At 37.8% G+C, this 52,309-nt stretch overlaps 3 protein-coding genes across 3 annotated transcripts; 2 read left to right on the top strand and 1 right to left on the bottom strand.

Moving 5' to 3' along the window:
- Window positions 1-8,463: 8,463 nt before the first annotated feature.
- LOC110802602 (protein HOTHEAD) lies at window positions 8,464-13,186 on the top strand. The gene is made up of 5 exons (XM_022008045.2): window positions 8,464-8,711; window positions 9,705-10,361; window positions 10,929-11,317; window positions 12,126-12,697; window positions 12,980-13,186. Exons 1-5 carry the CDS (start codon window positions 8,627-8,629, stop codon window positions 13,026-13,028), a joined length of 1,752 nt encoding a protein of 583 aa, XP_021863737.1. The 5' UTR covers window positions 8,464-8,626; the 3' UTR covers window positions 13,029-13,186.
- A 63-nt stretch (window positions 13,187-13,249) lies between these two features.
- On the bottom strand, window positions 13,250-15,874 carry LOC110802603 (F-box/kelch-repeat protein At3g06240-like). Its single transcript, XM_022008046.2, has 2 exons — window positions 15,246-15,874; window positions 13,250-14,644 (listed from the first exon to the last, which is right to left on the bottom strand). Exon 2 carries the CDS (start codon window positions 14,631-14,633, stop codon window positions 13,428-13,430), a length of 1,206 nt encoding a protein of 401 aa, XP_021863738.1. The 5' UTR covers window positions 14,634-14,644; window positions 15,246-15,874; the 3' UTR covers window positions 13,250-13,427.
- A 14,245-nt stretch (window positions 15,875-30,119) lies between these two features.
- LOC110802604 (protein PIN-LIKES 1-like) lies at window positions 30,120-35,400 on the top strand. Its single transcript, XM_022008047.2, has 10 exons — window positions 30,120-30,460; window positions 31,967-32,046; window positions 32,164-32,288; window positions 32,389-32,510; window positions 32,611-32,769; window positions 34,114-34,227; window positions 34,335-34,435; window positions 34,525-34,577; window positions 34,662-34,847; window positions 34,952-35,400. Exons 1-10 carry the CDS (start codon window positions 30,326-30,328, stop codon window positions 35,074-35,076), a joined length of 1,200 nt encoding a protein of 399 aa, XP_021863739.1. The 5' UTR covers window positions 30,120-30,325; the 3' UTR covers window positions 35,077-35,400.
- Window positions 35,401-52,309: the final 16,909 nt, after the last annotated feature.

The raw sequence follows: 52,309 nt of genomic DNA, 5'->3' as shown, positions 1-52,309 counted from the left end.
TACTTCCCCCAAATATTGAATAAAAAATGAATGTTTGTTACTTGGCTGCTTCTTTTCAACTTGTTCTTTCGCAATTTTAGGTCTTTAAATCCGTAGATTTCTCGAGCTCCTCTTTCTGTAGACTTGCTAAAAACCTTTTGATCTTGCGAGCTCTTTAAATCCGTAGATCGGTTAAGAGACTTTTTAACTTTTGCGAGTTCTTCAAATCCGTAGATCTGCTAAGAGACTCTTTGACTTTGTGAGTTCTTCAAATCCGTAGATCTGCTAAGAGACTCTTTAGTTTTGCGAGTTCTTCAAATCCGTAGATCTGCTAAGAGACTCTTTAGTTTTGCGAGTTCTTCAAATCCGTAGATCTGCTAAGAGACTCTTTAGTTTTGCGAGTTCTTCAAATCCGTAGATCTGCTAAGAGACTCTTTAGTTTTGCGAGTTCTTCAAATCCGTAGATCTGCTAAGAGACTCTTTAGTTTCCAGACTCTTCAAATCCGTCGATCTGCTCAGAGGTTTGGATTGTTCTTCCGATCTCTTGTGGTTCGGAAACCTGGGCAAGAGATCGCTAGTCTGCCTCTTTAGTTATGCCTTCGGCGATCCGTGGATCTGAGCCGGAGTTTTATAACTTGATTCGAGCGACTGTTTGTTGCGAACAAATTTTATTAGGGTACCGCGTATCCGAGGATTCTGGACGATTCCCTGAAGTGTATGATTTGGTCATTTCTTGCATTTTATCAAGGAATGGGCAAAGTCAACCTGTTTTTAGTCTCGGATTGATCAGATCCGAGGCTGCATATATATATAAAGGGACAATAATTATAGAGATAAGTTTAATGAAACACATGGTGCCAATGGCTTTCCTCTTCTCATTAAACAACTTACTTGGTTTACAGACAGAGATCATACAAAATATTTCTTGAGAACATCGGTATTCCAATGGTTCTTCAGAATTGTTCCATCTAACTGTTTCAGCATATACGTGCCTGGCCTTTTTTCGGAATGGATGATGTATGGTCCTTCCCAAGTGGCTGAGAGTTTGCCATGGATCCGTCCTTTCTGAACCGAGGCGGCGTTTCTGAGTACTAGATCACCGACTTTTAGGGGTCTGGCGTTGACTCTTCGGTTGTAATGCTTGTTGACCCTCTGCAAATAGGCTGCGTTGAGTGTCCTTGCATCGTTCCGAGCTTCGTCCAGTAGATCGAGAGCTTCGGATAGAAGTTGATTGTTGCTTTCTCCTTGGAGCCCATCATACCTGTTGTATGCCTGGATCCTCAGGATTTCTGTTCCGATTTCCACAGGAATTACAGCTTCGGATCCGTATACAAGGTGGAACGGTGTTTGCCCGGTAGCTTCTTTCTCAGTGGTCCGAAGGGACCATAGCGTTCCGGGTAGCTCTTCTAACCATTTGTTTTTGTCATCTTCGACTCTTTTCTTGAGTGCATTGAGGATGAGTTTGTTAGCAGCTTCGGCTTGCCCGTTGCTTTGTGGGTGACAGACTGCCGAGTACGCTAGGTGTATGCCGAACTGTTTGCACCACTTTTGCAACGGGGTGTTGTCGAACTGTTTCCCGTGGTCGAAGACCATCAGTCTTGGTATGCCGAACCTTGTGATGATGTTCTGCCATATGAACTTGCGGACCTGAGGTTCGGTGATGGAGGAGACAGCTTCGGCTTCGATCCATTTGCTAAAATAGTCGACTCCTACAATCAACCACTTCTTCTGGTTCGTCGCTGAGGGGAAAGGACCAATGATGTCTAACCCCCACTGTGCGAATGGTAATGGATACAGCGTTGACTGTAGGGTTTGAGCTGGTTGATGGATGGCTGGTGCGAACTTTTGGCATTTCTCGCATTTCCTTGCCATCTGCTTTGCCTCGGAAACCATAGTGGGCCACCAGTACCCAGCCCGAAGGGCTTTATGTGCTAATGTCCTACCTCCAATGTGGTTTCCGCATATCCCGAGGTGGATTTCCCTTAGGATGTAGTCAGCGTCTGTTGGACCCACACATTTTAGCAGCGGAGCAGAGAATGATTTTCTCATGAGCTCTCCTTCGGCGCTGATGATGAACCATCTGTTGAATCTTTTCAGTTTTCTCGCTTGCAGCTTATCTTCGGGAAGTTCTCCCCTTTCTTTGTATGCAACTACTGCGTCCATCCAGCTAGGTTCGGTACGTAAGCTGCATACTGTGGTGGGTAGCAAGTCGATGCTTCTCTCTTGGTGAACTTCCACGTGGACCGACCTGTTTAGGTCGATGAGTGTTGAGCTTGCGAGTTTTGACAGTGCGTCTGCTTGCGTGTTCTGTCCTCGGGGAATGAGGATGACTTCAAAGGATCTTAACTTTGACGTTAAGGATTTAATTTTTGCTAAATAGGCTGTCATGCTGGGCCATTTGGCCTCATACTCCCCTCGGATCTGGTTGGCTACAAGCTGGGAATCAGTTTTGAGGCGAACATGTTCGGCCTCCAGGGATAAACAAAGCTCTATCCCTGCGATTGCGGCCTCGTATTCGGCCTCGTTGTTGGTTGCTTTGAAGCCGAACTTCAATGCATACTCTATGCTTTTCCCCGTCGGGGGGATCAGTACAACTCCTGCCCCTGAGCCGTTTATTGTGGAAGATCCGTCAGTGAAGACCTCCCAAGTGCTTTTCGTATCATCCAACATTTCCTGGTATGAGCACTCGGCCAAGAAGTCTGCCAATGCTTGTGCTTTGATTGCTGTCCTCGGCTGATATTTGATGCCGAACTCTGATAGTTCGAAGGCCCAGGCAGCCAATCTTCCTGACCTCTCTATTTTGTCGAGTACTTTTTCGAGCGGTTGGTCAGTTAGCACTGTGATCTGGTGGGAGTCGAAGTATGGCCTCAGTTTTCGTGCAGCTACCACTACTGCATATGCGACTTTCTCGATGAGTGGGTACCGGGTTTCGGCCCCTGTGAGTGTTCGGCTGGTGAAGTAGATTGGCTGTTGCTTCTTTTCTTCTTCCCGAAGAAGCACTGCGCTGACGGTTCCAGGGCTAACTGCGACATATAGGTACAGGGTTTCCCCCTCCTTTGGTCTGGCCAGTGTCGGCAGTTGAGCTAGGTGGGCTCTGAGTTGCTGAAAAGCTTCTTTTTGCTCCTGTTCCCATATCAGTTCGGGATCCACTTTCCTCGGGACCCCTTTTTTCTTGACTGGTTCTGCTTCTCCTCCGGGGAGGTTCTTTGGTTTCAGTGCTTTGAAGAAGGGGGCTCCCTTATCCGAGGCTTTTGATATGAACCTTGTTAGTGCGGCTAACCTGCCGGTTAGCCTCTGCACATCTCTCTTGGTCTTCGGCTCGGGTAAATCCAATGCCGCTTGGACTTTGTCCGGGTTCGCATCAATTCCTCTTTCGCTCACCATGAATCCGAGGAATTTACCTGACTTCACCCCGAAGACGCATTTTTTTGGGTTCAGCTTCATGCTGTGCTTCCTCAGGTTTCCGAAGGTCTCTGCCAAGTCTTTGACGTGGTCTTCCTCCTTGATGCTTTTTACGATGGAGTCATCCACATAGACCTCCACATTCCTCCCTTTCTGGTCGGCGAAGACGTGATCAACTAGTCTCTGGTAGGTGGCTCCGGCATTTTTCAAGCCGAAAGGCATCATTTTGTAGTTGAACACTCCTGCGCTTGTGATGAACGCTGTCTTTGCCCTGTCATCGGGGTGCATGAATACTTGGTGGTAGCCTGAAAAGGCATCCATGAAGCTGAGCAGTGCATGGCCGCTGGTGGAGTCAACCAATTGATCTATCCTTGGCAGGGGATAGCAGTCTTTGGGGCAGGCTCGGTTCAGGTCTGTGAAATCCACGCACATTCGCCAGGAGCCATTCGCTTTTTTGACCATCACCACGTTGGCCAGCCATTTCGGATACATGCATGGCTCAATGAATCCGGCCTCCTGCAACTTTTTCACCTCCTCGGCGATGGCTTTGTTTTTCTCCGAGGAGTAGTTCCTCTTTTTTTGCTTGACTGGCCGAGCTTCAGCGTTGACGTCCAGCTTGTGACAAATCAGCTTCGGATTTATCCCTGGCATATCTGCTGCTGACCATGCAAAGATGTCTTTATGATCCCTGAGTAATCGGATCAAATCGATTCGGAGCCTCGAGCTTAGGCCCTTGCCTATTCGGACGCTCCTGTCTGAATCCTCTTCGAGGAAGATATCCTCCATTTCTTGATCTGGTTCGGGAGATAGGGTTTCGGGGCGGGCATCAACTTCTGCGGGAGACAAGCTGCTCGTGCTTGCTCTTCTCCTTTTTGCCTCGCTTTCCTCTCCCGTAGCTCCTTTTTCTTCCTCGGGGCCGTCCCCTAGTTTGGGCTTTCGGACAGCAGTGTGGCAGGTTCTTCTCGCCACTTCTTGATCACCTCTGATTCGTTCGGCGAATCCTGCATCCGAGACGTATATCATCAGCTGGTGGTATGTGGAGGGGACTGCTTGCATCTTGTGAATCATGGTTCTCCCCATGATTACGTTGTATACGGAGTCGCAGTCCATCACCAAAAATTCGTCCCGAAGGGTTTTTGCTGCCTGGCCTTCGCCCACTGTGACTGGCAGGGTGATCTTTCCCCGAGGGATAGCTGCGGATCCGTTGAATCCGATCAGAGGATAACTGACTTTCGTCAGTGCTTCCTCTGGCTCTTCGAGGATCAGCTGCTCGAAGCAGTTTCTGAAGATGATATTGACGGCACTTCCTCCGTCGACTAACACTCGATGTACGTTGTGGTTGTTGAGGTCCATGGAAATGACCAGAGGATCGTCATGTTTGTACTGGACTCCGAAGCAATCATCAGCAGTGAAGGTCATGTTCGGGGGGTGTGGTTGGTTGTCTCCAACCGCGCTGAAGTTGACCCGATGGGAGAGGGCTCTTAGGTGTTTCTTGCTGGCCTGGCCAGACTTCTGCCCCCCGAACACCACCAGGATGTCGTTTTTCTTATGTCCTGTTGCTTCGTAGACCCTCTTCTGGGGTTGCTCATGCTGTTTGCCACTGGCGGCCTTTTCTTTTTCCTCCCTTCGGTCTAACAAGTACTGTTTCAGGTAGCCTCGGCGAACGAGGTCCTCAATGTTGTCTTTCAGCGAGTTGCACTCTTCGGTGTGGTGACCGAAGTCATCATGGAACTCGCACCACTTGTTCTTGTTTCTCCGAGCCGGGTTGGACTTGAGCTTCCCCGGTAGTTTCCACTTTTCATCATTTCTGTTGAGGCTAAATATCTCTTTTCGGGGCAGAGCTAGTGGAGTGTAGTTGGTGTATTTGGGTTGAAGTTCACCCCTTCTCCCGTCTTTCTTCGGGCTCATCTCTCTAGCTCCTACTTTCTCTTTCCCCTTCCTTGAGCCGCCCTCGGGCTTGCTCTGGGTATTCAACGGAACTCTCGGATCCGACGATCCCTTCAATCTTGCAGCGGCCTTGTTGAACTCTTCGGTTCTGATGAACGCATCAGCCATTTGGAGCACGTCAGCTATTCTGGAGGGGTTCTTCATTGAGAGTTCGTCACGGAACTTCCCTTCCTGGAGCGCGTGTTTCAAGGCGAAGATGGCCACGTCTGGCTGCAAGTTTGGTATGTTTGTTGATTCCTTCATGAATCTGGCCATGAATTCTCTCAGACTTTCGTCTCTTTCTTGTTGGATTGAGGTCAGTTCTGCTGTGGTTCGCTCGGGGCGATTGTTGCTCACGAACTGTGTGCAGAATCTCTTTTTCAACTTTTTCCAGCTCTTGATCGATCCCTTCGGCAGCGATCTAAACCACTCTCCCGCCACTCCGGTTAGCGTGGTTGGGAAGTATTTACACCAACATGCTTCGGAGTAGGGACTCAAGAACATTTGCTGCTCGTAGGAGATGACATGATCCCTCGGATCTGTGATTCCGCTGTAGGTTAGGTGCGCTGGCAGTCTTACCTTCGGTATTTCTTCCATGATCAGCTCGTCCGAGAAAGGGGATGACGTAGGAGTCATGATTCTTTTCCCGAGTCTAGCCCTGATGCCTTCGTTTGCCGAGGTTCTGTGATTAGAACGTTCGGGCGTACGATGGGGGCTAGGGGTTCGATCATGCCTCCTGTCTCTTCTTCTTTCTCGGCTACTGACCTCGGGTCGTTCGCCAGATCTGCTCGACTCACCTACCCCGAGTCTCGTATGGATCGAAGGTCTTAACCTTGAGTGGACCGAGGGTCTCAACCTGCTGAGCACCGAGCTTCGGATCCGAGTGTTACCCAATTATGTAGGTAAAGCTTCGGATCCGAGGTTCATGGATTTCAATTTTGCCCTTATTGGTTATCGGTTACCCGATCCGATAATGTTATTGGTTCGGGTACCCGACCCATGCTCACCCCTACAATTGCATCACGTGTGTACTATATATACTTCAATGAATATGGCAATGCCACGTTCTTCTTTATGTTATAGCATACATTATTTTAGAAGGTAAGATGAAGTGTCCTATCGGATAAAAACTTCACATGGATCAATCTCACATGCGTAAGCGGGCTAGACACTTTAAGAATGGGAGACTGGTGAAAGGAACCCTCCCTCAAAATGACCCATGCCCTGTTCTTTAGAACTGAACTGAATTGAATATTACTGAAATAAATAATAAATAATAAATCCTGAAACTGAAATTGTTATATTAATATTATTACCATCATCATCATTATTATTATTATTATTATTATTATTATTATTATTGTACTGAATTGAACGAATTGAATGGAACTGAACTGAACGGAACGGAACTGAGAACTGAACTGAACTGCAAAATAAGTCATGAAAATGAAGAATAGGGCCCTAGTAAGGATTAAACTCCCCAACTTTTTAGTTGGAAGGTATAATCCTTTTCACTAGACCAAAACATTACTTATTTGTCAAGTTATTATTGTAACTGGTGAAATATAGATAAACAAATTAAAAAATAAAATACATACTCCGTGTTCCGGTGTTGTAAAGATGGAAACAATGGGCTTCGAATGAAGGCCCTTTTGTATGTGTTGAAGATCTTGCTTGTTTGAATGAGTGGAGTCCGAATTCACCTGCACAAGAGCAAAGTCACTAGCCTCGGGGGTGTTTCCGAGGAAAGCCCCTCCGATGCCTAAGTAAGAATGATGCTCGGATTCTAGAGAGAAGTTCTCTAGAAGAGTAGTCTTAAGGCGGTAAATTGGACGTACCTTGAGGTGTGAGCCTTGGCGGCCTATTTATAGTGTTTGCATAATAAATGCCCATAGGTCATTTATTACTATTGGGCCTTGGGCCTTAATGGATGGCTGAATAGCCACTGGTGGGTTCGATGTTGTTGTTTAGAGCCATTGGGCTTTGGACTTAGTGGCCCAATTGAGAGTCAATTGGGAGCCCAAACACTCCGTAGTTATGTGGTTTACTAATAATACTTCGTATGCTTTAGTTACATACACAAGGAACCATAGACAGAGGGGACGAAGTTTGTATTGATCTTGAAAATAGGTTAGGTTCTGAAGTTAAAACGGTAGTCCAGATAAGTACAAAAGGGGTAAGAAGTATATGGAATTTTCTAATAATTATGCTTCTATATTTTATAATTGGTACGAAGTCTACAAACCCTGACTTCATTGACGAAGGGGGTAATATGTTGAGTTAAAAGCTGTGAAGAAGTAATTATATTACCAAAACAAAACAAATGTGGACATCCATTTAAAATTAAAGTAACATCTCTTTTCAGGAATTACTTTAATTTTGTAGGTAAAGCTCAATTAAAGTCCACTCACGGGCCCTTTCTTTCATTTTTTCAGGTAAACCACTTTAATTTGGACATAATTTGAACTTAATTCGCTAACAAAGAAAACATTCCATTTTGCTTGAAAAGATGGCTGTGAGCCTTGTCGAACTAGCCTTTGTTTTGTGCCAAGCCAGTCTCATGGGCTTGAATGGACCTGACTCACGGCAAATCCACTTGTTTTGTTTCAGGCCTTGCCGAAAATTTTAAAGGGCGGCCAAAGCCCCATGCCCTTGTCTTGGGCAATGCCGGTCCATTGTGTCTAAGACTAATGTCGATCACTTTGTTTAGCGTATTTTGTCGTGCATGCCCGTGATTTTCCCAAAAAAATACACCCACGGTTTTGGTGCCTTGCCGAGATGTGCTTTTTTCGCATCGGGTTGTGTCGTACCTCGGCTCGGCCTGACCTGACCATATGACATCTTTATTTTTGCTGCGCCTAAACTATTGTGCAAATACTAAATCATTGATTAATTAGGAATGAAGGAAGGAATTTGCAATGATCTAGTAACCATAAAATTAAGTACAAAAACAATAATCATTTATTGATTGATCAACAATATTGTTTTTCTATTTGAATTTTCGCTATCCATACGGCCATACCCGCAATCTATCACACCAAATTAAATGCAATTTTCAAGGGTTACGTCTACTAACCAAATGTACTTAATTATTTTGAACTAACAATATTGCTAGCTTAAATCTTATGCCATAAGTTGGGGTCCCGGCCGTGTAGAAGGGTGGGGGTTGGAAGTTGGAGCATTTATCCTATGATTTGCTACTTTATGCTATAAACCTTATGATAGTATTGAACCATGCATATTCTATACTTCTATTTGTTTTGAATTCCACACCTCCAAAATAATTATTAGAAACTCAACATTCGAATACGTACGCACCATGATGGATTTGGAGTTGTGGAAAATTACATTCACTCTATATGGAGTCATTTCTTTGCTCTATTCTACTTGTTATTGCGAAAAAGGTACGCACGTCGTAGTAACATTCAAAGACACACACGTACTTAATCATTTACACTCTGTATCCTACGTTATTTTCACAATTTTTATTAATTTTTATTTAATTTTTATTTAATTAATAGCTTTGTAAGTGATATAACTTATATTTCCTCTGTTTTTTTTTAAAAAAATTAAAAGTCTCAACACATGTCTTTTACACGCATTTTAATGTACTATTTTCACCCTTTTTATTGAAATTTGTTCAATTCATATACAATATATTTTACACTTCCTTAGTTTTTTATCTGCACCTTTTGCAATTTTGTACTATTCACACATTCTCTTTTTATCATTTTTTAATACTTCCTTAGTCTTTTTCTATCTATGCCATCTGCAATTTTGTACGGAGTACTATTCACAAATTCTCTTTTATCATTTTTTTTTGGGATTTATACATAATGACTAATAGTCATGTGGATCTTGTTAGATTCATTTCGATATATATTTTCAAAATATCAATTTTTGTTTTTTTTAATAATTTTAGCTAATTACATTGCCAAATATACGTGAAACATCAAATGATACAAGTAAATTAAAAGATACAGAGAAAATATTTATTATTCATGAACAGAAAATAATTTTGTACACTAGTCATTTGTACGTACGTAGTAATACCTCCGTTTCGAAATAATAGGGACACATTGACTTTTGACACTATTCACAAATTTCAATTTAACCATCATTTGTAATTTATGGATAAGGAAAAATATATTCGTGTGTGATCTTGTTTGTTTCGTTTCGATATGTGCTTTCGAAATGTCAATTTTTTATAATTTTTACGAATATAAAATTAGAGATATATATTAATTATCGAACATTTATAGTGGCAAGCATGAAAAGATAAAATGTCATATTATTTCGAAACAGAAAAATGAAAAGCTACAACTATTTGGAGGAAGAAAAAAAAAACTTTGTATATTTTCTTAGACTAAGGACTAATATAGTAACATTGTATGCAGCTCCAAATTACTCTTTCATGAAACCAGCAACATTTGCACCACAAGTCTCGTATTTTGACTACATCATCATCGGCGGCGGGACGGCAGGTTGCGGTTTAGCAGCCACTCTGTCCAAAGGAGCCCGTGTCCTCCTCCTCGAGCGAGGCGGGGCTCCTTACGGAAACAAAATTGTAGAACAAATGAGTGGCTTTGGAGCCAACCTAGGTGATAGTAACAGTGATAATAACTTGGCCACCTCGACGGCTCAACCTTTTGTGTCCGAGGACGGGGTGGTGAGCGCGCGTGCACGAGTGCTTGGAGGTGGTTCAGCCGTCAATGCAGGGTTCTACAGTCGGGCTAGCCCAGACTATGTAGCCAAGGCTGGATGGGCCGGGTCCTTGGTGAATGAGTCCTATGCATGGGTGGAGAAAAAGGTAGCGTTTAAGCCTCCAATGTTGGAGTTTCAATCAGCTTTTCGAGATGGGTTAGTTGAAGTTGGGGTTAAGCCGTACAACGGGTTCACATATGATCATATAGAAGGGACTAAAATTGGAGGAACTATATTTGATCACAATGGAAAGCGGCACACTGCTGCTGATTTGTTGGAGTATGCAACCCCTGATTCAACTGTTGTTTATTTGTTCGCTACGGTCCATAAGATAATGTTTCAAACCAAAGGTAATACTTCTTCCGTTCTTTTCTAGTTGACACATTATATTTTGACTTTTCATATTGTTCATTATAATCTAGTTTGACTATTTTAAAGATAATATATGGATTATTTGGTTAGGAGAAGAGAGTTTTAGGATGAAAAAACTAATTTTGAAAAAGCTTAAGGTAATGTTTTTTGTTTTAGAGGTTTGAGAAGTTAGTGTAAAACAACAACCGTATCCTATATTGTCTAAAGTTACAAACCCTTATCAACCTACATCATTTTATGTAAGCGTCCTTAATGGTCATTTTAACAGCTAACAAATAATTTACCATACACTTTACACAATCATGTAGTCAATGATTTAATACAATTATACAAACAGATAGCAAATCACTACTAGTCAAATCAGCTAACAACTACTCGTAACAGTTAATTGTCCAACAGTTCCAATATGAATACAAGAAGAATAAAGTTGCACTTAATTTGGTTTAGTGTCATATTTCATCTAATTATATCAATTATCATTAACCTGATGTTGACATTGGATTCTTAATTTCAACTTACTAAAAATAGAAAAATGTTGGAAACAGGGCAATACTCAAAAAAGCCAAGGGCTCATGGAGTAATATTCAGGGACTCAAAGGGAGGAAAGCACAAAGCATATGTAAAAGCAGGAGAAATGAATGAGATAATAATATCAGCAGGTGCATTAGGAAGTCCACAGTTGTTGATGTTAAGTGGAATTGGGCCAAAAGCCCATTTAAAAGAAAAAGGGATTCAAGTGTTAGTGGACCAGCCAATGGTGGGCCAAGGCATGACTGATAATCCAATGAATGCTGTGATGATCCCTTCACCAAATCCTGTTGAAATTTCTTTAATACAAGCTGTTGGTATCACTGACTTTGGTACTTACATTGAAGCTGCTAGTGGTACTACCTTTGCCAATTCCATTATTCATTCTATTCCTGCTGCTTACAAGGTCCAATCTTTTTTGTCCTTTTTAGCAACTTTTTTTGTTACTATCAATTGTTTATTTATTTTTGGTTATGTTCAATTACTGTAAACTCTTGTTTCGAGGAGAGTTGAGTAGTGTAACTGTGCAAGAAAAACTGAAAAAGCAAGAGATATGTAGTAAACTACTACATAATGGCTAATAATGGATCGGTGTAAAAAAAGGTGGGTAAATTAAGAGAAAGATATAATTATTGTGGGAAAATAGGGTAAGCTGATAAAGTATGTTTGCGAAAAATAGAATACATTAAAAGTGGGCAGAACGAAAAAACACTTTTTCTTGGGGAAGTGATTATATAAAAAAATAAAAATATAGAGGAAGTATGTGAATTCAATAAATCGAAAACTCGACTCAAGTCTAGTTGTTTTCTATACCAGATGGTATTATACTGAATTATCTAAGCTTTTCATCTTTTGGAACTTGTTCTCGAAGGGTGAAAAAAACAAGCCCTTAATTCAAATATTTCACAGAACTCAATATTGTTATGAGTGCGTTCAATTCACCTGATTTTCACTTGCTTTTCCCCAAACTTATCTCATTTTGAATTTATCTAGAATTATTAGAACTTGCTTTAGTTATAAATTTTACTTGGGTAGCTGTTATTTTTCCTTATCTGAACGTATTTTATCTGAACTTATTTTTTCTAAAATAAGTGGAAATAAAGTGAACAGAACATAGCTAAGTTGCTAACTCAAAAAAGGGGAGAATGTACTTAATTAGAGAGGCGATAGTTGTTTATAAAAACTAACTTGTGAAACTTTGATTTCCTTGGCAGACTTCAAACAACCTGCAAGACAAAGACCAGAAGACACAATTATATGATCAAAAAGCACATGAATTCATGAACTCATTAGCAGATGGGAAATTATATGCTGGCCTAATTCTTGAGAAAATTAAAGGACCAATTTCTTCAGGACACTTATTACTTAAGACCAAAAACCCAAGTGACAACCCTTCAGTCACATTCAACTACTTCAAAGAAAAGAAGGACCTCAACAGATGTGTTAAAGGGATGGAGACCATAATCAAGGTGATTAAATCAAAATCATTCTCCCAATTCAGATTTTCTGAATTATCGATCGAAGGTCTCTTAACCACAATGCTTAATCTCCCCCTTAATCGGTGTCCAAAGCCGGCCAATGACACCGGAACATTCACAACACTTGAACAATTCTGTAAGGATACTGTTATGACAATATGGCATTATCATGGAGGTTGTCAAGTTGGTAGGGTGGTTGATAAGGATTATAAGGTTTTCAATGTTAGTGGTTTAAGAGTTATTGATGGATCAACTTTGTATGCCTCTCCTGGGACTAATCCACAGGCTACTGTCATGATGCTTGGAAGGTATGATGCATATCTAAACTTATCTTATTTGAGAAAAAAAAGTTTATTTTGTCTGAAATAAATTTATTTGTGTGTGAATATGTAAGGGAAAAAAACTTATTTTTTTCTCAACTTATATTATTTAAACTTATTTGGTCTGAAATAAGTTAAAATAAGTCGAATAGAACATAGCCTAATATCTGAAATTACCTGAACTTATTTTGAACTCGTTAACCTTTATATATGCAGGTCATGTTTGACATATAAAGTAATTAATGGATTTGTTTGATTTGTTATATGCAGATACATGGGAAGAAGGATTCTTCAAAGCAGGATTGCTGCCTCAAAGTAGAATTAGTTTATTGCTGAATGTCCTTGATTACAGATTACCCATTTTCCTCTATTCCTCTAACTTAAAAGAAATGTCTCAATATATTTTCTTATGATCACTATGACATTCTTACTGATCAGAGTGATTAAAGCAGAAATTCTCATGGATTCTAATGTTAATTTTTTTTCTTTTTTGTTATTTACTCTTGATAATAAGAAAGAAAAACAATATAAGGCCTAGCAGAGAGTAAAACATACCAAATCACATTTACGGAGTAATAAAGTAGTTATCGTACAGAAATAAAACATTACTGAGAACTCACAAGTTTGTTATGGTAGAACAACTGTGATTAAGAAGGAAACTAGGCAACAAGAAATTCAACAATCATGTAGAGTACTAATTAGCTGCTAATTAACATTCTCAGACAGCTTCGCTACTGCAATGAGGCGAGACAAGACTCTCCATGAAGCTCCCACCAACACCAAAACTTTCTGGAATGCCATTAACTACGATATCCTTAAAAGTTTCTTCTTCGAAATTGTACATCATCAATTTCTCATTGGTATCCTCCTCATCCATCACCAACACCATCTGTTTCTGTTTCTGTTTCCTCCCCAATAAACATATAGGCCTAAACAATGACCTACACTCATTGAATGAGATTCTAGTCCAACATTCCTTGCCATCATATTCTTCCTTCATCGCAACAAACATTTCATGACATGTGTCTGAAGTACTTTCTGGATAAAAACAAAGACACCCTCCAAGTGCCACCAGGTCGTCAAGTTGACACTCTTCGGAGCAATCATAAGGTTCATCAGATTCATCAGAGTCTGTAGAGTTCCTAGTAGTAGTAGTAGTGTCCTTACTATTAACATAACCAGAAAAGTTTACATCATAAATCTCTTCTTCCTCTAAATTAAATCCTGCAATAGAAAGGTCTCCTACATCAGCTACCCAATAGATATGCCCATTAATGGAAACTACGGATTTGCCCTCCTCTACATCTGGATGGTCAAACGGACAATTCTCAACTCTCTTCCAAGTATTATTTTTGACTGAATAAACATTAACATACATCATATAATCACTTGTGTAATAAGAGATTACAACTACCTTATAATCATCAGCAACTGAGTCATACCCAATTCCCCAATTAAGAGGATCAAGAGCATCAGGAGAGCTTGGCAATACCTTAAACTCCCTTGTTGTTGGATTTATTAATAGCAACTTATTTTGTTCATCCATAACTAAGATCAAACCATCACAAGAAGCCATTTGAATGGAGGATGGATCAAAATAGTGATCACCAACTGTGAGCTCGGTAGCAGAAACGGTGATTTCGTTGACCAGGTGGTGTGCATTTTTCATCTGGGCAGAATAGAGTGAGCCGGAATCACGGGAAACAAGGATTACTAGTGATTCTTCATCATCAATTTGAAGATTTTTGATTCGGTTGAGGCGGGTTTTGGTGAAGTGGGGTTGGGAAAGAAGAGATTTCCATGGCTTTGATACACACCGAAATCGACCAATGGATTTTGCAGGTAGCCTTGAGAATAAGTCAACCATGACCTCATCTGGAAACATAATCTCTTGTTCTTGTTGTTCGACTTTTTTGGCAGACATTGTATAAAATGCTAGAGTTCAATACACACACAGAAACAGAATAAGCTAGTTAGACTGCCCAGATTTGCTGGTTTGGTTTGAACAGGACAAATCATGGGGCCAACTAACTGCCTATTAACATCACATGTTAGTATAATTATTAATACTACTATTGACTTTTGAATAACAAAGCTCATCTTCTCTTAGGAAGTATAAAACTAATTCATTTCATGACCTATTATTATTATTATGTACTGTAAAATAAGCTTGTTTGAAGTAAAATTATGGTTTTTAATTTTAAACAACAGAGTGAAGTTTATGATGGGATTCCGTGTTAAGATTTGTAGAGTTTCTGGTCTTGATAATCATGAATTTAGACTAAACAAGGCAAAAGCACGACATCGAATTGCAACCTACTCCAACAAACAAACCTTGCTGCATTTGAAAATCATCCACACATCTCAAGTTTGACAATCTCAAAAAGCACGGAAGGAAATTCGAATATGAACTATTACTAAAAGTTTCTGATGGTGGAATAGCAGTAACACTCTCTTTAAGAAACATGGCAAGAAATATGGCAATCATGTAAGAAAAGACGCAACTTAAGCAACAAGTAACATATGGAGTACGTACTAGTTATCTTAGCTGCCAATGTTATGTCATGCGCTCCTTAGTAGTAACTGAAAGTCTGAAACCTAGCTTCTCAGTTGTCAGTTTCTCACACAGCTTCATTACTGCAATGAGGCTCCTACCACAAATTCACCTGAAATTTATTAATGCCACCAACTAGAATATCCTTAAGAAAGTTGTTGTTCCAAATTGTACATTGCCAGTTTCTCATCAGGCATCAGCAACACCATTTGTTCCTTAAACTCCCTTGTTGTTGGTGTAATCAGAAACAACGAACTTATTTAGAAGATTATTCATCATTAAGATCAAACCATCACACGAACATCTAGACAATCTGATACATAAACGAGATGATCGTAGGTCATTTCGTCGAACAAGTTGTGGGCATTGTTCAACTGGGTAGAATATAGGGTGTCAGAACCGAGTACACAAGGACATCCCTCTCCCTTTCGTTCTCTTTCCCTCCAGGCTTCCATTGGTAACGACCATGGAGTACAATGATGTGGGAGCTTCGAGCTCTCCAGTAATGGAAGTCAGAATTCCAGAAAGAGATAAGAAGAAGAAGAAGAAGAATAGAAACTTGAGGGAGAAGTCAGAAGAATTGTAGGAGAGAGAAAGGAATCTGTTGTATTCAATTAAAATTGATGATCAAATACAATGCATTAGTTGCTTAATATAGCTGAGTGCCAGCACAACTAATAACTGATTCCACTAACAAACAAAAGTTGTTATAACAACTTTTTCCGCCAAAAACAGAAATTACAATTATTGATTAAAATTGCTTAAAATGGAATCCTAGAATAGAATCCCATATCATAACTTCCCCCCAAAAAAGACTTGTCCTCAAGTCTGTATGACAAAATTTGGAAAACGAGCTTCAAAATCCAGTGCCACTTCCCATGTAGCTTCATGATCCTCAAACCCAACCCAACTGACTAGGTACTGCACTTGAGGGCTATTCTGAAACTTAACTACCCTCTTCTGAAGGATAGCAGCTGGTTGAATTGGATTTTCCTCTGGTGATGACCCTTGAAACCATGGTGGAATGTGGGCAGCAATGGGTAAAGTTCCATGGAAGGGCTTCAACTGAGATACATGAAAAGTGTCATGTATTTTAGCATCACAAGGGAGCTGTAATTTGTAAGCAACTGGACCAATCCTAGCAACAATCTGAAAGGGACCATAAAACTGTAAAGCTAGCTTCTGGTTGGATCTTTTGTGCACAGATTGTTGTCTATAAGCTTGTAGCTTTAACCAGACCCATTCCCCCACTGCAAATTCTCTCTCAGATCTGTGTTTATCAGCTTGCACTTTCATTCTTTCTTGAGCTTTAGAGAGGTGGAGCTTGAGTGACTGAATCATTGCCTCCCTTCTAAGCAAGCTCCTATCAATCTCTGCATTGTTAGATTCAGTAGGTAGATAAGGCAAATGGAGAGGGGGTGGTTGATTATAGACCACTTCATATGGAGTGAGTTGAGTTGCAGTGTGGAAATGTGTGTTGTACCACCATTCAGCCAATGGTAACCACATGTTCCAATTGCTAGGGTGTTCTCCTGTCATATACCTTAAATATGTTTCCAAACACCTATTAACCACCTCTGTCTGGCCATCTGTTTGAGGATGATAGGCTGAAGAAAGCAAGAACTAAGTACCTTGCAGAGAGAATAAACCTTGCCAAAAATTGCTGAGAAAGATAGAATCTCTATCACTGACAATTGACCTAGGCCAACCATGGTGTTTAAACACATTGTCTAGATAACACTGAGCTACTTGAATTGCTGTGTAAGGATGAGACATGGCCATAAAGTGGGCATACTTACTTAGTCTGTCAACCACTACAAATATGACATCTTTTCCACCAGACTTGGGTAATCCAGAAATGAAATCCATTGAAATATCCACCCATACTTCATCAGGAATAGGAAGGGGTTGTAGCAAGCCAGGATATGCAGAGTTGTCATGTTTAGATGCTTGACAGGTCACACAATTTCTTACAAATTGTCTTACATCATGTGACAATCCCTTCCATGTAAATAGAGCTTTAATTCTTCTCAAAGTGAGTTCTCTGCCACTATGACCACCTTCAGGAGAGGAGTGTTGCCAAGTGATGATTTTCTGCCTAAGCTCTTGATCTGGCCCTATTACCATCTTGTTTCTCTTCCTCAAAATACCATGCTGCAACTGATAATCATCTACCAACAACTGTTGCTCCAAGGATTCCACAATAGTTTTCAGTTTATCATCTAACTGGTAGCTGGCTGTAATCAGTGTGGCTAAATTAGAATCAAGTACAGATATAGCCATACATAGAACTTCTGATCCTTGTACCCTAGAAAGTGCATCAGCTGCCAAATTTTCCTTCCCACTTTTATACTGAATTTCATAATCAAAGCCCATCAGCTTTGATAACCAGAACTGTTGAAATGGTGTGGATATTTTCTGTTGTAACAGCCACTTTAAGCTTTTCTGATCAGTTTTAATAAGGAAATGATTTCCCATTAGGTATTGTTCCCATTTCTGCACAGCAAATACAATGGCCAGTAGTTCCTTCTCATACACTGAGAGTTTTTGCCACTTGGGTCCCAAAGCCCTGCTGATAAATGCCAATGGATGCCCTTCCTGCATCAATACAGCACCAATACCAGTTCTGGAAGCATCTGTTTCCACAATAAACTGCTTGTCAAAGTTAGGAACAGCTAAGACAGGAGCTGTGATCAAAGCTGTTTTGAGTGCCTCAAAAGCACTTTGAGCTTGTTCATTCCATAAGAAGTTGTTCTTCTTAAGCTGCTCAGTTAGAGGCTTACTGATGACAGCATAGCCTTTGACAAACTTTCTGTAGTACCCAGTTAAGCCTAGAAATCCTCTAAGTTCTTTCACTGTAGATGGTACTGGCCAACTACTAACTGCAGAAATCTTCTGGGGATCTGTCTCCACTCCATTCTCAGATATGAAATGCCCCAAATACTCTACTTTCCTGGTAGCAAAAATACACTTACTTGCCTTGGCATACATCTGGTTAGCCTTCATCAGATCAAATACCATGGTCAGATGCACCCAATGGTCTTCTAATGTTCTACTGTATACCAAGATGTCATCAAAGAACACCAAAACACATTTCCTGAGAAGGGGTTTAAAAACTTGATTCATCCAATTTTGAAATGAAGCAGGTGCATTGGTCAAGCCAAAAGGCATGACTAGAAATTCATAGTGTCCTGTGTGTGTTTTAAAAGCTGTTTTATACACATCATCATCCTTGACTCTCATCTGATGATAACCAGCTCTAAGACCAAGCTTACTGAACACCACTGCCCCTGATAATTCATCTATCAACTCATCTATTACTGGAATTGGAAACTTGTTTTTGATTGTTTTACTATTCAGTTCTCTGTAATCCACACAAAGTCTCCATGTGCCATCCTTCTTTCCCACTAACACCACTGGTGATGCAAAGGGACTAGCACTTGGTTGAATGATCCCTCTATCCAGCATTTCCTGTACTAGTTGCTCAATAACATCCCTTTGTTTAAGGGGATACCTATAAGGCCTGATGTTCACAGGGGTTGCTCCAGGGTCAAGTGGAATAGAGTGGTCAAACACCCCTCTGATAGGTGGCAACACAGTTGGTTCCTCAAAGACCATACTGTAAGTCACCTTGAGTTCCCTTAATTCCTCACACTCTTGTTCTACCTGATGCACTTCTGTGGTTAGACAAGTTTGGTCTACCACCTGCATCAAACACAGTTGTGCAGCTGTACTGAAAAGTTTAGCTGATGGCTCTCCTTCCACTACCTTCAGTTTTCTAGTTGGCACCCCCTTCAGCATAATCTGTGTTCCATCTAAGCAAAACTCCATTCTTAACTTATTAAAATCCCAACTAATAGGACCAAGTAAGCTAAGCCATTGTATTCCCAGTACCATGTCACAACTCCCTAAGGGAATCAGTAGCACATCTGTCACAAAACTGACCCCCTGCATTTCCCAAGTAAACCCTTGGCAACTATGTTGGCAAGCAAGGTGGTTTCCATCAGCCACAGTAATGGCTTGAGCTGGTATTTTATCTAGTTTGCAACCCAATTTTCTAGCAAAATCCAGATCCACAAAGTTGTGGGTGCTACCTGAGTCTATCAGTATCTGAAGTGGTTTTCCTTTCACTAGTCCCCTAACTCTCATGGTGCTGAACCCTTGGCTTCCTGCTAATGCACTCACTGATATTTGGGGCTCACTTATTTCTTTTTCAGTCACTTCTTGTTCATCAGAATCACTGAGTTCCTCAATCTGATCACCTGGAATCTCTACAGTGAACAATTGTGGTTCCCTAAATTGACATTTGTGGTTTCTGTCATAAGGGGAATCACAGTAGTAACACAGACCCTTAGCAATTTTTTCTTGCCTTACATCAGCTGGAATGTATTTGAAATTTCTGGTTCTTTGTTGTGGATATTTTGTGAGGGCTAGGCTAGTGTTTGGCTTGTTTGTGGGTGTGGGTAACAATGGTGGTTTAGGGTTTGGTAAAAGGGGAACAGATTGCAATGGTTTAGGATTGTACATTGGTGTTTTGTAAGGTTTGTGAGACACAGCTTCTAGATTTTCTTCCTGAAGTCTAGCCAAATCAATGGCTTCAGCAATGGTAGCTGGTTTGAAGGCCTTTACAAATGGCTTAACAGCAGGCTTTAAACCCCCAATGAAGCTTTCCAACATGTATGCATCAGGAAGGACATGGTTATTCATCAACATAATAGATCTTAGGTTTTCAAATTCATCTATGTATTCCTCCAGAGTACTAACTTGATGCAGTTTATTGAAAGTTTCTACTACATTTAAGGCTGAATTATCCCTAAATCTAGCATAGAGATCAGCTACAAAATCATTCCATTCTACCATCATATGCTTCCTAACAGACAAGTAGTTCATAACCCAACCTTCAGCTTTTTCAATCATGTTCAATGAAGCCAAATCTACCCTCTGATCCTCACCAATTTTACACAGATCAAAGTATTTACAGCATTTTTTGACCCAAATTCTAGGATTGCTTCCATCAAATTTAGGAAATGACAGCTTAGGATTCATACCTAGAGTTCTGTGGTTTGCATTTCTTTCACTGTGACTGCCAGATGAGTGTGATTCATTTGCATCCTTGAATGATTGCATTACCTTCAAAAGTTCTTCAAACTTTTGATCCATCCTCTTGTTTTGATCCTCTAGTTTTTCATTTTGCTCCTCGATTTTTTTCTCCAAATTCCTGAGCTGATCCTCCATAGCTTTCCTTCTGGTTGCAGCAGGAGCCAGAATGGATGCTGAAGAAGATGAAGCTACTGCAGAATGTCAGAGAGCAGCAGTTGGCTCTGATACCAATGATGTGGGAGCTTCGAGCTCTCCAGTAATGGAAGTCAGAATTCCAGAAAGAGATAAGAAGAAGAAGAAGAAGAAGAAGAATAGAAACTTGAGGGAGAAGTCAGAAGAATTGTAGGAGAGAGAAAGGAATCTGTTGTATTCAATTAAAATTGATGATCAAATACAATGCATTAGTTGCTTAATATAGCTGAGTGCCAGCACAACTAATAACTGATTCCACTAACAAACAAAAGTTGTTATAACAACTTTTCCCGCCAAAAACAGAAATTACAATTATTGATTAAAATTGCTTAAAATGAAATCCTAGAATAGAATCCCATATCATACAATATAATAAACACGCGGAAATGTTTCACAAATAAACCTCCGACGCTACCTTGGATCCCCGTACAGCCGTACTCAAGTCTCATTTTATTTTGAAGAGTGAAAGGTAAGAGAACAAAGTTACGTTGATGAGTGCGTGTGAAAACCAAGTCAAAAATAAAAGTAACAGAGAAAAAAGGACAGGACAACTGGACAAGTAAGCCGAGACACCTTAATTTAATTTTATTTTTTTGATGTAATTACTAGTTTAAGATTATATTCTACGCGCCTTATTTTTGTACTACTACTCCGTACTATCTACTACTATTGTATTCGCTCAATCCCTGAATACTTGTACCGATTTTGAAAGTGCAGAGTTTAACATACTTGAATTGTCTTATTGATTTAATGGGTGCTAGTTGATAGTGAAATATTTTTTTAATATAGTTAGTGGGAGATGTGTAATGGTGGGGAGTGGTGAGTGTGGGATGTGAATTTTTAAATGATTTTTTGTAGGGAGTAGAGGTGTACCGGAAAAAATAAATAATAAAAAAAATATCTCACTATCAATTAACTATCATCTAATTAAATAATAAGTCAATTACATTGCATTAAACTTTGTACCGGTCAAACCGGTTCGAGTATTCAGGGACTGAGGGAGTATAAATTAACACATGTAATTTGAACTTGTGACTTATCATATACTTCCTCCGTTCATAAATACTCGCAACGTTTGTTTTTTTACACTATTCACATATTCCACTTTGACTATTGTTGGTGATTTATATGTCAGATAAAACATAGTCATGTTGGATTTTGTTAGATTCGCCTCAATACGAATTTTCAAAAGATCAACTTTTTATAATTTTTGGTTGAAGAGAATTTAAGATAGACAAATTTGCCAAAAAAGACCTTTAATAACCCAAATTTGCGAGAAATGACCTTTTATAAAAAAAAATTGTTAAGGCACACCTTAATGTAAAAACTTTTGTGAAGACACACCTTAATGTAATTTTTTTTTTGAAGACACACCTTAATGTAAATTTTTTTGTGAAAAACAAACAAATTGTAGTTCCGATATTGACTTGTCCGTTAAGTTTGCTAATATCACCCCATTTGTTGCTGATGTTGTTGTCTTCTACCCCCATGGTCTAATCTCTCATCGTCCGAAAACACTCGATTCGCAAACTCCCAACATCGCCCCCCACTCCCTATCCTCTTACTGCAGGAATCCCATACATCTCCTTTTCCCCACTTTATTTTATTACCCTGTCCTCCATAACCAATCATTTCTCTCTCCTTCAAATTACTACTACTCGCACCAATATTGCCATCATTATTTTTATTATTCAACCCCAAATTTATTAGAAAGCCGGTATTTGAGCGTAAAATGGTGGCCGTTGAGGACGATTTTGGAGAGGCGGACGGTGAGTTTAGGAAGGGTGGAGGTACGGTCGACAACCACCATACGAGTGTCACCTACGACATAACAGAGAGACTTGTCGTAAGGGCGAGGGACTATGTGGCAGAGATTAAGGCACATGTGCACAACACGTGCAAGTCAATGCCGGAAAATATCATTTGTTTGTCTTTTGCAAAAAAATTTACATTAATGTGTGTTTTCACAAAATATTTATAAAAGGTCATTTCTCGCAAAATTTGGATTATAAAAGATCATTTTTGGCAAATTTGACTTTAAAATATTAACCATCAAAATTATGCATTGACATACGTAAAAGTGACTAACCTTACAAGTATTTTTAAATAGAGGAAACTTTCAGGTTTAACTTCTAGATCAATACCTAATTGGTAGCCCAACTGATAATTAAAATTTTATTTTTCTTTTTTTCCCGACTAGTTTCTTATCAGAATGTTTCTTTACTTTTTCAAAGTTTTTGTTTTTGTTTTTGTTTTTAGGCGTTTGACAAGGGAATAACAGTGCAAACCTGTTCTTCCATTTTGACAATATCATTCTCTCTTCATTTTTTAATATTTTTTTCAAGGACAATAAATCACAATCTCTATTCAACTTAACATGTCCTGCCCCTTTATGTTAAGCGAAGGGTACGTCCTCATCTACACTCTTTCTAATCCCCAGGAAGCTAATTACTTAAAAGTGATCTTGTGGAATTATATGCCCTGTTCTTTTGATTAATTAATAATTAGTATAATTCCTTGCATTAAGATATTATTATTGATAAAAATATATACGAATTGATAGTCTCTTTTCAAGTACTTGTCAATAGACCTGGTTATCGGGCGGAGCGGGTCAGGGTCGGTGCGGGTCAAAAGAGGGTCGGGTATTGAAAGAGTCATTTTTAGCGGGTCGATAATGGGCGGGTCAAAAGCGGGTCGCGGGTCAATAGCGGGTCATTAGTGGGCGGGTCAATAAACGAGCAATGAAAAATGAAAAACAAAATAGCCATATACAAGTACAAGTAAATACGAAGCTATACACGTAATTTTTTGTATCAATACTATTTTAATTTTCAAAATAATTGTAGTATAAGTTTGACCCTATAATGACCCTGTCCAATAAAGGCCCTGTCCAATAAGAGCCCTGCCCAATAAAAACCCTATTAACTTGACCCTAACCCAATATCCATTGGACTACCCTGTCCAATAACCAGGTCTACTTGTCAACTTTACAATCATGTTTAGAGGTAAAACAGATACTTGTGAGTATGTAACTAACATCCCAAAGAGGAAAAGGAAAGTGAAAGTGAAAACCACAAAAATAATGAAGTTATTTTTGTCGATTGAGGTATGTTGACTCACATACTCTGTCGGATAGAGATGTCAATGGATACTGGGTAGGGTATGGGTAGGGTATAATGTCCGAATTGAGTCATTCGCCTATTTTTTCTATAACTTTTTCGGCTTATTTTTTACAAAAAGTTGTATGAACCGCCAAAAAGAAATACAAGACTAACAATTAATTTAACGTTTTAAAACAAAGGGCTAACAATTAACCGAATAATAGCTCCACAAATCATCCTTTTTTTGAAGGGAGTAGAAAAATTATCATTAATAAATCGCCATACGACATCTACAACAATAATTAGCCCTAAACAACATACTTCCTATAATCTAAAACATCGATATGAAAATTTTCAACCAATTTACTAGTATCCACGCTTCGGAACTGTTTTTTTTTTATATGGTAGTATTCCAACCATAACCGTCTTTCGATGACTCAACATCTTTAATGCCTGGTGTTAGCAATTGAAATCCGATCTTCTTCTTACTTTTCTAGATCTTCAACCATTAATATTTTCCCTCATACACACACACCTACGAAATAACCTAAGATGAAAAATTTCCCGAGGGAAAAGAAAACCCTGTTTTTCAAGGGAGAAAATGTCCTCACACAAGGAGGCCACATTATTATAACCTAAAATCAAACATAATTAAAGGATAAACCAAAGAAAGAACAAAGATTAGGGCTTTCCGCCAATAAAAACCGATGAAAGCCCCTTCAATATTCGCAAAAGGAGGCTAGGGTTTGACGGGGAGAGAGAGAGGGGGAGTCCACAAATCATCCTTGTCTTCCCTTAGAATTCTATTTTGTAGTCATCCTCCATATCATCATGGGCCCGGATCTAAACCATCCATTTTAAAATCAATGACTCATATTAATGTAAAGGGAAAATCAGGATGTGGATATTGATGAGTAAAAATAGGGGGAATTTCGGAAAGATAATATATGAGCCATTGATTTTTCATTCAATGGTTGATATTGTTCAAACTCTACCGTATAGAGTTATTTTAGAACTATAGAGGATCCAAAACCTATCATCATAGTGTTAGAACTTAAGGTTAGCCAAAAAACCGAAACAAAAAGGGAGTACTATACGCAACCTGATTTTATTTGGCGCAATACGCAACCTGATTTTACTTGACGCAACCCTTTTTACTTTTATTTTTTTTCATTCTAAAAAAACCCTAACTCTCACTTTTATTATTTTCTCTCTACCTTTGTTGATATTATTGTGGTTCAAATACATTTGATTTTTTTTATTAGGGTCACGTGTATATAATCAAATTAGAATACATATTTTAATTGCAATGTACGATATTTTTGACTTTGAAGACCTTGGAATTGTGATAATTTTCGTGTTTTCCTAGTTTTTTTTAGCCTTTTCATGTAATTGGTATGGAATAAATACTTTTATTTTGTACAGATTGAACATAATATAATTAACTATTTCTTACATATTGAACAAAATATAATTAACTATTTCATACAGATTAAACATAACAGAACTAAGTATTCCGCATAAATTGAACAAAATGATGGTACTAGATCTTTCAATTGTTTATAATGAAAGAGTTGCTGACTGGTCATGTAATGGCTGTTTGTTATACATTAGTGGTGATGATAGAACTTATTTCTGTTATGTTCAATTTTGAACGAATTTATGTTTTGTTCAATTTGTACAAAATAGAAGTGTCAATTTCATACAAGTTGTATGAAAAGACTAGAAAAAAACGAAAATTACCTCAATTCCAAGTCAAAAATATCGTCCATTGCAATTTAAATATTTATTCTAATTTGATTAGATAAACATGAAACTAAAAAAAATCAAATTTATTTGAACCAAAATAATATCAAAAAAGGTTGAGAGAAAATAATAAAAGTGAGAGTAGAGTTTTTTTTAGAAAAAAAAAATGAAAGTAAAAAGGGTTGCGTCAAATAAAATCAGGCTGCGTTTAGCAACCGTGAAACAAAATGTGGTTGACTGCTGGAGGTTAATTGCTAGGCTTATATAGGGATTTGTTTAGTTTTTGAATTTTTTTAAAAGATAAATATCAGCGGGTCTAATTTAGGATTTAGAGTTAAGCTAATGTTTGGGGTCTTACCTTTTGAGTTTTTCACCCTTTGGGACCTTCACCTTTTTTTTCACCCTTTAGGACATCAACTTCATTTTCCAGCAAGTTAACTCACCTTTAACTCTCACCTTTAACCACATCATAAATAAAATAAAATAAAAACAATTTCAAGCATTTAATAAAATCTAATAGTTTACATTGAATTAATACTTCATAAATTTGTACTTTGTATTTATTTCGGAAGTATTAGATTTTTAACATATACTACATATAAAATATTATTATAATTAATAAAAAAGGGAGGAAATATCTAATATCATAATTTGTAAATTACAATATATAACTTATTTCTGAAAAATATGTATATTTTCTATAGGAATTTTTAAAAGAAGTACATTCACATAATTCTTATACGCCGTATGAATTTTTTTATTATTATAAAAAGAACATTTGTAATCTATTTTTCTCTTTTCTGTCATGTTTTTCCATTTGCACCAAAAAAAATTAGTGAATTGAAGCAGAACAACTTATAGTTGATACTAATAGCAGCTTCTCTTTGATTTATAAGTGATGACATAAGAAGAATGCCCATCCACCTGTTGGTATGGAAGTTAGGACTAAGAATTGATAAATAACTCGAGACTTTTCATACAAATGTCAATACGTCATTACCAAAAAGCAAGGCTAACTTAATCTGATACAAAAAACTTGTTAATATAATATATATCCATGGATGACCAAGTGAATAATTACCGTATTGTTGATGTAAAGCCACGTAAGTTGATACAGTAGTACACTCTATGTAAAGCCACAAATTTTATCCAATGTATACATTGTTTGGTATAGGAATGTAGATCCAACAACAATTAAGTAGTATAGCAATATTCAAAATACAGAGTACACAAAAAAATATTATTAGAATTTTAGCAAATAATATTACTCCATTAATTAAAAATAAATAGTTACACTAAAATATATTACGAAGTGTTACATTATATTTTCTAATTGAATTTTTAATGTACATCATAAAAGAAAATATTTAATTCACCATTTTGTTGTGACACGTGTTCAATAATTAATTGGCTTATTGTTTATTGCACCGCAAATAATATGTTGACACGTGTAAGGGGACTAAACTTTTAACCATGGGGACTAATCTTTTAACCATGGGGACTAAACTTTCAAATTATTATTTAATTTTGGCCGGAATATACTTTACGGGTCCTTAACGGTGGAAAAAAAGGTTCGGGTCCTTAACGGCGAAAAATTGCAAAGGTGAGACCCCTTTCTTTATCTTAACTCTTAGGATTTAGGTCTTAAGGGTCATGGGTAGGGTACGTCTTGGCGTCTTGCTAGGGGTTGGGTCCAAAGACATTGTACGTACCCTTATCCTATCTTACCCTATTCGATACCTTAAAGGCTCATACTCTATCCGTACTCGTGAGGTCTAAAAAAAAGACATACGTAGTATATCCTAATTTTAAAGTATATAGGATCCGACAAGGTATGATCGTCTGGGTATAGTCCTAGACACGTTGTCATTCACTACAAGAAATTGATTAATTACCAACCGCTAAAATTGGTTGGTAAAACGCGAAAAACGGTTGGTAAAAGATTTTGCGACCGCCAGCGGTCGCAAAAAAGCGGTCAGTTTTCACCTGGACGGTAATTTAGGAAACTCCAACTGGAAGGCGGTCGCTAAAATTTACCGACAGAATTAGCGACCGCCACCTAAGCAGTCACTAAATTAGTGACCGCCAAAGCAGTCACTAAATTAGTGACCGCCAAAGCAGTCACTAAATTAGTGACCGCTAATGCAGTCGCTAAATTAGCGACCGCCTTGACGGTCACTAAATTAGCGACCGCTTTGGCGGTCACTAAATTAGTGACTACCTTTGTAGCGGTCACTAAATTAGTGACTGCCTTTGTAGCGGTCACTAAATTAGTGACTGCCTGTATGTTGGATGCTCTTTGCAAAACTCAATGAACTCTCCAACCCCCTTGAGAAAGTCGGGCTTAAGATTGCGCCCGTCGAGTCTATCATACATCCAACTACGCTCTCTTCTTTTCATGATACCAAATTCTACACATCTCACAAAAAACATGTTACTAACCAATCTCTACACATCTCACACTAATCATGTTACTAAACCTACTATATAGTCTAACTACCGCTCGAAGTTTTCTAAATACACAATCAAATAATTGATTTTATTAATTATATAAAAATCAATACTTATTAATGATATAAAGTTAAATAATTTATTAATGATATAAAGATCAATAATTTATTCAAACGCACTTATAAATTATATAAAGTTCAATAATTTACTTATAATTTATATAAAGATCAATAATTACTTAAACACAAGCCAATAAGGATAAAAATCAAATATAAATAATAAAATGCATTTACAATAAACATTATATAAGTTTTGATATGATTCCTCATTATTAGTTTATGTGTTGAACCTTCTTACCTACTCAAAAGAAAATTAAGGTTGAAAGTGAAACTAATACTACACTAATTCAATTGAAGTTAAAAATGAAGAATAGTTGGATGAGTTATTAATTAGTGATCGATCTGCTGATCAACAACTACATTTCCAGTCATATTGCAGAGACTATGCTTAATTTGTGATGGATATAAGTGAATGATAACTGTGCTCGCTAAGTTCTGTCATTTATTATGTGAGTTGTGAGTGACTCGGATGGTCCATTATAATTGTCTGTATCTCAACTACTTGACACCATTACAGCTAGGAATCACTCACATACTCCTAAAATAATACTGTCATTAATTTTATTGGAGCACTTTCTTAATTACAATAACTAATCCCACAATTTACACCTTATTAGTATTCCACTAATCTCAACTCAAGTTCCACTAATCTCATTTAGTCATTTGAGTTGGGTCGAACTCTAAATAGAAGAAAACAAAAAATTGTTGCATTTTCAAAAGAATTATCGTCAAGGTAAAAATAACATGAACCAGACTAAGATAATCAAAAGAGCAATCCACTGTTTCGATGAATATTCAACCCGAAAATCGCAATAGACATCAAAATGCTATCTTGCAATAGACCAAGCAATTAAACCCGAAAATCGCTCAATTTAATGAAAGATAGTCACCAAAATTAAATCTTGCAATAAACCAAACAAATTTACCTAGATTGGAGGATTATTTAGAAATGAAAAACTGTAATTCTTTCATTTAATACAAACAACAAAGTTAGGGTTTGAAAAATTGAAGCATTATGTTATGAAAAACTAAGAACAAACCTTACCTGGGGTGGGAAATGGGTCGACGGAATTCGGCTGAGTAATCGTCGACGGAATCCGGTCCGGCGGGTGGAGTTCTGCGCGGGTGGGCGGTGTGTATTATAAAGCTTCGTGGGCTGCGACGTAGTTCGGCTGGGTGGCGGCGACGGGCAGGGTGGCGTGCTCGGCTGGGTGGCGGCGACGGGCAGGGTGGCGTGCTCGGCTGGGTGGCGGCGACGGGCAGGGTGGCGTGCTCGGTTGGGCTGCGACGTAAGGTTGAGAGCCCAACCAAATTTGTTTTTTGCTTTTTTCGAAATGTGAAAGATAGTTGGTCAGTAATTGAATAAGTTACTTTTTTATTTATTTATTTAGCAACCGCTTATTGGTCGGAGATATTAAATAAGCGGTTAGTAAAATTTAAAATTTATTTTGATAATAGTCGGATATTTACCGACTGCGCATTAGTCATAATAGGGGTAAAGCAGTCGCTAATATTTCGACCGTTTCGAAGGCGGTTGGTAAATTTTAAATTTACCAACCGCTTTTCAGTCGGTCGGTAAATTTAGCGACTGCTTCATTATCGGTTGATAAATTTATTTTTACTGACTCCTTTTTAGGCGGTCGGTAAAATCGGTTGGTAATCACGCGCTTTCTTGTAGTGATTCCTAGTGTTAGATATACTTACGTGTCCAAGTGGTGTAAACTTGGTTATTTTGTGAAGAATGCAAGTGAATGAGTAACGTATAGTTTGTTTAACAGGTCATTTTACATATTATAGATAGTAATATAATTGGTCAAGTTTTAAATACCAATGTACATTAACCTAACTAGCAAATTCTTGCAACGTGTAGTGTATGTGCATGAGTGCATCACCTTTCAAGATAACGAGAAAGGGGCAGTAATGTTTTCTAAAGATTGTACTTTCATTCGAATGGGAATATAATATCCTTTTTCTATAAGAAAAAAATTGTCAATGTCTATATTTTCAACTCATTTTATTGTAAAATATTAATTAGTAATAAGCGTGATTTAGTATTTTTTGTAGTTAAATTTGATAAAATGAGTAGCTAATTGAGATAGATAAACACAGGCAGGCCAGGGCAATGCTTTTAGAGATAATGAATAGACACCACATAAGCTTTGAACAAGCAAACATGAAGAAAATGTCCTACTTTACATTTAATTAAATCCTAATGAAATTCTATAAAATAGCACAAGTAATAGGATTAGCAATTATTCATTATCAGGTTGAATTTTGTAGCTGATTTCTTCAAGAAAAAATAAATTAAGAAAAACAAAAAAAAAGAAAAAAAGAAAAAAGTTGTCGGTGAAGAATGGGATTCGTAGCTTTGTTCATGGTGGCTCTAATGCCGGTGTTGAAGACGTTGCTGTTAACAGCAGTTGGTCTAGTTCTTGCTGTGGATCGCATCAATCTATTGGGTCCAACTGCAAGACATAATTTGAACAATGTAAGTACATTTACACATACATGATTTCAGAAAAAGATTTTTTTGGGTTCACCTTAGGGCTAATCCGAATTCGGGACTAGTTCTGGGTGAATAGGTTCCGATCCCCTCCCAATTATTGTTGCGGGGTATCGAACACGAGTTCTCCCTACCAAGTTCACCCCTAATCACCACTGAACCAACATGCAATTGGTATGATTTCACAAAAAGATGCATATTGATTATAAGACCGGAGGGTTTATAACATCAAGATTTATTTATGTTTTCTCATGTTCGTTGGGCCTATTATAGATAAATAATCTCATGTTTATGACTTGGACCGTCCCTGTTTTGTTCTTTGTATGTGCGCGGGTTCATAACTAGTTATAAAGCGTAATGATCCATGTGACATGTAATATTACGTCTTGAATATTACTTTCTTACAAAAGGAATTGAAGTATATATATAGCATGTTGGTTCAGTGGTGATTGAGGCTGAACTTGGTAAAGAGGATTGCGTGTTCGATCCCCAACAACAACAATTGAGAGGGGCCTGAAACGTATCCACCCAAAACTCGCCCGAATCCAAATTAGCTCTAAGGGTAAATCGGATGGTAACACCAGTGTTTTTTTTTGTTTTAACTAACTTAGTTTACATCCGTCCGGGGTGTCATATTAATCTTGTGAGAATTTGCAAACAATTGAGTATTTGATTCTATGCGTGGGCCGGGTATGATAGGGTCACAAAGTCACAACTCACAAGTCACAACAAACTGCGTGTCTTAGGACTTGGCCCAAGGCAAGGCTAAGATTCAATGTGCAAAAATATACCAAGTATGATATATCACAAATTCAACCTTCCTTTCTGTAAAAAAAAATAAACATGGATTGTTTGATTATTGGTTTGAATAGATAACATGATTATCATGAATATTTGGCAAGATATTTCGGCCATCTCAAATGATAAGTTGTTAAAATTGTAAGTCTGTCTTAAATGATTAGACCGGTTTGGTTGAGATGTTACTTTGAGTATCATTTCAATTTAAGTTCCTAAATTTTTATGAAATCTACCTTTAATTTATTAAACTGTATTTATAAAAATTCAGCCCTTTAATCCATTAGTTCTACAAAATAATTCATCTAATCAACCCATTTAACTCATCCAATTGTAACACCTCATCAGTTTCATGAGCATATTGAATGCATCCGGGTGCACTGTACACCTTCTCACATTTTTTCATCACATGTGAGGAGAAAAATATATCAAGGATCACCAATGGATATAAAAATACCCTTGGGTGCACGGTGCACCAGGGTGCTTCTAATAATTTTCAATCAGTTTCAGCTATCACCTTTTCAATTTTCAACGTTGCCAAACAGAGTCTAAGTTGTGTTACTTGTATCTCTTCTCATATTATCTTAGCTTTGTGCTTTTCTACATGTTTCTGTAGCGTCATCTATGATGTTCATTTGTTTCACCTTACTGGGTACTGATATATAAGAGGAATTTTTGTATGATGATCGATAACAGATGGTGTTTTACGTATTCAGCCCCTGTCTTATGGGCGCCTATCTTGCAAAAACAGTAACATTTGATGTTATGATTAACATGTAAGTGGTTAGATACATTTGGTCTAATTGTTTCAAAATACTAATTAATTAATTAAGCAGCTTGCATAATACTACTATAAACTATCTTAATTAATTTATGATGTATAATGTACATAGGTGGTTCATGCCGGTAAACATCTTGATCACATTTGTTATCGGATCAGCACTTGGATGGATACTGGTCAAGATTACTAAAGCACCCATTAATCTGCAAGGCCTTGTTATTGGATGTTGTGCTGCAGGTAACTTAATATTAACACAAACTGAGTAATGGAGATTCTATTATGTCTAATAATGTTAATTAAACATGTTGATTATGGTTTATGCAAAATTAAACAACAGGAAACTTGGGGAACTTGCTTCTTATAGTCATCCCAGCGATATGTAATGAGCCAGATAATCCCTTTGGTGAATACTCAGTTTGCATGGGCGATGGAGCAGCTTATGTTTCTGTTTCCATGGCGGTATATATGACTTCCTCTCCTCTACTTTACCAGTAATGAAATATCTCCAATGGAGGCTGTTTTGTACATGATTGTAATGAAAATGTGCATGATTTTCCAGGTAGGAGCCATTTACATTTGGTCATATGTGTATGTTATCATGAAAATATCAGCAGAGAAGAGCAACCGCGTTGAGAGATTAGATACTCATCATTCTGTAGTCACTATAAGGTCTTCTGTTGCGACTTCAGACAGCAAAGAACCATTATTACTCTCCAAGGTAAAATGATGTTCATTGTATCTGAACTCTGAAGGCCAATATTACCCACTGATAGTCTTATTAATGTAAAGGATTTTTTGCCAAAAAGGACCTTTTATAAGCGTTTTTTTGCGAGAAAGGACCTTTTATGTCAAAATTGGTGAAATGGGACCTAAAATTAAATAATTTTTGTTGACTGGGACCTTTGCCCGGATTCTTGGAGTTGACCAAGTTTCCGGCATTGACTTTGACACGTGGCAACCGGAAAATGCCACGTGTCCTTATACTCATTTTAAAAAAAAAAAAAAAATATTTGTTCCCCAAATTTTCCCTTTTTTTTTGTGTACTCTTCCTGCAATATTACCTTCTCTTACCTTCCCCAAAATTTCCCTGCAATATTACCTTCTCTTAACATACACAAGTAATACATCCCCAGAATTTCTCACAATTCTCACATCATTGTTTTGCTCCATTAATGAATTGATTAATTAATTTACTCCTTTTTCTTGGAACTAAGCTTAATTTCCAACATTTGATTACACCCTCTAACTATGTTGTCGAAAATGGCCAATTTCAACCCAAAGCATACAACAACGGAAGAATGTGTGTACTTCCTCTGCTTCATTTTTCTTCACTTCCTCTGCTTCAACATCTTCTCAGCCCTCTCTTTCTCTCTCCCCATTTTTCCATTTTTGAACTAACAAGCCCAACTATTTTAGTCTAGAAATAAAACGGGTTTCCATTTTTAGTCTTAAAACGGTATGAGGCTGAAAGAGGGTAGTGTTGATGGATTGGAGGAAGAGGGCGGTGACTGGAGTTAGGGTTTCGAGGCGGTAAGGATGGTGGAAAAGTTTCAGATCTGAAAATTCCGGCTAAAATTGACCACCATATATAGGGTCGAAACTCAACCACTAGAGAAAGGAGGCAAAGGAGGAGAGAGAAAATTCGGTGTTGAAAAGAGAAGCATGAGGGCTCGTCGGTGGTGAATGGTGATGGTGGACGGGAAATATGAGGGGGTTGTGGGAAATCAACCATTTTTAAAGCGCTGATGTCAAAAAAAAAGGGGAATTTTGGGGAAAAAATAACTTTTTTTTTTAAATGAGTATATTGACACGTGGCCTTTTCCGGTTGCCACGTGTCAAAGTCAATACCGGAAACTTGGGTCAACTCCAAGAATCCGGGCAAAGGTCCCAGTCAACAAAAATTATTTAATTTTAGGTCCCATTTCACCAATTTTGACATAAAAGGTCCTTTCTCGCAAAAAAACGCTTATAAAAGGTCCTTTTTGACAAAAAATCCTAATGTAAATTCAGGATAGTAAAAATGTCATAATAATTAAATCTGTTTTGTGTTACTTTGTTACAGGTAGGAGGACCTGTGCCTATGTTGGAAAAGATCAAGAATGGTGCATTTGGTTTCGTCAGAAGAATCAGAAGTATTAACTTACAGATGTTATTCGCACCAACAACTATTGGATCTGTAATTTTCTAAATTTTTAGGCTCCGTTCTATTCACATTATTTTGTCTGAAATGAATTTATCTGAAAAGAAACTTACCTTGTTTGAAATAAAATTATTTGCACGTAGGTCATCGGATTTGTGGTTGGAGTAGTCCCTCTACTAAAGATGTTGTTGGTTGGTAACAGCGCTCCTCTTCGTATTATATTCAGTGCTTCTGAAATACTGGGGTATGAACTCTTGCTAACCAACTTGTCACATGAATTTTGAACAACTGTATACTATACTCACCTAATTTTGTAACATGATATTTGTATAGGGGAGCAACAGTTCCCTGTGTGACACTAATAGTTGGAGCAAACCTTCTAAGAGGTAATTATCTGATTTATAGTATAGTGTACCAAATTAACTTCGCTTTAATGGTACAAAATCATGACGATTTTGGGGTTGTTTCAGGGTTAAGAAGATCAGGAATGAGCGCGTTACTAATCATAGGGATAATAGTGGTCCGTTACATAGCATTGCCTTTGATTGGTATCGTCGTTGTTAGAGGTGCTCACCACTTTGGTTGGGTAGGATCAAACCCATTGTATCAGTTTGTTCTTATGCTTCAGTTTGCTCTACCACCAGCAATGTCTATTGGTATGTTTTTCATAACAACTTAAATTACACTCGTACTTTTCTGTCATAATTAAGACCCTGTTCTCTTCTACTTACTAAAATAACTAACACTGTGCACCAAACAGGTACAATAAGCCAACTCTTTGAGGCGGGTGAGGGTGAATGCTCGGTGGTTATGCTATGGACGTATGCTATGTCCGCGTTAGCCCTTACACTTTGGTCCACACTGTTTATGTGGCTGGTGTTATAGGGTTATGCATCTCTTGGCAATGGCATTGGTATAGAAATGAATCCTCATGTGCCACACAACAATGGAAATTGTTGCATGTGTTAGTGATATTTGAGTATAAAATTGTAATCAATGATCAGATTATGGAGCCTGTTAATTTCTGTTAGGATGGCTGAAGAGCAACATTATGTACGTGTGCCATCAAGAATAGGATACCCTATCTAAACCTTGTTATGGGTCCTTAATATGATGTAAGCTGAAACTGTTAATCTAGAACTCAGGACGATCCGAGTTCAAATTTGTTATGGTAAATGATAAGACTGTTCATTTTTTTTTTTTGTTAAATTCTAAGTTGCTAATGTTTTATACGGAGTAGTACTCCTTCCTTCCCTAAATGTTTTCTCCATTGCTTTCTTTTGGATAAAAAGTTTGACCATAAATTCTCACTAGCATATAAAAATATTATAGTAATGGGGGATCTTGGTAGACTCGGCTTAATGACTAATTTAAGAATATCAACCACTACAAGAAAAGGTTCTTTTTATGACGGAAAATCCCGCATTGACCCGTCATAAAAGACCAATTATATCGGGATTGCCCGTCACCAACTCGTCATGAAAGGGGACCGTTGTAATTGACTACCTCGTCATGACCCCGTCACAAAAGCTTATTGTGACTGTTCGTCGCAAAAGCCTATTATGACAGGGAAAAATCCCGTCGGAAAAAGGCAAACACGACAGGCTAACCTCCCGTCGCGAAAAGCCAATTATGATAGACTAACTCCCCATCGCAAAAGACCACAACAATGATTCTTATATGCACCTGTTTGTTTATCATGCACCTGCTAGTTATTGAATCAATAGCAATGATTCCTACACACATAGTAATACCATCAACAGATCATATAAATACCATCAAGTTCATTTTCAGTTTTATAAAATCCAAATCTACAGGCTACATCAGTGTCATGCAAATACCTTGAAATTAAAGTCGAGCATTCATAAGCAGCAAAAGCTTTTGCTATCGACCCTTCTAGACAAGCTCTATTAGGAACAAACTGTAACACCCTAATAATTCCTTGCTTTTATAAAACCATTTTCCAACTTAAAATAAAGGAATTACTAAAGTATTACCGCCACTGTGATAACGGTTAAGGCTATTACCAGAATTACGCAGCAGAATTTAATGTTAACTAACTTTCAAACCATTATAAATAATATTTATTGAGGCCTTCTACAAGTTGGAACCATAACGGCCCAAAATCAAAGTATTAAAAATCCATAAACTCCAAAACATAATTAAAGTATAATTTGAAATAGTTTCAAAGCACAAAAGAATGCAACTCTCTCAACCATCGCAAGCTACATGATTTCGATCGTACTTTGATCTACCAACCTGCTAAATTAATCTACTCCCCAACAATGCAAGTGCGAATGGTGGATCATCATAGGGTCATTAAGGCGAAGGCCATGACCAAAAGACACAAAGCACGTAGTCAGCAAAAGCTGAGTACTTACAAGGCTAGAGTGAAATAAAACTATAGACATGCATCACTCGCTAAAGTACTAATCAACATGCAAAAGCCATTTAATAAATAACAAACGAATCATGAATACAAGACTCAGCTCGACTCTTGACTCGACTCTTGACTCACAATTTAATTAGAATAAGCTTCGAACGGGCCAAAAGAATATTCCATAAAGGAAGGGTGTTGGGAGCCCACCAAACACCAAATAATAAATAATAATATCGGACCATACCGAGTGTCGGGCCATACCGACGGAATTCCAGCGCATAATTTAAATGAAACAACGTCTTGTATCATTAGTAGGAGATCAAGCTTTCTGGCAAGTCTCCCCCCCATTTGAACACTCAAGGTATATACGTTCCAAGAGTTTTGAAGCTTGTTCTGGTTGCACTTTACGTTTATTAATATTTTATTAAGGCGAACTCGAGACTCAAACAAACATACATTTAATAAACAACAACCAAAACAGTCTCATTTTAATCCTTTAGGAATTGTGATCAATAAATCCAGACGTAGTGAAATTACTACCAAGTTCCTTCTCACAAAAAGGTGAGATTCCACATCATGCCTATTAACATGAGGGTTGTGCCCTTGCACGACAAATCCTAATTCATTTCATACAAAATATTCCCAACCGAACCCTACATGTGCGGTGGCTTACGTGAGCGAACCCTTCACATGTGGTAAAATAAATAGTGCAACGAGGCACGAATAATTGGCTCAAAAGTATGCTAGACATCCCGTACAATAGCATACAAATAAATAATCCATCCCTTGCATGTGAAACAAACCATACATGCATAAATATTGAACAACATGATTGACAATGAAATCCATACTCACAATAGTCCCAACATGCTTGTTCAACCAAAGAATCAATAATTCCAATAATAAATATCCACATGATCGTTCACCAAACCAAATATGAATTCACCAAGTTCACATAATATAATTCACATCAATAACAATCATGTAATGTCCCTTGACAAATAATGTGGTCGCCCTAGACTTGTACGTACCTGGAATACCTAAGTACGGGGACCACTGTGCGAATCACAACTTACTAGAAATTAACTCCAATCCGGCCTATAGCACGGTACAATCACAAATTGAATGTGATTGGGCGAAAAAGAATTAACGGAACACAAACAAACACACAACACACACAAAGGGTGTGTTGCGTGTGCGGACAACGAACAAGCAAGCAACATGGGTGGTGAGGGCTCGGCGCAGCAGGCACGAGAGGAAGGAGAGAGGCGAGTGTGCGAGTGTGTGTGGGCGAGGGCACCTGTAGACACCTACTTTTGTCCCCGTTCCCGCAAGGGAAAGGTTCGATGATGAAAGCATAAAAACTCCACTTGACAACGCATCTCCTATAAAATAAACGAATCTCGATTCCCCATTTCATTTCACCCGAAACCTGCTATTTATGGAAACCTGCTAAAAATAGTAACTACCGTAAAAGGTAGCTTCTAAAAGTGGCAAATCATAAAAGATAGAAACCTGTCAGAATTAGGCGTTGCACTCCAACATAAATCCTAAATGAGATAGAAAACCGCAAGAATCCTATTCCTAATAGGATTCGGAAATAGGAGTTACGTATTAATTAAAATCCTAACGAACCTAGAGTTCGTACGTAACGGGCCCAGACGCATTCCGTCATAAAATTGATACGCGCTAAAAGACTCGAATTATTCTCAAACTCTACGGATTTTAGGAATCCGAATCTGACTAAACAAAACTGCCCAGACCCTATTTTCAACGCCTGGCTCTGGGCGCCGAAATCTTCGGCGCCCAGGCCTGGGCGCTGAAAATACCTGGGTACGTCTCTTTTCCTAATTCTTTATGGATTAGAACTCTGCAATTCTATCTTTCCACGAACTCTTCCCTATAAATAGGCCCCTAGTTTCGACGTGAAACAACACACAACAACACATAATTATATTCTGAGTATTGACTCCAACCCTTAGCCTAAGCCTCTCGCTGCGAAACTGTTCACGCGTTCTGTCGCAATCGATCCATAAATCGAACAGAACGTATCCTGTCCCATAATTGAGATTAGTTAAATAAAAAAGGAGAAATAGCAAAGTCAAAGTGGTTAGTTTTCTGAGAACCGTGACGCACCTCTCAAGGGTGCGTCGTAATGTGTCCCTTTTCGATGATTTAACTGCTTTCCTCGCCCTTTTTATGAACTGTTAAACTAACCTAATTTGATTGTTCTATCACGCTTAACAAATATAATATTTTTGGGAAATCGGATTATCATGCTAGGTCCCTTAATACTATTTAAATCAGATAATCACGATCGATCTAGTATTATATGTTGCATATTGCTAAAACCAACTCAGATTAGTTTAATAGTTAACACATGTCCCTTCAATTATTTATGCTGAGCTAGTAAGGATATCCTGCCTCTGGAGTTATCGACGAGCGAAGTACTCCTCTCGGTAGTTACAGTCCCCCGAACCTTCAATCTCTACCTTGCGGGTGTATGTTGAGAGATCCCCACACCAGGGATCACAAGGGAACCTACGGCCGTCGTGGTCAAACATAATTGCACTCCCTTTGTGTCACGATAACCGGGTTTTGTCAGTTTTTCTCATTGTCGTTAAAAACTGAATGGCGACTCCTATATTACTAGTCAATTGGGTGTATACTCACAGGAAATCCAATTACACTTGATTCAATAAAAAGAATCGTCACACCCACGAGGGACGAGGTCACGCATTAGCCTCGTGCTTTTTCGACCCCCCTCACAGCACCACAACACAGCAACAACATACGGCAACAACAACAACCACAACACGCAAGGGGTGGCTGTGCGGGTAGGTTGCAACGACGAGGGCGAGAGAGGGAGTGTGAGGGACAAAGCACGAGCAACGCAGCAAGGGAGTGCTAGGGATGGTCCTCGAAGGCACGGGGTGCAGCAACGAGCAGCAGCGCTCGTGCTGAGAGCTCGGGTGAGGGGCGACGGGCAAGGAGAGAAAGAGAAAAGTGAAATACTGCAGCAGTAATTTAGAATGCTCATAACATTTAATCTATAACTCGGAATCGATCAATTTTTGAATCAAAGTTCAAGAACTTTTCGAGATCTACAACTTTGAAGAAGAAACCATTTTCTGAAAACAAACGTAAATAGGTGAAAAACGGCCAAACATAAGTTCGACGAAAGAAAGGAATTTAGGTTAGGGTTTTACTTTTAGGTTTAATGAATAATAGGGAGCCCGATTTTGAGGGTGAGCACCTATATTTATAGGCTTAGGAAACTCAAAGATGGGTTAGGCTTTAGGATTCCCTTACGGGCTTCATAAAACATAAGCTAGGCTTGCTTTAATTTGTTTGGACTTGAACTTGAAATTGAATTGGGCTAGATTCATTTAAAATCGTTTTACTTTTGAAATCCAATTAATTTCCCAACTTGAAATAATAAATTCGTTTTGTAATTAATAAAAATAATAAATATTCTAATTAATTAAAAATGCATTTAAATAATATTTAAATAAGAAATAAATTCTAAAAATCATAAAATGCTTTATAAATATAATAAAATATATTTATAAATACAGAAAAATACGAGGTATTACAGTCTACCCTCCTTAAAGAAGTTTCGTCCCGAAACTTGGGCACGGAAATCACAATTTGAAATCAAAACTTGAGACTTTATGAGACTTTATTGCGTTTTCTTTACAAAAATATTTTAGTTGATGTACTCTTTAAGTAATTCAACATGATAATATGAAGTGCAATTTCCATAGAAGGCACTAAATTAAGCACAAAATAAGGGAAAATAAGGTAAAAGCGCGAAATTCTACCGCACTCTACCCCCCTTAAAAGAAACGAGTTACGACCCCGTAACTCAACTACCCTAAATAGCTAGGGATACTTTCTCATATCGTCCTCAGCTTCCCTGGACCACAAAACTTCATTAGACCACAAAACTTTCACAATTTTAACACCCTTAGTTCGTGTATTACGACTTTACAATCCAGGACTTTGACTGGTCCTTCCTTGAAATATAAATTTTGGTCTAATTCTATGGTTTCCGGTTGCAACACATGCGACTTATCCGGAACATACTTTCTCAATTGAGATATATGAAACACATTATGCACTCTATGCAGGTCCATGGGTAAGGCTAGTCTATAAGCTACCTTTCCTATCCATTCTAGGATTTCATATGGGCCTATATACTTTGGGCTAAGCTTCCCTTTCTTGGCAAATCTTATCACATCTTTCATTGGTGAAACTTGGAGTAACAATTTGTCACCCACTAGAAACTTTTGTCAAGTATGCATAGCTCTTTTGGCGATCTTGCGCTACTTGAATCTTTGATTGAATAGTTCTAATTTGGTTCATTGTGTCTATCATTTGAGGTCCTAACACCATTGTCTTACTGACGTCGCTCCAACATAGTGGACTTATACATTTCCTTCCATACAAGGCCTCAAATGGTGCCATTCCAATACTAGCGTGATAGCTATTGTTATATGAAAACTCAATCAAATCCACGCTATCTTCCCAACTTCCTTGGAAATCAATGACGCATGCCCAAAGCATGTCCTCAAGGGTTTGGATGGTTCTCTCAGTTTGCCCATCTGTGGCTGGGTGGAAGGCTGTACTCATTTTCAATGTCGTACTAAAGCTCTTCTGCACACTTTCCCAGAAGATTGAATGAAACCTTGAATCCCTATCTGGCACGATATCCTTAGGAACTCCATGTAGTCTCACAACATACTTAATGTAAGCCTTAGCAAGTTGCTCCATCTTTCTAGGTCTCCTTCATTGGTATAAACACTGATGGCTTGGTCAGTCTATCTACCACAACCCAATTGGTGTCATTTCCTAACTTTGACTTGGGTAAACACGTGACAAAGTTCATTGAGATACAGTCCCACTTCCAACTTGGAATCTCTAAAGGTTGGACCTTTCCCTGAGGTATCCTATGCTCAATCTTAACTTTCTGACAAGTCAAACATCTTTCCACAACTCAGCTACTTCATTCCTCATTCTTGGCCATTAATAGACATTTTTCAGATCCTTATACAACTTGTCACCACCTGGGTGAACAGAATATGGTGTATTATGACCTTCTCTCATAAGATTTTCTTTAACTCTTTGCACGTTTGAGGCACACACCACCTTCCTTTATGCCTAAAACTTTCATCAACATGGATTTTAAAATCTATTTCCTTCCCTTGCGAAATATTTTCCTTGATTCGCTCCAAGTTAACCTCTCCAATTTGATTCTCCTTAATCTCATCCATGCAAACAACATGGCTGCTAGCTCTATGACATGGGTAGGGTTCTTAGGTTTATACGGTTTTAATTTCCTTGATGCATACACAATAACCTTCCCGTTCTACATCAATACACACCCTAAACCATTCCTTGATGCATCACTATACACATTATAGGTATCATTTCCATCTGGTAGAGTTAACACTGACACGGTTGTCAAACGCATATTTAGAGCTTGGAATGCTTCCTCACAATTCTCATTCCAATCAAACTTAGCTTCTTTATTCATCAAGGTAGTCATTGGTTTGGGTATCCTAGACAAGTCTTGCACAAAGAGTCTATAATATCCAGCTAAACTTAAGAAAACTTCAAATTTCAGTGACTCTCTTTGGTGTAGGTCATTCCCTAACAGCTTTAATCTTGCAAGGTTCACTACAACTTCTTCTTTAGACACTAGATACCCCAAAATGTGACATTCTCCATCCAGAATTCACACATTGGTAATTTGGCATAGAATTGGTTATCCCTAAGTGTACTTAACATAGACCAAAAATGTTCAACATGCTCTTTATTGCTCTTCGAATACACCAAGATATCATCTACAAAAACACTAAAACTTATCCATAAATGCATGGAACACACGATTCTTCAAGTCCATGGATATTGTAGGTGCACTGACCAACCCAAATGGCATAATAGTGAACTCGAAATGACTATATCTTGTCCCAAATGCAGTCTTTGGTATATCATTATCCGCAATTCTCAATTGATGATAACTTGATCACAATTCGATTTTCAAGAAAATTCCTGCTTCTTTAAATTGGTCAAAGTAGGTGTCTATCCTGGGCAAAAAGGGTACTTTGCTCTTAATTATGACCTCCTTGGTTTCCTTGTAGTCTATACAATGTCTCATACTCTTGTCCTTCTCTTTCATAAACACAATTGGTACTGATCCTCATTGTGATGCACTTGGTCTAATATAAAATTTCTCCAACAAATCTTTCAATTTACCCTTCAACTCACTCACTTCTTCTGGAGTTATTCTATATGGAGCTTTCGAAATAGGTGCATTTTCATGTTCTAAGTTTATAGTAAAGTCAATAGGTCGATTGGGAGGCATTTCCGGGGTCTCTTCCGGAAACACATCCAGAAACTCATTCACAACTTCAATGTCCTCAGGTATATCCTTAACTTTATTATTAAGGTCTCTCACATTGCATAAGAATAGTGGGTTCCCTTTACTGACTAGCTTCACGAGTTCAATTTCCGTGATAATTCATATGTTTCTAGGCTTACCCAAAATGACGATAGGTACTACTGTACTTAAGCTAGATCTCAAATCAACCTCCTGATTTTCGCAGTCAATTTTGTCTTTGAATATGGCCAACCAATCCATCACTAAAATCACCTCCAATTCCCCTAATTTAATCTCAACCAGGTTAGACAGGAAAATGGTTTTGGCTATGGTCAAGGCACATTCTTATGAATCTTGGTACTTACTATACTACCAGTTGGTATAATTATGGGTACTTCAATAACTCTGGTTCCTAACGTCCTTTCTCTTTTTGCCAGTTTCACTTTCAATCTTGTTCTTCCTCACCTGTAGTCCATACAGATGAGCGACCTTTCTATATTTTGAGGGTATCTAGAGAAGTAAGGATCTCTCCAGATAGTAACAACTACGAATCTATTTGACAGTCCATTTTCAAACCTTTGAGCCCTAAGCTCTTCCGTTGCCACCACTTCAGGTGCAAATCTAGACAATTCTATAACTTGGAGTAGTATTCCGTCACAACCATCCCATCCATCTTTAGCTCAATGTACTCTTGGGCTTTCTGCTTTTTCAAGTACGGTTGATAAAATTTGGTTCTTAAGGCATCTTTGAATGATTCCTATCCAAATCCAGGTGTAGCTCTCAAAGCGTTCTCACACCTTTTCCACCACAAATCAATTGCTCCCATAAGGTAATACACAACACTATCAACCCTAAGGTTCTCTGGATAGTTTACAACAACCATCAATTTATCAAACTTTCTAAGCCAGTTCTCCAGTACACTTGGGTCAGACTCCCCTTGGTACAGCGGAAGATTACTCTGGACTACCATCTTGAACATTCCCCTAGCAGGGTCATTAATTGAATTTTGCCTAGTCTCTTCTAGGTCCTGAAGTACTGCGGCTAGTTGCCTAACAACATTGGCTATTCCTTACTCATGCAAGACTCACTTAATGACTGGGTTTGACATGGACAACGCTAAGGTTACAGACCAACAAACCAATCAAATTATTTTGCAACAATGCATATAATTTCGAACATGATAGGGAAAGTGGAGCCACCTACTAGCCACCCTCTTGACTTGTTCGAACCACATAGCTAAGTGGGAAATAACCACGATGCACTTAGTTAATAATCAATTCGAGAAATAAAACACATAATCCCTTTGCGATACCCACGAAACTTTTAATCGAGATTTGAACTCAAGAGATAACAAAAGGAATTCGATGCTTTTATTAATACTTCAAAGAAAAGTCCTTACATCCATCAATAAGATTGCTTTTATTTCTCCAAACCATAATTGAACTAATAAACATAAATAGTAGCTTTGCTACTTTATTAATCAACAAAATAAATAACTAAGGATTACAGTTCTTTAAAGACTAATGTCATCACGACGATCATCTCTTCCTTTGTATTGTTCTGGAGTAAGTTCTTGATCATTAGGATCATCCATGTTGTCTTCCCGATCAGAATATTTATCTATAACCTCATCATCCTGTTGTGACACTCTATTAACATCACTATTAGCCTTAGGTTCTATTTCAAAGCCACTAGAAAACTCAATATAGTAGGTTCATGAGCCACTGGATCCAGATTTTCAACCTCAACAACTTCACCATCATCATTCAATTTCTCTTTTTTTTTTTTTCCATTTCATACTCAATCATCATCATCATTATAACCATCTCATACCCATCATACTCATCTATGTCACCTAGGCCTAATCCCATAGGAAGCATACCATCTTCATAACACCTTTCTGCTAATTCAATGATAGTAATCATAACCTAAGAATCATACCTCCATTTACCATCTACAATGCCATATTTCCTCTAGTTAGGTGTATCATCCTCAAAATGCATATCACTAAACTATGCTTAAGCTCTATATAAGGCGTCATATGGGGTAAACAATATACAATCACCTCAAGGCATAACATTAATTTTCCTCAAATATGGCAAATTCTTAAGTATAGCAAAATAATTGCATGCAAACTCAATCTTCTTTCACAAATAAAATGGAGTTTCACTATCAATCTTCTCTAACTGTCCCGGATTAGGGAACCTTGAAGGCAACATTCTTAAGTCCTAAAAACACACACTTAAGAGTCTCACTAACGTGTTCCCAACAAAATTCAACCCCCAAGGAGAGGAAACAGTTTAAGTTCGTGGAGCCATACAATTTCAATGCACAAGTACATGCATAATCATGAATCGTGATGCAAATAATCACATAAAGCAACATAAAACATGATCAATCTTAATTAAAAGGTCACAAAATCAAGGCATAATCACATAAACACTTGATTAAATTGCATACTTAGATTAAATGCACACTTAGTCTAAATATGCCCTTCTTAATCTACCCATTCCTCACTTGGAAGTAATATTAATTTTCGAACTTGATTAAGAAATAACTCCTAACTTAGTTGAAATTATTAAAATTAAAATTGAAAATTAATAAGAATTATTAATTAATTAAAAACATAAATTTCGGATAATAAAAAGAAAAATCCGAAAATTTGAAAAAATAAATTCGAAAAAAATATTCGAATAGATAAATAAATAAATAAATAAGAAAATCCGAAAATAATTAAAATATTTCGAATTTAATTCAAAATTTTTTGAGTAAAAAAAAAAAATTTAGGAAAAATTTAATTTAATTAAATAATAATCCGACTTTTTCAACTCATTTCAAACGACACAAAATAATTGGTATTTGACCTTTAAAATATTGAGTACTCAAAATAATACGTTTTGACTTTAGGAAAATAATATTTAAAAATCCTAAAGTTCCGCAAATACCACTTTGTAGTATGAATTACTACAAAGAAGCATTAGTCTCCGATTACCACTTTGTAGTATTGCTTACTACAAAGAAGGAATGAAACTAAGCTCTAGTATACCACTTTGTAACACCCTAATAATTCCTTGCTTTTATAAAACCATTTTCCAACTTAAAATAAAGGAATTACTAAAGTATTACCGCCACCGTGATAACGGTTAAGGCTATTACCAGAATTACGCAGCGGAATTTAATGTTAACTAACTTTCAAACCATTATAAATAATATTTATTGAGGCCTTCTACAAGTTGGAACCATAACGGCCCAAAATCAAAGTATTAAAAATCCATAAACTCCAAAACATAATTAAAGTATAATTTGAAATAGTTTCAAAGCACAAAAGAATGCAACTCTCTCAACCATCGCAAGCTACATGATTTCGATCGTACTTTGATCTACCAACCTGCTAAATTAATCTACTCCCCAACAATGCAAGTGCGAATGGTGGATCATCATAGGGTCATTAAGGCGAAGGCCATGACCAAAAGACACAAAGCACGTAGTCAGCAAAAGCTGAGTACTTACAAGGCTAGAGTGAAATAAAACTATAGACATGCATCACTCGCTAAAGTACTAATCAACATGCAAAAGCCATTTAATAAATAACAAACGAATCATGAATACAAGACTCAGCTCGACTCTTGACTCGACTCTTGACTCACAATTTAATTAGAATAAGCTTCGAACGGGCCAAAAGAATATTCCATAAAGGAAGGGTGTTGGGAGCCCACCAAACACCAAATAATAAATAATAATATCGGACCATACCGAGTGTCGGGCCATACCGACGGAATTCCAGCGCATAATTTAAATGAAACAACGTCTTGTATCATTAGTAGGAGATCAAGCTTTCCGGCAAGTCTCCCCCCATTGTTCATACTCAAGGTATATACGTTCCAAGAGTTTTGAAGCTTGTTCTGGTTGCACTTTACGTTTATTAATATTTTATTAAGGCGAACTCGAGACTCAAACAAACATACATTTAATAAACAACAACCAAAACAGTCTCATTTTAATCCTTTAGGACTTGTGATCAATAAATCCAGACGTAGAGAAATTACTACCAAGTTCCTTCTCACAAAAAGGTGAGATTCCACATCATGCCTATTAACATGAGGGTTGTGCCCTTGCACGACAAATCCTAATTCATTTCATACAAAATATTCCCAACCGAACCCTACATGTGCGGTGGCTTACGTGAGCGAACCCTTCACATGTGGTAAAATAAATAGTGCAACGAGGCACGAATAATTGGCTCAAAAGTATGCTAGACATCCCGTACAATAGCATACAAATAAATAATCCATCCCTTGCATGTGAAACAAACCATACATGCATAAATATTGAACAACATGATTGACAATGAAATCCATACTCACAATAGTCCCAACATGCTTGTTCAACCAAAGAATCAATAATTCCAATAATAAATATCCACATGATCGTTCACCAAACCAAATATGAATTCACCAAGTTCACATAATATAATTCACATCAATAACAATCATGTAATGTCCCTTGACAAATAATGTGGTCGCCCTAGACTTGTACGTACCTGGAATACCTAAGTACGGGGACCACTGTGCGAATCACAACTTACTAGAAATTAACTCCAATCCGGCCTATAGCACGGTACAATCACAAATTGAATGTGATTGGGCGAAAAAGAATTAACGGAACACAAACAAACACACAACACACACGAAGGGTGTGTTGCGTGTGCGGACAACGAACAAGCAAGCAACATGGGTGGTGAGGGCTAGGCGCAGCAGGCACGAGAGGAAGGAGAGAGAATAGTGTGAGAGTGTGTGTGGGCGAGGGCACCACAACACAGCAACAACACACGGCAACAACAACAACCACAACACGCAAGGTGTGGCTGTGCGGGTAGGTTGCAACGACGAGGGCGAGAGAGGGAGTGTGAGGGACAAAGCACGAGCAACGCATCAAGGGAGTGCTAGGGATGGTGCTCGAAGGCACGGGGTGCAGCAACGAGCAGCAGCGCTCGTGCTGAGTGCTCGGGTGAGGGGCGACGGGCAAGGAGAGAAAGAGAAAAGTGAAATACTGCAGCAGTAATTTATAATGCTCATAACTTTTAATCTATAACTCAGAATCGATCGATTCTTGAAGCACAGATCAAGAACTTTTCGAGATCTACAACTTTGAAGAAGAAACTATTTTCTGAAAACAAACGGAAATAGGTGAAAAACGGCCAAACATAAGTTCGACGAAAGAAAGAGGAATTTAGGTTAGGGTTTTACTTTTAGGTTTAATGAATAATAGGGAGCGAATTTGAGGGTGAGCACCTATATTTATAGGTTTAGGAAACTCAAAGATGGGTTAGGCTTTAGGATTCCCTTACGGGCTTCATAAAACATAAGCTGGGCTTGCTTTAATTTGTTTGGACTTGAACTTGAAATTGAATTGGGCTAGATTCATTTAAAATCGTTTTACTTTTGAAATCCAATTAATTTCCCAACTTGAAATAATAAATTCGTTTTGTAATTAATTAAAATAATAAATATCCTAATTAATTAAAAATGCATTTAAATAATATTTAAATGCGAAATAAATTCTAAAAATCATAAAATGCTTTATAAATATAATAAAATATATTTATAAATACAGAAAAATACGAGGTATTACACAAACGACTTAAGAGTAGACAAAAACCATAATTAAAAGTTCCTAATTATGACATTCATCATTAAAACCAATGGTAATAAATAAAGAATGGTAGGATTACAACTTGGTATTATTTGCCGGACATAAGAGCGTTGATAATGGTGTGCAAATTTTTTGCACTTGGGAAAAAGAAGAGGAAAAGTCAAATTTAAGGGGTTAATGGTGTGCAAAATCAAAAACCCCCTTGGCATGAGGATTTTTTAGATTTGGAATGGAAAAATTCACCCAATCTAAATCCGCTATGTGGAATGACATAAAAAAATCATTTAACGATTAATTTTCAACGGGAATTCATTTATATTTCTGATTCATAAAAAAATAAAATAAAATTACCATCATTCATAAAAAATCAAGATCTACAAACAGACATCCACTTTGATATAATATAACACACTTTTTTCCCCATTTCTCTCTCTAATTTGCTTATTTACAACTATACTAGTATGTGTCCATGCTAGTGCACGGGTACCTATAAAAACTACAGAGTATAAAAAAACCTCTTAAACGACTATGTAATTACAATGTTTATTATTTGGCAATATCAAAATGTTTCTAAATATTGTATGCCCCTTATGCAAAACATAAAACAAAAAAAGAAACTAAAAAAACATTCACTAGTAGAAAAAACCCTTATTGCAGCGGGCTTTTAGACCCCTTTTGCAGCGTAAATCGTATGCTGCAACTGGGGGGCCTGCAACAAGTCTGAACTTGTTGCAGCGTACAATGTTCGCTGCGAAAAGTACGTTTTTACAGCGTACATTTAAATATACGTTGTAACAAGTGTCAAAAATTTCGCCAAAATATTGACTTGTCGCAGCGTACAAAGTCATGTACGCTGCAAAAAACTCCACTTGTTACAGGGTACATCTATTTGTACGCTGCAACAAGTCTGGAATGTTGCCAAATTTTACACCCTTGTTGCAGCGTACACATATACATGTACGCTGTAACAAAGCACTTTTGGCGGAAAAATTCTAATTTTGTTTAGGGATACCTAGAGTGCCTTGCACCAAATATAGAAACCTGTCAAAGCAATAATAGAATATCGCAACCTGTATAACAAATATAAAACAACAACTGTAGTTTTGTATATATTCCCAAAACCAAAGTGCACGTACTAATAACATTTAAATATATGTACGTTCCAATTTCAACGTACGCATACATTTTAACATAAAAGATTGTTCAATTCTATAACATCTAAACCAACTCGATCAAGCGTCCTCAGGTCAATAATAAATACTTGCTGGTAAAAAATTTCGCCCATTGCTCACGAACCACATCAATTTCCTCACTAGCATAAGGTGCAGTCCTCGGAGTATAGACCTTACAAAAACAAAAATTTTATGGGAGCATTAGATCGATTAAATGCAAATGAAATGTCACATTTTAAGAGCAAGAAAAATTAATTAATTACCTCATCTAGCCTGCCTTCATAGTCATGGTGTAACGTGACTATCTCTAACATGAACTTCATAACGTAATAGCCACACTCAGTTCCGCCAATTTGTTGAGCACACTGATTAAGAAACGTAATACTTTATCTTGCAAGGCCAATAGATAATAAAAATAAAGCTAAAGCTAATTAAGAAACATGTTATACCTCTATGTGAATGGGTTTACACGACTTAAAACTCGTTTTATTCGGACAATTCCCACCATTGCACTTGTACACTTGGTATGCCCTAGAAAATTAATGAAACACGGTTACTCATGAATATGATTTTGGTTTAGGTTTCTTAAAGACTAATGTAATTTGTAAGAAAATTAAAAGAACTTACAAACTCAAGATTCCCCATGCATAATCTGTTCGACATGGATCTCTAGCAGAATCAAAAATATATACACAACCTCTACGTAGGTCCATCACGTATAAATTCCAATGATTTCTGTATAATTTATAAATTAATGATATAGTAAATACTTAATAACAATAATAATTATATATGAAACTTACATAAAACACTTACTCTTGATTATATGGGATTAAAAACCATTTGGTAAGGTTAGGATTACCCATCTTCTCCTTTTGAATTTCAGCTTGGAAATTTTTTCTCAAATACATTGTTGGCACTTGAGGGTTGGCCTTGATTCTGGTGCTTGACACAATCTCGGGACAAATGAACGAAATCCGAGACTTTTCAAATGATTTGGTATGATCGTGCAATAAACACCTACAAAATAAACAAGATTACACTATTAGGATCGATAAAGAAAAAAACATCAAAGAAATAATAGTTAACAACAATAAAACATTTAATTACAATATGTAGACTTGGATTGCTGAAATATTTAAGCACGCCCCGCGAAGGAACTCTCCTATATCGGACGCAGTTATGTATGTTTCTTGATCCAAATCCGAGTGCCAAACTGAAGCCGCTAATGGGATGGTAGTATTTGAAGGAAATATGTCCTTCACCCAAGGTGCATTAAGTCTAATACCAAGGTTCAGATTAATTGCGAACAATTAATTCAGTGAGATCAAGTGATCGGAACAGCTAGCTGGAGCAATGCTTCCGATCAGTGAGTTCTAATGGATATCGAACTCACAACTTACTCTTGACTGAACCTACAAGGTCACACCAATGACACGTAACAGATCACCGGATTAAATGAATCGGAAATTCATTTAATAGCTTTTCGGGAATTAGTTGGAAACGTATTATACGATACGACCTTTGTCGGAATCGTATATCGTATCGCGAATATTCGTAAGCTGGGCGACACGAATAAATCGTATAGTACGACGGTGATTCGTCGTATACGAAACGATAAATAATATATCGGAAATATATTAAATCGCGAATACGAAGAGCATCGGAGTTGCCGCCCGTCGAGCCAAGCACGTAAGCGTGCAAGGCCCAACGAGCCAGCAAGCGCGCGAGCAAGCAAGGCAAGCCCATTGGGCGCAAGCACGCAACAACAAGAAATAGCGCAACAACTGCGACGAGCGAGCAAGGCCCACGGCCCAGCTGCTCGGTGCGCGCGCTGTGGGCTTCCGCCTGCAGTGTGTCGCTGGGCACGCGGGCGTGTGTCCGTTGCTTGGCTCGCACGGCTTGTTAGCCAGCCTTGCTTCTTGCTTGGTCGGTTAGTAAGGTTAATGATATAACCTTACAACCTAGTTTCCAACACACACACAATTCATATTACTCAAACCCTAGAGACACAGAGAACCCTAATTCTCTCTGTGCCTCCAAAGTGAGTTTTTCCCAAAAGCAAAGTATCTTGATCAATTGTCTAAGCTACGATTATCAAGACGGATCTGATCGTGTCGGTGAACCAAGTAGAGGAACGACAGGTGGAGTTCTTTGTTCGTGTTCGTTGACAGATTATTGTGGAAAACACGCTTCGAATGTAAGTTTGCTTAATCTGTGCTTTATACATGTTTCCTGGCTTTGGGGATTGTTCCGCACATGTTATTATGTTTAACTGTATTCCCTTACAGTGGTATCATGAGCCTTATGTATTCAAAGCATGAATTAGCATGATTATTATTGTTTTTGCATCTGTCGAAATTTTGGATTTTTTTGTTGATTTTTCGGAATTTTTTTTACGAATTATTGGATGAATTGCGTATAATCAGGTCCGAAATCACAAATCATCGCTTTTTCGATTTTTAAAACCTAATCTGATGGAAAACGATTTTCTAAGATCAACTCATGGGAATAGAATTGCGGAAACAG

The sequence above is a fragment of the Spinacia oleracea genome, chromosome 3 (assembly GCF_020520425.1).
Source record: "Spinacia oleracea cultivar Varoflay chromosome 3, BTI_SOV_V1, whole genome shotgun sequence".
Lineage (NCBI taxonomy): Eukaryota > Viridiplantae > Streptophyta > Magnoliopsida > Caryophyllales > Amaranthaceae > Spinacia > Spinacia oleracea.
Note: the sequence above shows the minus strand (reverse complement) of the source record. Positions and strands in the feature narration are given on the sequence as shown.

Excerpts from the sequence above, each read along its gene's own strand:
- LOC110802602 (XM_022008045.2), top strand. The coding sequence starts at position 8,627 with ATGATGGATTTGGAGTTGTGGAAAATTACATTCACTCTATATGGAGTC. Across the intron at positions 11,318-12,125 it reads CTATTCCTGCTGCTTACAAG|ACTTCAAACAACCTGCAAGA; the intron begins GTCCAATCTTTT and ends TTTCCTTGGCAG. Across the intron at positions 12,698-12,979 it reads ACTGTCATGATGCTTGGAAG|ATACATGGGAAGAAGGATTC; the intron begins GTATGATGCATA and ends TGTTATATGCAG.
- LOC110802603 (XM_022008046.2), bottom strand. The coding sequence starts at position 14,633 with ATGTCTGCCAAAAAAGTCGAACAACAAGAACAAGAGATTATGTTTCCA.
- LOC110802604 (XM_022008047.2), top strand. The coding sequence starts at position 30,326 with ATGGGATTCGTAGCTTTGTTCATGGTGGCTCTAATGCCGGTGTTGAAG. Across the intron at positions 34,578-34,661 it reads TGGAGCAAACCTTCTAAGAG|GGTTAAGAAGATCAGGAATG; the intron begins GTAATTATCTGA and ends GGGTTGTTTCAG. Across the intron at positions 34,848-34,951 it reads ACCACCAGCAATGTCTATTG|GTACAATAAGCCAACTCTTT; the intron begins GTATGTTTTTCA and ends TGCACCAAACAG.